Source organism: Ornithorhynchus anatinus, chromosome 5 (assembly GCF_004115215.2).
Source record: "Ornithorhynchus anatinus isolate Pmale09 chromosome 5, mOrnAna1.pri.v4, whole genome shotgun sequence".
NCBI classification, from domain to species: domain Eukaryota; kingdom Metazoa; phylum Chordata; class Mammalia; order Monotremata; family Ornithorhynchidae; genus Ornithorhynchus; species Ornithorhynchus anatinus.
In genome coordinates, this window is record NC_041732.1 from 14776468 (window position 1) to 14834810 (window position 58343).

At 49.3% G+C, this 58343-nt stretch overlaps 1 protein-coding gene across 1 annotated transcript; it reads right to left on the reverse strand.

Moving 5' to 3' along the window:
- Positions 1-1763: 1763 nt before the first annotated feature.
- Positions 1764-21379, reverse strand: CTXND1 (cortexin domain containing 1). Its single transcript, XM_029064667.1, has 3 exons — positions 21125-21379; positions 6048-6188; positions 1764-4521 (listed from the first exon to the last, which is right to left on the reverse strand). The coding sequence occupies exon 3, from the start codon at positions 4469-4471 to the stop codon at positions 4292-4294; it is 180 nt and encodes a 59-aa protein (XP_028920500.1). The 5' UTR covers positions 4472-4521; positions 6048-6188; positions 21125-21379; the 3' UTR covers positions 1764-4291.
- Positions 21380-58343: the final 36964 nt, after the last annotated feature.

Consider the following 58343-nt stretch of genomic DNA (forward strand, 5'->3'; position numbering starts at 1 on the left):
AATATGCGGCATCTGGAGGGCTGGGCCAGGCTGGGTCAGAAGGGCTCTCCTTTTCTCTAGCCTAAGGATGGCCACTGGAGTTCATCCGAGGAGGGGAGGAAGGTGGGTGCTGAGAACCACCAGGTTTTAGACTCCCGTAATTGCAGGCAAATTTGGGCCGAATCCTTATCCTCATACCACCAGTGTTTGTGGTGCCTTAGAGGCGGGTGGACTAACGGGATCCATTCCCACAAGAACCTGTGCAGCCTGAAATCCCAGCGGGATCCAAAGGAATTAGGTTGGGTCCACGGCGATGTGAGGCACGGTAAGCCGCTGGAAGGAGTTTCGGGGATACCGGCGCGCGGTCCATCCCTAACCAAGAGGATACGGAGTGAGGGAGGGCCACCAGCTCACGCCGCCTCTGAACGACCTCTTGTCACCACCAGAGATGGATCTGGACCGAACGTGCTGTAGGGATGACCCAGGGTGATGCTCCTCGGCTCAGGGACCAATATTTTGACTAAGCCAGATCTTGATCCAGCCACAATCCCTGCCGCAATTCCCCACCAAACTGAACTGCGTAGACTCCCCTGGGCTCCAGTCCGGGAGAGATGGAAAGAATGGCGGAGGAAATGACAGGCCTCATTTACAAGTTAAGCCGTTTATTGATTAGACCATACATCTGCTGTTGGGTGAAATGGAGAGATTCTCAGAGCAGTGCTCCCTGCCAAAGGTGGCCGATGGCAATGAGAACGGCCACCCTGCAGGGCACTGGGGACGAACGTCAGAGGTGACTGGCCAGTCTCCGGCCAGGGAGGGTGGGCGAACGAGCTGCCCCATAGCGGATGGACACTCCACCGCCGGCATGGGGACTGGGGCTATAAGGGGTAAAACGGGGAAGGAGATGAAGACAGAATTCACCCATTCCGTGTCACTGTCTTCCACCACTCTCCCATGAGGAGAACAATAATCATAATAATGATGTTTGTTAAATGCTTCCTGTGTGCCAGGCACTGTACTAAGTGCTGGAGTAGATATGAGATAATCAGCTTGGACACAGTTCCCGTCTCACGGGGAGCTCACGGTCTAAGGAGGAAGGAGGAGCAATAGCGATCTCGAAACCGACTCATCCGGTGGTATTGGTTAAGTACTTACTATATGTCAGGCCCCGTTCTAAGTGCTGGGCGAGATACAAACTAATCAGGTTGGACACAGTCCCTGTCCCACGAAGGGCTCACAGTCTTCATCCCCATGTTACAGATGAGATAACTGAAGCACATAGAAGTTGAGGGGCCTACCCAAGGTCACACAGTAGACAAGTGGTGGAGGTGGGATTAGAACCCACGTCCTTCTGATTCCCAGGCCGTGCGTGGAGCAGGTGGTGGGAAGGGGTTGGGACAGCCAGAAAGAGCTGGGACCAACCAGAGGCTCAGGAAACTCGGGAAAATGACGCCAGCATCAGCCGGTTGGCAGCTGCTGCCTGCATAGGGGAACGAGGAGAAGAAAGAGGATCTGCTCTTCTACTCTGGGCAGAAGTGGGTCCCAGCCTATTATCATTATTATTATTGTTATTATTATGTGCTTTCTAAGTACCAGGCACTGTACTAAGCGCTGGGGTGGGCACAAGCAAATCGGGCTGGACATAGTCCCTGTCCCACGTGGGGCTTACAGTCTTCTTCCCCATTTTACAAATGAGATAACAGACCCAGAGAAGCAAAGTGAAACCACCAAGTTCCCACAACAGACAAGTGGAGAAGCGGGGATTAGAACCCAGGTCCCTTTGACTCCCGGGCCTGTGTGCTTATCCACTGGGCCACGCTAATTCTCCCGGGTCATTTGGGGGCTGGAGCAGAGGCCCAAACTCCAGACCCGTCTGCCACCTCTGGGCTGTCTGCTCACCTGGCACTTTACATTTGGAAGCTCAGGGAATGTCGGGGGCCGCCTAAGAAGTTTACCAGTGTGGAATATCAGAGATGGGGAGGTACGGGGAACCAGACAACATTCGGAGCCTCAGCGTTGGAAAGATTCAGTTGGAGGCAGAGGAAAGACCCCCATTTTTTTCCCAAAGGAGGGAGGGCACTGGGTTCTTCACTCATTTCACCCCAACTCAGATCCTCAGGCCCAGGACGATGCCAAAGGGCCTCTTCCGCCCACCAGAAATGCCCAGGGATACCACTCTCCTCCTGTCCTCCAGCTCTAGGCAGCGACGGTCTTCACGCTTCAGTACGATCTTCGAGCCAGGTAATGCCGCTCGCTAAAGAGCTCAAGAGAGACTGCAACAACATTTCAGGAAGACTCACAGTGGCCTGGGAGGTAGGTAGTGGCAGGGGTTACCCAAAGGAAACGGAGGCATGGAGAAGATAAGTCACTAGCCCAGCCCCATAAGCTGTTGGGAACGAGCTGGAGGTTGGAAACAGCTCCTGACTACATTGGTTTTGGATTCTCCCTTGCCTTCCCGCAGGAACCCGACCCAGTGGGGTATGTTTGGATCCTGACATACGGGGCCCAGAAAGAGGAGAACAGGGAGTTCCCAGCCTGGTGTCCAATGGGAGGGCAAAGCTGGAGGCCAAAGCATTCTCTTCCTCCCCACTGCTTTTCTCTCCCCTCTGATCGGGATGGATTTGTGAGTGAACCCGAAACATCCCAGCAGCAGCCGAAAGCTAAAGCCTCAGCTGCCTCAGGCCTGCGCGGTCTGACCGAGGCCTTGTCAGACAGATAGCTCTGCCTCTCCTAGCTCGGACCCTTCGCCAGGCAGAAAGGGGGAGGTGGGTATGAGGGAAGGGCATGAGGGCCAACTACTCTCCTCTCCCCAAGTTACTAAAGGGGCCCAGGGCCAGAGTGGTGAAAACCGACGCACTAGGGCTCAGGCGAGGCAGGGTGAGGGGAGCCGAAGGAGACCCCTCTACATCTTCCCGGGGCAGGCATCCTGATGGATCTTTGGAGTGTGTCCAACTGCCCTGGGGGGTCATCCAACCCTTTCTGAGAGATCTAAGGGGGAACCAAAGGAAATTATGAGTGATGCAGATGTGGGACGTTGTCTTTTCTCAGAAGGTGCTTTTTTTCTCTGAGGTAGAATGCCAGTCGAAGGCTGTGGCGACAGAAATGAATCCGGCAGTTGCGGCCCCGGTTAACCCTCCCCTTACCCAGAGTTCTTAGAGCTGGGCGACTTTCTGACCGGGAATAGTGTGACTTGACTGATGCTGTGGCATCTGTCAAGAGCTGGGAAAGGGCCGTTGCCCCCTAACGATTGTCCGGGAAGTCGGGGGATGACACCTCCATCTCCCTCTGGCTGCAGGCCAGAACTCGACCCCACAGCCCAGGGACAGACACAAGGCCACGCTCAATGCCCTGACCCTAGCTCTGTCTGTAGCAGCAACCCCAGAGATGAGAGTCACCTTCTTCCGTTCCCCCGGGATCCTCTGATGGCAACAGGGCTGGGCCTACTTTCATCCTAGAACCCCAATCAACCCTCCCGTCTGGCCTCCCACAGGGCGAGAAGAGCCACAAGAAACCAATTGAAACGATGCACCAAGCTCACCCACTGGCCCCTCCGCTTTCGATGGTGGAGGGCAGCTGTTCGGAGGCACTCGATCTTACCCCAGCTGCTCTTGCCCTCCTCTACAGACCTGTGCCAGCCCACTCTCTGGCAGCGAGGCCAGTTGGGCGGAAAATCATTATTATTATCATCATCATCATTACCTTTATTAATAATGAATATAATAATAACACCGCTCCTTGGAGTTCTCTCTCCACTGGGCTCTCAGGTACGTGCCTGCCACCGTCTCACGGGCCAGGGAGTAGAGGAAGGGCTTGAGGTCAGTGTCCACAGTGGCGAACCTTTGAGCCTTTGCAGCTTTCCTCATGGGACATTACCCACCTTCTGCTTTGGCCAGCCTCTGGCCCAGGGGAAACGGGGCCCAACTGGAGACCTGTGCTAGGCACAACCCATGCCCGACCCCTGGCCAGCTGTGTGTGCTATTGGGGGGACAGTAGGGGCTGCCCAGGGAACTGACCATTGACCTCAGGCAATACGGACCTTGGATGGGGGTAGGAGCATAGGCACCGTTAGCTCACGTTCCACGTGACAGGCCTCCGACTAACCCGAGGATAAGCCAGCTCACGGGCCTCCTCCCCAAGTAGGAAGAGAAATGGAATCGACGGGTCGACTTGCCCATCCGAGCGTGTGAGGGCCGAGGGGGCTACTTGGCTCCGGGCTCGAGGGCTGTGCTGAGTGACTTGCGGCTGGCGTCCACCTCATATGGCCCCGAGGCCTCCATCGCTGTCTGGGGAGGCCCGGGATGGTTCGGGGGCATCAGTCGTCCAGGTGCTGTTCTTCCCAGGTGGAGGTGGGGATGGCGCTGTATGGGTCCATGATGACCTTGGCGCAGCGGATGATCATCACCACAAGGAAGAGGCACAGGAAGACAAAACAAGCCAGCGTCAGGCCCTTGTCCACATCCATTAACACGGGCTCGGCAGTTGGCTCTTCCATCGCTGGGGCATCCGACAGGTACCATCCTCCTCCTCCTCCTCCTTCTCCTCCTGCAAGGAAGGACCACAGAGGCACTGTCCATGCCCTATGCCCCCATCTCTTCCTTCCCCAGCCGAGACCCCGGGGTGGGGGGCCGGTGTGGTGGGACCCGTGAGACCACCAGACTTAGTGCCCATGCTCAGGGAGGTAGGGGGTCTCGGGCAGCATGGGGGGTTCAGAGAAGAAGGGCATGAGGAGGAGCAGACAAGTAACTGTGGGGAGAGGGGCATCCCTTTTTTTTAATGGTATTTAGTAAGCCCTTACTGTATGTCAAACACTGGGGTAGGTACAAATTAATTAGGTCAGACATGGTCCCTGTCCCCCATGGGGCTAGCAGTAGGAGGGAGAACAGATCTCCCCATGTTCTAGTTGAGAAAGGCACAGAGAAATGAAGCGACTTACCCAAGGTCCCCCGACAAGCAATCGACAGAGCAGGGATTAGAACCCAGGCCCATACTCTACCCACTAGATCGAGCTGCTTCTTGCTTGGAGAACCTTGCAGGGGTTTCTAAGTCTCACCTCCAGTCTGGAGGGGTGGCAGAAGGGGCAAGGTGGAGAGGCGTTGTGACTGGGAGGTGAATCGGGAAGTGGAGTGGCCAGGCGACTACCCTGGGAGAGGGGAGAGGCCACGTGGGCTGGCCCTAGCCTTGGATCTTGCAGAGGCGTGGCCAGCTGCCTGAACTCCGCTGTAGCCATGGCCCCGCTGCTCATCTGGCCTCTCCCCACCTCCCCCGAATTTACAACTGCACCTCCTACCTGTTTTCAAAGTCCTTATGGCAGGCAGGGAGGGGGGGCTGAAATGACCCTCCCCAAGAACACATGGATGCCCAGTAGACAAGTATCAGCTGAGGGATAGCCCGGCCTAGTTGATAGAGCCCAAGTCTGGGAATCAGAAGGACCCGGTTCTAGTCCCGGCTTCGCCACTCGACTGCCGTGTGACCTTGGGCAATTCACTTTGCTTCTCTGCGCCTCAGTGACCTCATCTGTCAGATGGAGATTAGGCCTATGAGCCCCATGGGAGACAGGGACTGTGTGCAACCCAATTAGCTTGTACCTACCCCAGTGCTTAGAACTGTGCCGGGCATATAGTAAGCACTTTACAAATTTATTGCTATCTTGATTCAATTTATTGCTATTGTTCTTGTCTGTCCGTCTCCCCCGATTAGACTGTAAGCCCGTCAAAGGGCAGGGACTGTCTCTATCTGTTACCAATTTGTAGATTCCAAGCGTTTAGTACAGTGCTCTGCACATAGTAAGCACTCAATAAATACTATTGAATGAATGAATGAACATAAATAAATAAAAAATAGTTTAAAGGGCCTCGGCAACAGCTGGGACCCCTTTCCAGGCCTCTCTCCCCCTCCCCAGCACCCTCTCGACCCATGCTCCTCTGAACACCAGCCTCAGGCTCCTCCAAGGGACAACAGGCAGGTAGTCTGGTCATCCTTTGCAGGACAGGCCCGGGAGGTGAGGATCCAAAACCCCAGTTCCGCTGGCTCTCCCACCCAATCCCAGGTAGTGGTCTCCTGCTGGGCACCTGTGGAGATGGAGAGGTTCAGGGTCCAGGAGGCGAAGGGGCCGCCCTCGGGGGGCCTGGCATTGCCCGGCTGGGACCACGGGCCTCCGGGGCTCGCTTGGGCCTCATTTTCTGGCCCGGCCGGGACCGGTGGAGAGCTTCCTAGGGTTAAAACAATCAGAACACATCACTCGCCAGACAGGGAAAGGGTTCTTCCCTAGGTCACCCAAGCAGACGGAGCTCTGCATCCTGACCCTCCCCTCCCAACCACCGAACAAATGTATGTATCTGACGCGGGGGCTTCATCCCCCAGAGCTAGCCCTGCCTTCCTCAGAGATTGACCAGACCTCCTGGGGGCCTCCAGCCCATTCACTCAGTCATTCAATCATTCAATCATTCAATTTTATTTACTGAGTGTTTGCTGTGTGCAGAGCACTGTACTAAGCGCTTGGAATGTACAATTCGTCAACAGAGACAATCCCTGCCCAACAATGGGCTCACAGTCTAAAAATCGTATTTATCGAGGCCTTACTGTGTGCAAAGCACTGTCATAAGCATTTGGGAGAGAACAATATGTAGCAGACACAATCCCTGCATGCAGTGAGCTTACAGTCTATAGGGAGACACAGACATTAATATAAATGAATAAAAAGTAAAATAAATAGTAATAATAAAAATAGAGAATAAATTAGAAGCAGCATGGCCTAAGGTAATGGAAAGATTGCAGACCTGGGAGTCAGGGGACCTGGTTTCTAATTCTGGCTCCACCACATGTCTGCTGGATGACCTTGGGCAAGTCACTTAACCTCTCTGTGCCTCAGTTACCTCATCTGTAAAATGAAGATCAAAACTGTGAGCCCCATGTGGGACAGGGACTGTGTCCAACCTAATTATCTTGTATCTACCCCAGCGCTTAGAACAGACCCTGGCATATAGTATGTGCTTAACAAAATACCACAGTCACTGTTAACAATTATTATTAATAATAACAATGAATAAATCACAGACAAATGATGGGTCCCTACACAGATCAACTCACCCCTAAGAAGGGTAATCAATCAATGGTATTTATTGAATGCTTACTATGTACAGAGCACTATTCTAAGTTTTTGGGGGAGTACAATGTAATTGAGTTGGTAGACATGTTCCCTGCTCTCGGGGTGCTTAATAATAATAATAATTGTCATATTTGTTAAGTGCTTACTATGTTCCAGGAACTCTACTAAGCGCTGGGTAAATAAATGCAAATTGGATTGGACACAATCCCTGTGCCTTGTGAGGCTCACAGTCTTAATCCCTATTTTACAGATGAGGTAACTGAGGTCCAGAGAAGTGAAGAGTTGCCCAAGGTCACACAGCAGGTAAGTAGCAGAGCTGGGATTAGAACCCATGACCTTCTGACTCCCAGGCCTGTGATCTATCCACTACGCCATGCTGCTTCTTCTATAATAACAGTATGTGTTAAGTGTTTATTGTGTGCCAGGCACCCAACTAAGCACTGGCATAGATACAAGCAAATCGGGTTAGATACTGTTCCTGTCCTATGTGGGGTTTACAGTCTCAATCCCCATTTTCCAGAAGAGGGAACTGAGGCCCGGAAAACTGAACTGTCTTGCCCAGGTCACACAGCAGTCAAGTGGCAGTGTCAGGCTTAAAGCCCATGACCTTCTGACTCCGAGGCCCATGCTCTATCCACTCTGCCATGCTGCTTCTAGGATATCCACTTGTGGTTATCCTGGAGGCAAGAGGAAATGCAAGACTGTAGTGAGGGCTACAAGGTAGGTTTAGAAGTCATCGGCATAGATGCCTAACTAAAACCATAGGAATGGATTAACTCCCCACAGGAGTGAATGTAAAGGGAAAAGACAAGGGAAGGCAGAAAGTGACCTCCTCTTCTACTACAACCTTCCCCATACACTTTGCTCTTATGCAGACTTACAGTCAGTTGTGTGACTTTGGGCAAGTCACTTCTCTGTGCCTCAGGTACCTCATCTGTAAAATGGGGATTTTAAGTCTGTGAGCCTCACAAGGAACAGGGATTGTGTCCAATCCAATTTGCATTTATTTACCCCAGCGCTTAGTAGAGTTCCTGGATCATAGTAAGCTAATGTTACTTAGCTTACTATGTGAGACAACCTAATTGGCCTTGTATCTATCCCAGCACTTGCATTAGTGCTTGGCACATAGTAAGCGCTTAACAAACAGCATTATTATTACTACTCACTGGACCTGAATTTTGTCTCTCTTGCCATGAACCATTTGTTAACGCCCTCTCCTCCTTGGACCACCCTCTTTTTTTTATGGTATTTGTTAAGCGCTTACTATGTGCCAGACACTGTTCTAAGCACGGGGGTAGATACAAGCTAATAGGGTTAGACACAGTCCCTGTCACACAGGGAGCTCACGGTCTTTATCCCCATTTCTCAGATGTGGTAGCTGAGGCATGAGAAATGAAGAGACTTGCCCAAGGTCCCACAGAAGACAAGTTGTGGATCTGGGATTAGAACCCAGGTCCTTCTGACTCCCAGGCCTGGGGTCTCTCCACTAGGCAACGCTGCTTCTCTCTTCCTCCACATCTGGCAGGCCACTACTCTCCCTATCTTCAAAACCCTACTAAAATCATGTGTCTGTTTGTTGTTGTAGTCTCCCAAGCGCTTAGCATAGTGCTTTGCATACAATAAATACCATTGAGTGAATGAATGAATCTATTTTATGAAGCCTTACCTGATTAATGTTCGAATCCTCTCTCTATTTCGGCTCCTACTGCATCTGCAATGTACTTGAGTCCTCACGCCTTAAGCACATAAGAACTCACCCCGCTTCCTCCCCTAACAATATTTTGTCTTGTCTTATGCTGTCAGGTCGTGTCCGACCCTTAGCAACACCATGGACATATCTCTCCCCCAACACCCGACCTACATCAGCAATCGTTCCGGTAGTGGATCCATACTTTGTACAGATCTTTAAAGTACAGATCTCTAAACTGGGTTGCTATCCCTGCTGATTGATTTCAATGTCTGTTAGCCTGGAATTCCCTCCCCCTCCACATATGCCAGATCACCACTGTCTCCACCTTCAAAGCATTACTAAGGTCACACCTTCTCCGAGAGGCCTTCCCTGTTTAAACCCTCTTTTCCCTGGCTCACTCCCCTTCTGCGACATCTATGTGCTTCAATTTGTGACCTTTGAGCAGTTGGTATTTTCCCCACTCCCAACCCCACAACACTTACGTACATATCTTGGACTTATATATTATAAATTATTTATTCTTCTTAATGTCTGTCTACCCCTCTAGACTGTAAACTTATTATGGGCAGGGAATATGTCTGCTAATTCTGCTGTATTTTACTCTCCAAGCGCTTAGTAAAGTACAGCTAGTTTGTGAGCTCCTTTAAAGGTAGGGATTGTGTCTTTTACTGGATCATTCTCTCTCAAATGCTTAGTACAGTGAACAGCACAGAGTAAGCCCTTCATAAATACCATTGATCTTTGGATTGATTGGATGAGAGGAGGAGGGCAAATAGCTGATGAAAGAGACTGAGAAGAGCCAGCCAGACATAAGACGAGAACCAGAAGAGAGCTGTCGGTAAAACAAGGTTAGACAGTGTTCCCAGGAGAAAGAAGCTGTCCACATCATCAGAGTCAAATGCAAGGTCGAGACTCCATTAGATTGGTAATAGAAGTAGGGTTAGCAGTTCTTATAGGAATAATAATGGCATCTATTGAATGCCTACTGAATGCAGAGCCTTCTACAAAGTGCTTAGAAAGAATGAGAGAAGTATAAGATACATTCTCTGGCCACAAGAAGCTGAGATTCCTCCTTCATATATGACAGACCATCACTCTCCCCCACCTTCAAAGTCTCATTCAAAAATCACATCTTCTTCACGAAGCTTGCCCTTATTAAGACCTCATGCCCTTATTCATTCTCCTTTCTGCATCGACTTTGCACTTGGATCTGTACCCTTTCAGGCCTCGATAATAATAATAATTGCAATGATGGTATTTGTTAAGCGCTTATTAAGTACCAGGCACTGTGCTAAGCTCTGGGGAGGATACGAGCAAATAGAGTTGGACACAGTCCCTCTCCCATGTGGAGCTTGCAGTCTCAATCCCCATTTTACAGATGAGGGAATTGAGGCACGGAGAAGAGAAGAGACTTGCTCAAGGTCACGCGGCAGACAAGTGGTGGGGCTGGGATTAGAACCCATGAGCTTCTGACTCCTAGGACTCTACCTCACGCTGCTTCTCTACACCATGTTCTCTTCATCGCACCCTAAGCCCCACAACACTTATGTATGTATTCATAATTTATTTTAATGTCTGTCTCCCCCTCTGGACTGTAAGCTCCTGATGGGCAGGGAATATATCTAAAAACTCCACTGGTGTTGTACTTTCCCAAATGCTTAGTACAACGCTCCGCAAGCAGTAAGTTCTCAGTACATACCATCGATTGCCTGATGGAGATCACTGGCGAATTTGAAGAGGGCAGTCTCAATGGAGAGTGGAAAAGGGTGGAAACCAGATGTAGGAGGTAAAGAAATTGTTCTGGTCACCCCCTGGGTAATGGGCATCCTGTGTGTCCCGTGATACTAATTTGCAAACATTAGGCATTTTCTCTCACATTCTCACCATAACTCTCCCCCTCTTCAAAACCCTTCTGAAATCACATTTCTGATAGGGTGGTTGATACATAAGGTTTTGGGGTGTTTGGGTGGATGATAATAAAAGATGAGCAGAAAGTACAGGTTGGGTTGCTGCTGGCAACGGCAAGAGAGTAAAGGTAATCATCTTTGAGCTTAATAGATCATGAAAAGCAAGCATAATAGGGTGAAGGAGTAAAGAATAGTGGAGATTGTCTTAAAGAACAACGGAGGATTATGTCCAGCACAAATGAACCCTAAGGACAGCAACTTCAAAAAAGCAAGCAAACAAATAAAGAGTGGGGAAAAAGTTGGATAAGGGGGGTTATGAAGAGGATTAGATCACAAAGCAGAATCTGTGAAAAGGGTAGAGGGAGACAGGAAGACGAAATCCATGAGAAGGGGAAGAGGAAACCACATCCGTCTTCTCCTCATGTGATCGACTCCCACAGAAGCTCAGGAGACAGGTCAGAGGTGAAACCCAAGGGCGGAAGCAGGGAAGAGCGTGGGATGTTGGAGAAGGTGAAAGGGGCTTGTGGTGCCGTGATCTCGGAACTGAGGATCAGAGACCACTGCTCAGTAGCAGTGTGGGATGACCAGGCAGGCCTGTATCTGGTAAATTGCATTGCCTTGGTCCTCTCAAAGTGTTTGTTCCTTCTTGGAGTCATAATTATCTTGGACCCATGGGTGGGCTTTGGTGGGGGTATTTCTCTGACAGGATGTTTTCAACAGAGGGCAGCTGTCGGCAACAATCTCATTAGGATGCTTTCCCTGAATAAGTTCTTGTCTCCCTACAGTGTCTTGTCATTCATTCATTTAATCATATTTACTGAGTGCTTACTGCATGCAGAGAGCACTGTACTAAGCCCTTGAAAAAGTACAATTCAGCAACAAATAGAGACAATCCCTACCCAACAATGGGGGGGGAGACAGACATCAAAACAAGTAAAGAGGCATCAATAGTATCAATATAAATAAATAGAATTATAGATATATACACATCATTAATAAAATGAATGGAATAATAAATATGCACATATATACACAAGTGCTGTGGGGTGGGAAGGGGGTAGAGCAGAGGGAGGGAGTCGTGGCGATGGGGAGGGGAGGAGGAGCGGAGGAAAAGGGGGGCTCAGTTTGGGAAGGCAGCTCAGTCTGGGAAGGCCTTCTGGAGGAGGTGAGCTCTCAGTAAGCCTTTGAAGGGGACAAGTGAGCTAGTTTGGTGGATGTGAGGAGGGAGGGCATTCCAGGCCAGAGATAGGACATCGACTAGGGGTTGACGGCAGGACAGGTAAGAACGAGGCACAATGAGGAGGTTAGTGGCGGCAGAGGAGCGGACTGTGTGGGTGGGGTTGAAGAAGGAGAGAAAGGAGATGAGGTAGGAGGGAGCTAGGTGATGGAAAGCTCTGAAGCCAATAGCGAGGAGTTTTTGCTTGTGTGTGACCTTGGGCAAATCACTCACTTCTCTGTGCCTCAGTTACCTCATCTTCTAGGCTGTCAGCTCACTGTGGGGAGGGACTGCCTCTTGATCATCTGTAAAACGGGGATTATGACTGTGAGCCCCATGTGGGACCTGGACTATATCCAACCTGATTAGCCTGGTATCTTGCCAGGCACTGTTCTAAGTGCTGGGATCGATAGAAGCTACTCAGGTTGGACACAGTCCCTATCCCCTATGGGGCTCAGAGTCTTAATCCCTATTTTACAGATAGGGGTAACTGAGGCACAGAGAAGTGAGGTGACTTGCCCAGGGTCACACAGCAGACAAGTGGTGAAGCTGTGGGATCAGAACCCACATCCTCTGACTTCCACGCCATGACCATGCTACCATGGTTCTACTGGTCACAAGATGTTCATCATGCCAGTTCCCCCACCCTCCTTCTCCTGGGGGCACAAGCCAGGACCAAGGAGGTTGCCGGCTTGAATGAGAAGCAGCAGATTTGGCAGAAAAGGGAGGCTATCCTCCCAAGGACTCAGGCCACTAAGTCAGGCCCAGGGTGACGATGATGATGACTGTGGTATTTGTTAAGTGCTTACTATGTGCCAGGTAATTTATTAAGTACTGAGGTAAATACAGGATAATTGGATTGGACACTGTCCCTGTCCCCCAAAGGGCTCACAGTCTTAATCCCCATTTTACAGATGAGGTAACTGAGGCCCAGTGAAGTGATTTGCCCAAGGTCACACAGCAGACAAGTGGTGAAGCCAGGGTTAGAACCCAGGTCCTCTGACTCCCAGGCCCGGGCTCTTTCCACTAGGCCACACTACTTCTGATGGTGCTACCCTTCCCTGCTCCCCTACCTCCTTCATTAAAACTGGCCCCTACCCAGCTGGGTGGGGTACAACAGGAGAAGAGACTTTTGCATCCACTCCGCCCCGCCTCCCTGCCCCCCTCACCCTCCCAGCCCCGGGGCGCCATACAAGAAGCAGTGTGGCCTAATGGAAAAGCACAGGCCAAGGAGTCAGAAGACCTGGGTTCTAATTCTGACTATGCCAATTATTATTATGCTATTTGTTAAGTGCTTACTCCCTTCTCAGGATGGTACCTGGAGGGTTTCTAGTACCCTACCAGTTCTGGGAGGGAGAGTGAAGCAGAGGCTTATCCATTCCACTCCTAGCTAAGGCAGCAGCTAATGAGTGGAAGCCAATCTGCTACAAGTCAAGATTCACCTGTGCTGGGCAGCAGAGGCATGGAAGGGAGCCGAGGGCAGAGACTCAAGATGACTGCGTGGAAGAAGGTAGTGGTAAATTATTTCTGTATTTTCACTAAGCAAACTTTTATGGGTGCACTACCAGAATGATTGCAAATGGAGGTGGGGCATTCTGGGAGAGATGTAGAGCTATGGGTCAGAATCAACTAGACCAAACAAATGCTTACTATGTGTCAAGAGCTGTACTAAGTACTGGGGAAGATAAAAGTTAATCAGGTTGGACTCAGTCTCTGTACCACGTGGAGTTCACAGTCTAATCATATTGGTGATAATTATGGTATTTGTTAAGTGCTTACTATGGGCCAGGCAGTATATTAAGAGGCACAAACAAATGGGATTAGACACAGTCCCTGTCCCATGTGGGACTCACAGTCTCAATCCCCATTTTACAGATGAGGTAACTGAGACACAGATGAGTTAAGTGGCTTGCCCAAGTTACACAGCAGACAAGTGGGAGAGTCAGAAGTAGAGCCCATGACCTGAGTTCCAGGCCCGTGCTTTATGGACAGGTATTGAATCCCCATATTACAGGTTAGGAAACTGAACCACAAAGGAGCTAAGTGACTTGTCCAAGGTCATACAGCAGACCCGTGGCAAAGCTGGGATTAGAATCCAAGTCTTCTGACTCTTAGGCCCGTGCTCTTTCTGCTAGGTCACTCTACTCCTTCATGCTTGCCTTTCATTCATTCATTCAATCATTTATTGAGTGCTTACTGTGTGCAGAGCACTATACTAAGCGCTTGGAATGTTCATTTCGGCAACAGAGACATTCCCTACCCAGCAATGGGCTCACACTCTAGAAGGGGGAGACAGACAGCAAAACAAAGCAAGTAGACAGGCATCAATACCATCAAAATACATAAATAGAATCATAGATATATACACATCATTAATAAAATAGAGTAATAAATATGTAAAAATATAGACAAGTGCTGTGGGGAGGGAAGGGGGTAGAGCAGAGGGAGGGAGTAGGGGGAATGAGGAGGGGAAGAAGGGCAAAGGGAAAGGGAGGGCTCAGTCTGGGAAGGCCTCCTGGAGGAGGTGAGCTTTCAGTAGAGCTTTGATGAGGGGAAGAGAGATTGGTGGATGTGAGGAGGGAGGGCGTTCCAGGTCAGAGGTAGGACGTGGGCTAGGGGTCGACGGCGGGACAGTAGAGAATGAGGAACCGTGAGGAGGTTAGCAGCAGCCGAGCGGAGTGTGCGAGCTGGGCTATAGAAGGAGAGAAGGGAGATGAGGTAGGAGGGGGCCAGGTGATGGAGAGCTTTAAAGCCAAGGGTGAGGAGCTTTTGCTTCATGTGAAGGTTGATAGGCAACCACTGGAGATTTTTGAGGAGGAGAGTGACATGCTCAGAGCGTTTCTATAGAAAAATAATCTGGGCAGTGGAGTGAAGCATGGACTGGAGAGGGGAGAGACAGGAGGATGGGAGATCAGGGAGGAGACTGATGCAATAATCCAGTCAGGATATTATGGTTGCCTGCTTGTATCTACACCAAAATTATAAATTTTAAATATATATGCTTAAGTATTGTATAAATCTTCAGTTTGGGGGGAAGCTTGATGCCCTATGGCCACCAAAAGCCCTTTATGGTACAGGGACTCTATCCCCAACCTGTTTACCAGATATCTACCCCAGCGCTTAATAGAAAAACTGGCAGAGAGGAGGCACTCGACAAATACCACAATTATTATTATTACATATGTATCTTCATTTTTTATGGTATTTGTTAAGCCTGGCACATAGTAAGCACTTAACAAATATTTAAAAAAACCCAAATAGTAATAGTTATAACGATGATGGTATTCGTTGAGCGCTTACTATGGACCAAGCACTGTTCTAAATGCTGGAGTAGATACAAGGTAATCAGGTTGTCCCACGGGGGGCTCACAGTCTTAATCCCCATTTTACAGATGAGGTAACTGAGGCACAGAGAAGTTAAGTGACTTGCCCAAAGTCACACACAGCTGGCAAATGGAGGAGCCAGGATTAGGACCCACGACCTCTGACTCCCAAGCCTGTGCTCTTTCCACTGAGCCGCAGCTGCTTATCCTGAAAACGCTTCTTCCCAAAACGGGACAACCTCTAGACCGTGAGTTCATCATAGGCAGGGAACGTGTCTACCAACTCTGTTAAATCTGTTTGTACAGTGCTCTGCACACAGTAAGCGCTCAATAAATCGATTGATTGATGGATGACCTTCTTGCCTGCCCAACGGGGCCGGGACTGTGCATCTCATATTGGCCCTTTCAACCTTTCTACTCATTTGTGTCATCTTCTAATATGAAGGACAACTATATTCTGTCTGGATCCTCATGATTAAAGCCGGGCTCTCTAACATCACTAACTTTCTCCTCTCCAACCCAAGCTTCTTTCTCTAGTCAATGAATTTATTCAGTGCTTTCTTGAACCGCCTATGTTTCTGGCTGCAAAGCTTCCTGCCAGAAAGTCTTCCCACGTGTTCGTCTGCAGCTGGGCTGCTTGTTTGGAATTTTGATGGTGCAAGATGTATTTAGGAGAGTGTCATCGTAGGATTAACTTCTTGCCTGCTGATGATGCTGAAGGTATTTGTTAAGTGTTAAGTTAAGTCCCAGGCACTGTTCTTAGAGCTGAGATACATACAAGCTAATCAGGTTGGGCACCATCCATGTCCCACATGGGGCTCACAGTCTTAATCCCCATCTTACAGATGGGGTAACTGCAGCCCAGAGAAGTGAAGTGACTTGCCTAGGGTCACACAGCAAACAAGTGGCGGAGGCAGGATTAGAACCCAGGTCCTTCTGACTCCCAAGCACTTAGTACAGAGAAGCAGTGTGGCTCAGTGGAAAGAGCCCAGGTTTGGAAGTCAGAGGTCATGGGTTCGAATCCCTACTCTGCCACTTGTCAGCTGTGTGACTGTGGGCAAGTCACTTAACTTCTCTGTGCCTCAGTTCCCTCATCTGTAAAATGGGGATTAAAACTGTGAGCCTCACGTGGGACAACCTGATTACCCTGTATCTACCCCAGCGCTTAGAACAGTGCTCTGCACATAGTAAGCACTTAACAAATACCAACATTATTATTATTACAGTACTCTGCACATAGTAAGCGCTCAATAAATATGACGTATTGATTATCTGGATCTGAATTACCACTAAGCTGACAATAGGTGGCAACACCATATTCAGTGTCCATGGCAGCCTGCCCTTAACCAATTTTCCAAAACTCGGAATTCCAAAGTAGCCTTGATTGGCCTTGCAATGCTAATAATAATAATAATAATAATATATGTTAAGCATTTACTCTGTGCCAAGCACTGTACTAAGTGCTGGGGTAGATACAAGATAATCAGGTTGGACATACTCCTTTTTTTTAAAAAAATGGTATATGTTGATTCAGTTGTACTTACTGTGGGGTTACTTTGTGCAAAGCACTGTATTAAGCACTTGGGAGAGTACAATATAACAATAAGCAGACACATTCCCTGCCCACAATGAGCTTTATGGGATTTGTTAAGCTCTTACTGGGTACCAGGCATTGTTCTAAGCTCTGGCATGGATACAAGCTTAATAATAATAATAATAATGATATTTGTTAAGCGCTTACTATATGCCAAGAACTGTTCTAAGTGCTGGAATCAGGTGGGACATAGTTCCTGTCCCACATGGGGTTCATAGTTTTAATCCTTATTAAGGGTGAGATAATTGAGGCCCAGAGAAGTGAAGTATCTTGCCCAAGGTCATCCGGCAGACAAGTAGTGAGCTGGGACTAGAACCCACTACCTTCTAACTTCCAGGCCCAGGCTTTTTCCTCTACACCATGCTGCTTCCTATGCTCTCGGTACTTCTGGGCTCTGTTTCTACTCCAGTTGTTTCATCAGGTAACTAGCCACAGTATTTTTTTTAATGGTATTTATTAAGCTCTTTTTTTGTCAATCATTATACTGAGTCCTGGGGTAGATACAAGCCAATCCGGTTGGAGACAGTGCCTGGCCCTCATGGGGCCTCACAGTCTTACTCCTCATTTTATAAATGAGGGAACTGAGGCCCAGAAAATAATTAGAATTGTAATAATAATAGTGCCATTTGTTAAGCTCTTACTGTGTGCCAGGCACTGAACTAAGCCCTGGGGTGGACATAAGCAAATCGAGTTGGACCCAGTCCCTGTCCCACATGGGGCTCACAGTCTTTAATTCCCATTTTACAGATGAGAAAACTGAGGCCCAGAGAAGTGAAGTGACTTGCCCAAGGTCACCCAGCAGACAAGTGGAAGAGTTAGGATTAGAACCCACATCCTTCTGACTCCCAGGCCTGTGCTCTATCCACTACGCCATGCCTTGCCCAAGGTCACACAGCAGCCAAGTGCAGAGTTAGAACCCAGGTCCTTCTGACTTCCAGGCCCGTGCTCTATTCATTAGGCCGTGCTGCTTCTCCATTCCAATTTTAGCATCGCCAAGGGTTTCCTATCAATAACCTTGAAACACTATTAGCACTTTAATGAGGAATTATACCTGGGGAGTGTGTATCTGCCAGGCAAAAGAATGAGTAAAATGCCAAGTGAGGAGGAAAGATCTCAGCAGGCCACTCAAGTAGGTTGGGGAAACAATTCTTTTACGGGCAGTGTGTGTGTGCAGCGAAGCATATGTGATAATCATTGTAGTATTTAAGTGCTTACTATGTACCAGGCACTGTACTAAGCACTAGGGTGGATACAGCAAATCGGGTTGGACACAGTCCCTGTCTCTGCCACTTGTCAGCCGTGTGACTTTGGGCAAGGCACTTGACTTCTCTTGGCCTCAGTTACCTCATCTGTAAAATGGGGATTAAGACTAGGAGCCCCACATGGCACTACCCTAGTGCTTAGAACAGTGCTTGGCAGATAGTAAGTGCTTAACAAATGCCATCATCATTATTATTATTATCATCAATCCCCATTTTACTGATGAGGTAACCGAGGCCCAGAGAAGCGAAATGACTTGCTCAAGGTCACATCGCAAAGAAGTGGCCGAGCGGAGATCAGAACCCATGACCTTGTCACTCCCAGCCCCGTGCTCTATCCGCCACGCCATACTGCTTCTTAGTAGATAGGATTCTAGGTAGAAGAGGGCTATCAAAACTCTGAGGGGAAGCTGCAGTTGGTGTTTTGTGATATATCATCTCAGGACGCTTCCCAGAGGAAGCTCTAATGCTCTATTTTGCTAGAGAACTTGATTAATGAGCCTCTTGTGTTCCTCAGTTCTCTGAAGCACGAGTCACGGTCCCTCGGCTGGGGTGAATGACGTGCATGAAAACTGGATCTATGCAGAAATGCGGCCTTTTGGGAAAGGGGGGTGGTGCTGGCCCCAATTTGAGAAGGTATAGATGCCCCATTGTTGGACTACCTGGATCAGCCTAGTGCTAGAAAGGATCCTGAGTGGGAATTTCCATCTCTGACCTGGATCTGCCTGAGGCAAGGCTAATGCTGGTTGCCAATCCTGGTTAGGGGCAGGGAACGTATCTACCCACTCTGTTGCATTGTACTCTCTCAAATGCTGAGTATGGTGCTCTGTGCCCAATAAATTGAATGATTGCCAAATGTACACCTGGGCAGGGAACCCCATGGGTTTTGGGCAAGGCTTTTGAGCTACATACTCTGGAGGCAGCACTATGGTTTGCCTGATCAATCATTTGATCGTACTTACCGAGCACTTATTGTGTGCAGAATACTGCTAAGCATTTGGGAGAGTACAAGACAACAGTGGGCTTAGTTTGCAGCCCCACTCATCTTTAGACTCTAAGGTCATTGTGGGCAGGGAATGTGTCTGTTCTGTTGTTTTATTGTACTCTCCCCAGCGCTTAGTATAGTGCTCTACACACAGTAAGCACTCAAGAAATACGATTGAATGGTGTTCCTCCATCCCACTCTCACCCCTGGGGAGCATCGTCTTTCCCCAGACTTCAGTTGTCATTCATTCAGTCGAATTTACTGAATACTTACTGTGTGCAGAGCATTGAATTAAGCCCTTGGAAAAGTGCAATACAGCAATAGAGACAAGCCCTGCCCACAACGAGCTCACAGTCAAGGCTTTAGGGTGTTGGGGGAGTAGAGCAAGGGCTCCTTCTTGTTTGCTGGGAAGCAGATATCACTCAACTGTCAATGGAAAGATAGCTCACGAGTGAGTTTCACAGCCCAAATTCACATCTTCACAGGCTCAGTCAAGAGACTCAAAACTGGCCCTCAGATCTCCTAACCAAATAAACCAGTGTCTGATCCTCTTTGATTGGATTGCAACAAAAGCAGGTACATTAATTAGCTCAGCGGGTCAGATTTCTGATTTGATTTTGGTTTTATCTGGAGCAGATGTTGTGCTGGGGCTTCAAATCCACCCCCAATCCCACCAGGAAAGCAGGCCGGGCTTAGAAAAGTTCAGAGGAACAAGGAGAACTTATTAGTTGTAGGGTCAGGCACTACAAGTCTTCTAGACTGTGAGTCCATTGTTGGGTAGGGATTGTCTCTATCTGTTGTCAAATTGTACTTTCCAAGCCCTTAGTACAGTGCTCTGCACTCAGTAAGTGCTCAGTCATTATGATTGAGCTTACAGATGTCATTCTTCTAACACCAATCTATTTACCATGATTCGATCTCAACTCTCTCGCTGTCTACCTCTCACCCACATACTCCACATCCCCTCCCCACAGCACTCGTGTATATTTGTATACATTATTTATTACTCTATTTTATCTATTTTTCTATTTATCTATTTTGATGGTATTGATGCCTTTCTACTTGTTCTGTTTTGCTGTCTCCCCCTTTTAGGCTGTGAGCCCATTGTTGGGCAGGGATTGTCTCTATCTGTTGCCGAACTGTAAATTCCAAGCGCTTTGTACAGTGCTCTGCACACAGAAAGCGCTCAATAAATATGATTGAATGAATGCTCATAATAATAATTATGGTATTTGTTAAGCACTTACTATATGCCAGGCACTGTGCTAAGCACTGGGGTGGATACAAGCAAATCGGATTGAACACAGTCCCTGTCCCTTTTGGGTTCACAGTCTTAATCCCCATTTTATAGGTGAGGGAACTGAGGCACAGAGAAGTGAAGTAACCTATCCAAGGCCACAGAGCAGGCAAGTGGCAGAGCAGGGATTAGAAGCCACGGCCTTCTGACTCCCAAGCCTGTGCTCTATCCACTAGGCCATACTGCTTCCCACATCCTTCCTCTGGCCAGGGTCTCCTTCCCCCTTCATTTCTGAGAGACCACCGCTCTTCCCACTTCAAAGCCCTACCAAAATCACATCTCCTCCAGGAAGCCTACCCTGACTACCCTCTCATCTCCCCTCTATATTCCCCCTTTCTCCAGCATCACTGGCTCCTAAGTACTCCACATTGACCTCCCCAGCACTTACATCCTGATATTCTGCTCCCTGAAATTTATTTTGCTGGCTGGCTCCCCCCTAGGATCTATGATCCTTGTATCGACCCGCTCCATCGTACTCTCCCGAATGTTTAGTGCAGTGCTCTGCACACAGTAAGGGCTCAAGAAATGCAATTGATTTATTGACAGATTTCCCTGAGGCCAGCACTGTCAATCATCCTCATCTCCAAATTCCAAGGGCCGGAATTCCACTTCTCCAACCGACACATCCTCTGCCTTTCTTTTCTTTGGCAGTTGCCATTGCCAGCTCCTCCTGCTCTCCCTGTCGCTCCCGCTAGCTCGCCCCCACTCCTTACTCAGTCCCTTCCTCCCTAACCCCCCCTGCTCCCCCTATCCCCTGCCCCCTGCTCACCTTCTTCTTGCTGCCGCCGGGCTCATTCCCTCCCCGTCTTCTTTCTGTGTGTTCTGTATGCAGCCTCTGCCTCTGCTCTTGCTTCTCTCCAGCAGCATCTTTGCCTTCTCTCTTCGTCAGCCCCAGCAGCTTCCACCGCTCCTGCGCCGGCCCCAGGTTTCTCCACTGGCTGCAGAGCGGAGCTTCCAACCCCCCTGAAATGGGCCCTGGGGAGTGTCATGGCCCGAGGGCTGGTTCTCCCCCACTCAAGGCCAACGGCCAGCCCGCCGGAGCCCACTTGAGACCCCCGGAGCCCTCCAGGGCGTACGGCTCTTCAAGGGACTCAGAGCCCCTCTGAGCTTGGGTGAGCTCTGAGTGGCTGGGCTGGTCGAACCTCAGGATGAAGTCCTAGGGGAGCTCCAGGGAAGCTGCAGTGAATTCCCTGGGAAAATGCTGGGAAGCCCCTGGGGAGCAGCGGGAAAGCTGCAGGGAAGCCCCTGGGAGGCTGCAGTGAATTCCCTGGGAAACTGCAAGGAAGCCTTTGGGAAGCTGCAGTGAAACCCCTGGGCAGCTACAGAGAAGCCCCAGGGAAGACCCTGGGAAGTGGCAGGGAAGCTGCAGGAACACCCCAGGGAATCCCCTGGGAAGCTTCAGGGAAGCCACAGGGAAGTCCTTGGGAAGCTGCAGTGAAGCCCCAGGAAAGCCCCTGGGAAGTTGCAGGGAAGCCCCAAGGAAACCACTGGGAAGCTGCAGGAAAAACCTTAGAAAGCTGCAGTGAAGACCCTGGGAAGCTACTGGAAAACCCCTGGGAGGCCGCAGGGAAGCCGGAGTTCCGCTCTGCACGTGGGCACTCAGAGTAGATGTGGGTAGGGTCTGTATGGGCCTCTGGAGGAGATGCCCTGGTGGGCAGAAGGCTCTTTCAGGCCGGTGGGATGCCGCTCAGTGAGGAGACGCTGAGAGGGGCCGAAGAGTCCTCGGGGGTGAGGGGTACCTGGTGAGGGAGTCTTTTACCTCTGGGAAGAGCTGGTGGATCCCTCCTACCGGCCACACCCATCGTGGTCACAAGGCATTCCCTTCTTGTAGGAAGGCCACGGGCTGAGGGGCCCCAGAGGGGCTCCCCAGCCTCCACGCAGTTTGGCCAAGGCTCCGCCCCCTGTCATAGCGTGAGGTCCAGTGGCAGGGCGAAGGTCAGTCCTCCAAGGACCAAATAGACAGAGCCCAGGCCCGGGAGTCAGAAGGTCATGAGTTCTCATCCCGGTTCTGCCACTTGGCTCTGGGGGACCTTGGACAAGTCACTTCACTTCTCTGGGCCTCAGTTATCTCATCTGGAAAATGGGGATTGAGACTGTGACCCCCATGTGGAACAGGGACTATGTCCAACCCAAAAAGCTTGTAACCACCCCAGCACTTAGTACAGTGCCTAGCACATAGTAAGCACTTAACGAATACTACAATTCTTATTATTATCATTAAGTCTTCCGTCCTGCAGACTGGGGAAAAGGGGTGAAGTGCACACTGGGACATGATTCCCACCTGAGGGAGAGTGCAGGTTGCCTTCCTCCCCTAATAATAATAATAATTACGGTATTTGTTAAGTGCTTACTATGTGCCGAGCACTGTTCTAAGTGCTGGGGTAGATACAAGGTAACGAGGTTGTCCCACGTGGGGCTCACAGTCTTAATCCCCATTTTACAGATAAGGTAACTGAGGCACAGAGAAGTTAAGTGGCTTGCCCAGGGTGACACTGCAGCCAAATGGCGGAGCCGGGATTAGACTCCCGCGGGCTCCCCGCCTAGTGCCACTACCTAGAGCGCCAAGGCCACAGAGAGCCAGCTTGGAGCCTTCCTGGCCAACTTCTCTTCCTCTACCTGCTCTCGGCGCTGGCATTTCCTGGCTCCTGGACCTGGCCCAGAAGGAGGGGCCTGACTGGCTGCACAGAGCGTGGCACAGCGGGGCAGGAACACTCTGTGGCATGGAGGCAGCGCAGCCTGGGTGGGGACTCGCGCCAAACCTAGAGGACTGCCACGGCCAAGGCGCAGCATGGCTGGGACACAGCAAGGCCCGGACACCCTGCGGAATAGCCACTGCGTGGCACAAATACAATGTGGGTTGGGCAGAAAGCGCAGGGCTGCATTAACTGAAGTCGAGGCCCTGGGATACCCTGCAGAATAGCCACAGCATGGCCCGCCTGAAGTGTTGCTCGGGCACAAAGTGCGGAACTGCATTAACTGAAGTTAATGCATCAAACAGAACTCTGTATCATACAGAAACTCCTCACTGTTGGCTTTAAAACACTCAATCACCTTGCCCGCTCCTATCACACCTTCCTACTCTGCTACCCAGCCCATCCACTTCACTCCTCTAAAGCTAACCTTCTCACTATACCTCCATTTCATCTCTCTCACCTCCAACCTATTGCCCGTATCCTGCCTCTGGCCCGGAAAGCCCTCCCCCTTTATATCAGAAAGACAGTGGCTCTCACCCCCGCTAAAGCCTTAATGAAGGCCCATCTCGTCCAAGAGACCTTCCCTGACTGAGCCCTCCTTTCCTCTTTTCCCCCTCCCTTCTGTGTCACCCTGACTTGCTCCCTTTATTTATCCCCGCTCTCAGCACCACAGCACTTATGTCTATAACTGTAACTTATTTATTTATGTTGATGTCTGCCTTCCCCTCTAAACTGTCAGCTCATTGTGGGCAGGGACTGTGTTTTTTTGCTGTAGTGCACTCTCCCAAGCACTTAGTACAGTGCTCTGCACACAGTAAGCGCTCAATAAATACGACTGACTGACTAAATAATAGTAATAATGATAGTATTTGTTAAACGCTTACTATATGCCTTGCACTGTTGTAAGTGCTGCGGCTGGGGGGAGATACAAGGTAATCAGGTTGTCCAACATGGGGCTCACCATCTTAATCCTCATTTTACAGATGAGGTAAGCGAGGCCCAGAGAAGTGAAGTGACTTGCCCAAGGTCACACAGTGGACGAGTGGCGGAGGTGGGATTAGAACCCACATCCTGTGACTCCCAAGCAAGTTGAGGCCCTGTGAATAGCCAGAGCATGGCATGAGTGCAGCTTGGGTCAGGCACACATTGCAGGGCTGCATTAGCTGAAGTAAGGACTGCGATTATGGCACGACCAGTCAGGATGACTGCAGAGATGTAGGACATCCATGGGTGACCTTCGCACCTGGGGCCACGGAGACAAGGAGGAGAAGGAGGGAGGGAGCAGGTGGCAAGAAAAACTCCATGAACGATTCAATTATTTATTATATATTAATGTCTGTATACCCCTCTACACTGCATATTTGTGGTGGGCAGGGAACGTGTTCACCAACTCTGTTCTAGTGTCCTCCCCCAAGCGCTTAGCATAGTGCTCTGCACACAGAAGGTGCTCAATAAAGTCCACTGACCAAGAGGCTTTTCTTGATGCATTTCTCCTCCCCCCATCTCCCTACTTCACCCTACACCCCTCATCCCAGCCCCCATACACTTCCCCACCTATCAATCAATTAATGGTATTTATTGAGCACATACTATGTACAGAGCACTGTACTAAGTTCTTGGGAGAGTACAGCACAACAAAATCAGCAGATAACTTCCCTGTCCATAATGAGAGAAGCAGCATGGCTTAGTGGATAGAGCACGGGCCCAGGAGTCAGAAGGACCTGGGTTCTAATCCCAGCTCCACCACATGTCTGCTGTGTCATCTTGGACAAGTCACTTTGCTTCTTTGGGCCTCAGTTTCCTCATCTGTAAAATGGGGATTAAGATGGTGAGCCCCACGTGGGACAATCTGATTACCTTGCATCTGCCCCAGGGTTTAGAACAGTTCCTGGCACATAGTAAGTGCTTAACAAATGCCATAATAATAATAATAACTATTATTATTATTATGAGTTTACCGATGGCTTGCTCTTCCGAAAAGACAGTTGTGAGGCAGGGGGAGGGGGAGGAAGAGGGATGGCCATCTTCCTCAGTCACAGCCATCTCCCCCAATGGAGGGTCGGGTAGGGAAGCCTAGTCACACAAGATTGTCACACAGTGTCACCTCTAAACTACTTTTACACTGAAGGCACGTTTCCCCTTTCTCTTCATCATCAGCTTAATGACTTCTCCCAACTAAGGAATCATCCAAATTGCTCCGGAGATGAATGAAGAGCAAGTTAGCCCAGCTGATGAGCAGGTCCTATTTGTGTTAAGGATAGCCTAAATGAGACGAAGGGAGGGGAGATTCAGGAAGCACAGAATTTAAAGAAGCTCCTGGGGACCAGCAAGCTCCATTCTATGGCTGCTCTATTCCTTGCAATTTAAAGGGCAGTGCCTCTTTAAGAGCTAGACAGTCTCTGGACTCCTGTCAAAACCCGGACCCCTCACAGAATAGCCGCAGCCCATCCTGGACAGAGCTATGGCCCAGACAGCCCACAGAGTAGCCACGCCGCAGCTGGACATAGTGTGGCCCGGATTCCTTGCAGAATAGGCACGGCCCAGCTGCAATCTTGCAGCTAGCCACAAAGCACCCTGGACACAGCACAGCCTAGACACAGTGGTCTGGACACCCCATGGAGTAGCCACAGCACACCCCGGACACCCCTTAGAATAGCCACTGCAAAGTCTGGACACCCCACAGAAAAGTCACAGTGCAGCCCAGACACCCCCAAAAATAGCCATCGCACAGCCCAGACACCCTTTAGAATAGCACAACAAAGCTTGGACACCCCACAGAATAGCCACAGCACATCCCAGACACCCTATAGAATAGTCACTGGAAAGCCGGGACACCCTGTAAAATAGAAGCAGCACGGTGTAGTGGATGGAACATAGGCCGGAGAGTCAGAAGGTCATGGGTTTTAATCCTAGCTTTGCCACTTGCCTGCTATGTGACCTTGGGCAAGTCATTTCACTTCTCTGGGCCTCAGTTACCTCTTCTGTAAAATGGGGATCGAGACTGTGAGCCACAGGTGGGATGCGGATGGTGTCCAACCCGATTTGCTTGTATCCACCCGAACACTTATTATAGTGCTGGGAACATAGTAAGCTCTTAAGAAATACCACTATTATTATTATTATTATTATTGCCACAGTGTAGCCTGGACACCCCAAAGAATAGCCACAGAGCAACCTGGACACTCCATAGAATAGCCACAGCATAGCCCGGACACATTCCAGCCTGGACGGCCTACAGAATAGCTACAGAGCAGCCTGAATGTAGCCTGCCCTGGACACAGCATAGCCCGGACACCCTATACAATAGCCACAGTGTACTTGGAACAACCTATAATAATAATAAAGTTGGTATTTGTTAAGCGCTTACTATGTGCCAAGTATTCGTTCATTCATTCAATAGTATTTATTGAGCGCTTACTATGTGCAGAGCACTGTACTAAGCGCTTGGAATGAACAAGTCGGCAACAGATAGAGACAGTCCCTGCCGTTTGATGGGCTTACAGTCTAATCGGGGGAGACGGACAGACGAGAACAATGGCAATAGAGTCGAGGGGAAGAACATCTCGTAAAAACAATGGCAACTAAATAGAATCGAGGCAATGTACATTTCATTAACAAAATAAATAGGGTAATGAAAATATATACAGTTGAGTGGACGAGTACAGTGCTGAGGGGATGGGAAGGGAGAGGGGGAGGAGCAGAGGGAAAGGGGGGAAAAGAGGGTTTAGCTGCGGAGAGGTGAAGGGGGGGTGGTAGAGGGCTCATGAGTTCGAATCCCAGCTCTGCCACTTGTCAGCTGTGTGACTGTGGGCAAGTCACTTAACTTCTCTGGGCCTCAGTTCCCTCATCTGTAAAATGGGGATTAAGACTGTGAGCCCCACGTGGGACAACCTGATTCCCGTGTCTACCCCAGCGCTTAGAACAGTGCTCTGCACATAGTAAGCGCTTAACAAATACCAACATTATTAGAGGGAGTAGAGGGAGAAGAGGAGCTCAGTCTGGGAAGGCCTCTTGGAGGAGGTGAGTTTTAAGTAGGGTTTTGAAGAGGGGAAGAGAATCAGTTTGGCGGAGGTGAGGAGGGAGGGCGTTCCAGGACTGCGGGAGGACGTGGCCCAGGGGTCGACGGCGGGATAGGCGAGACCGAGGGACGGTGAGGAGGTGGGCGTCAGAGGAGCGGAGCGTGCGGGGTGGGCGGTAGAAAGAGAGACGGGAGGAGAGGTAGGAAGGGGCAAGGTGATGGAGAGCCTTGAAGCCTAGAGTGAGGAGTTTTTGTTTGGAGCGGAGGTTGATAGGCAACCACTGGAGTTGTTTAAGAAGGGGAGTGACATGCCCAGATCGTTTCTGCGGGAAGATGAGCCGGGCAGCGGAGTGAAGAATAGACTGGAGCGGGGCGAGAGAGGAGGAAGGGAGGTCAGAGAGAAGGCTGACACAGTAGTCTAGCCGGGATATAACGAGAGGCCTTAGCGGTAAGGTAGCCGTTTGGGTGGAGAGGAAAGGGCGGATCTTGGCGATATCGTAAAGGTGAAACCGGCAGGTCTCGGTAACGGATAGGATGTGTGGGGTGAACGAGAGAGACGAGTCAAGGATGACACCGAGATCGCGGGCCCGGGAGACGGGAAGGATGGTCGTGCCATCCACGGTGATAGAGAAGTCTGGGAGAGGACCGGGTTTGGGAGGGAAGATGAGGAGCTCAGTCTTGCTTATGTTGAGTAAGTACTGTTCTAAGCGCTGGGGTAGATACAAGGTAATCAGGTTGTCCCACGTAGGGCTCACGGTCTCCATCCCCATTTTACAGATGAGGTAACTGAGGCACAGAGAAGTGAAGTGACTTGCCCTAGGTCACATAGCTGACAAGTGACAGAGGCGGGATTAGAACCCATGACCTCTGACTCCCAAACACATGCTCTTTCCACTGAGCCACACTGCTTCTCTAATAGAATAACAGCCCAAACACAGCATGGCCTGGGCACTCCATAGAATATCCGCAGCTCTGTCCTGACACCCCATAGAATAGCCACAGCGTGGCCTGAAGACAGCACCGCATTCCTTCATTCTTTCATTCATTCAGTAGTATTTATCGTATGCTTACTATGTGCACAACACTATACTAAGCATTTGGGAGAGTGCAAAATAACAATAAATGGATATACATTCCCTGACCACAGCGAGCTTACAGACCGACATTAATAGAAATAAGCTACGGAGAAGCAGCGTGGCTCAGTGGAAAGAGCAGGGGCTTGGGAGTCAGAGATCATGGGTTCGAATCCCGGCTCTGCCACTTGTCAGCTGTGTAATGGTGGGCAAGTCACTTAACTTCCCTGTGCCTCAGTTACCTCATCTGTAAAATGGGGATTAAGACTGTGAGCCTCACTTGGGACAACCTGATTACCCTGTATCTACCCCAGCGCTTAGAACAGTGCTCTGCACATAGTAAGCGCTTAACAAATACCAACATTATTATTATTATTATTAAATAAATAAAATTACAGATACGTACATAAGGGTTGTGGGGTTGGGGGGCAGTGATGAATAAAAGGAGCAAGTCAGGATGGCGCAGAAGGGAGTGGGAGAAGAGGAAAGGAAGGCTTAGTCAAGGAAGACTTCTTGGAGGAGATGTGCCTTCTGTAAGGCTTTGAAGGTACAGGGAGTCATTGTCTGCATGACTTAGAGACATCCCTCCGAAGCAGTGTGGCTTAGTAGAAAGAGCACGGGCTTGGGAGTCAGAGGTCGTGGGTTCTAATCTTGGCTCCGTCACTTCTCAGCTCTGTGACTTTGGGCAAGTCACTTAATTTCTCAGTGCCTCAGTTACCTCATCTGTAAAGTGGGGATTAAGTCCGGGAGCCCCACGTGGGGCAACCTGATGACCTTGTATCTACCCCAGTGCTTAGAACAGTGCTTGGCACATAGTAAGTGCTTAACAAATACCATCATTATTATTACGATGATCCCTCAGACAAGCCTCTGCATAGTTTGGACACGGCCCATCTCTCCAAGGAGTTCTGTGAGGGCAGTGGCCTGGCGTCTGCTTGCAGGACACAAATCGTTTTAGCGCTGGCTCTCTGTGGAGCTGCCCAATAACCAAGGTTGTTTCACCCTCCTGGGACCTGGGCCAAGTCTGCTGGAGATTATCATTATTATTGTGATTATTATTATTATTATCCTGGCTTCAGCCCTGGGCCAGAACCCCGCCAGAGCCCTGAAGTGGCAACAAGAAACAACATTGCCTAGTGGGTAAGGCACGGACCTGGTAGTCATAAGGGGCTGGGTTCAAATCCCTGCTCTGCCACTTGTCTGCTGGGTGACCTTGGGCAAGTTACTTAACTTCTCTGGGCCTCAGTGACCTCATCTGTAAAATGGGAATTAAGATTGTGAGCCCCGTGCAGGACAGGGACTGTGTCCAACCTGATTAGCTTGTATCTACCCCAACCTGGCACATAATAGGCGCTTAATGGATACAATTTTTTTAAAAAAAGGCTAGCTGAAGGTTGAGGGAATATCAAGTACTCTGAGGGTACGGACCCAAGTGCATAAGGGATGCAGAAGGGAGGTGGAGATAGGGAAAAGAGGGTTTATCTTGTATCTGTGTGGCTCAGTGGAAAGAGCATGGGCTTGGAAGTCATAGGTCATGGGTTCTAATCCCGGCTCTGCCACTTGTCAGCTGTGTGACTGTGGGCAAGTCATTTAACTTCTCTGGGCCTCAGTTACCTCATCTGTAAAATGGGGATTAAGACTGTGAGCCTCATGTGGGACAACCTGATTATCCTGTATAATAATAATAATAATGTTGGTATTTGTTAAGCGCTTACTATGTGCCGAGCACTGTTCTAAGCGCTGGGGTAGACATAGGGGAATCAGGTTGTCCCACGTGGGGCTCACAGTCTTAATCCCCATTTTACAGATGAGGGAACTGAGGCCCAGAGAAGTTAAGTGACTTGCCCACAGTCACACAGCTGACAAGTGGCAGAGCTGGGATTCGAACTCATGAACCCTGACTCCAAAGCCCGCGCTCTTTCCACTGAGCCACGCTGCTTCTCCACCCCAGCGCTTAGAACAGTGCTCTGCACATAGTAAGCGCTTAACAAATACAAATACATTATTATTTAAAGGGGGAGGGTCCCTTGGAAGAGATATGACCTTAATAAAGCTTTGAAGGTGGGAGAGTGGTGGTCTGGCATATATGGAGGAGTTCCAGGCCAGGGGGAGTATGTGGGGAAGAGGTCGACGATGACATAGATGAGATTGAGGCAGTGAGCAAGCTGATGCTAGAGGAGCAAAGCCTGCAGGCTGGGCTGCAGTAGGAAACTAGAGAGTAAGGGTTGGAGGGGACCAGGTGATTAAGTGCTTTCGAATCCAAAGGTAAGGAGTTTCTGTTTGATGTGGAGGTGGAAGGCCAACCACTGGAAGCTCTTGAGGAATGGGAAGATGTGGACTGAATGGTTTTTTAGAAAAATGATCCGGGCAGCCGAGTGAAGTATGGACTGGAGTGGGGAGAGACAGGAGGCAGAGAAGTCGGAAAGGTAGTTGATGCATTAATCAAGGTGAGATAGGATAAGTACCTTGATTAACGTGGTAGCAGTTTGGGTGGAGTGGAAAGGGCAGATGGTAGCGACGTCGCGTAGGCTGAGTAGACAGGATTTGGTGGCAGAATATGTGGGGCGAGAGATGAGTCTGGGAAAATGCCAAGGCTACGGGCTTATGAGATAGGGATGAGTGGGGGGCTGGTTCTGGGTGCAGTAATGGGAAAGGCAAAGGGAAGACAGGGTTTGGGGGATGAGGGGTTCTGTTTTGAGCATGATGAGTTTGCGGTATCAGTGGGACATTTAGGTAGAGATGTCCTAAGGGACCCGACCCCTTGCCCACTTCCTGCCTACAGCCTGAAAAGCTCTTCCTTCTCAAATCTGATTGACAATGATTGTCCCCACTTCAAAGCCTTATTGAAGACTGAGCTCCCCTTTTCCCAGACTGAGCTTCCCTTTTCCCTCTGCTCCCTCTACTCCCCCTTCACCTCTCTGCAGCTAAACCCTCTTCTTCCCCCTTTCCCTCTGCTCCACCCCTCTCTCCTGTCCCATCCCCTCAGCACTGTACTCGTCCGCTCAACTGTATATATCTTCATCACCCTATTTATTTTGTTAATGAGATGTACATCACCTTGATTCTATTTATTTGCTATTGTTTTATTGAGATGTTCTTCCCCTTGATTCTATTTATTGCCATTGTTCTTGTCTGTCTGTCTCCCCCGGTTAGACCGTAAGCTCGCCAAAGGGCAGCGACTGTTTCTATCTGTTACTGATTTGTACATTCCAAATGCTTAGTACAGTGCTCTGCACATAGTAAGCGCTCAATAAATACTATTGAATGAAGCTACATCTCCTCCAAGAGGCCTTCCCTGACTAAGCCCTCCTTTCCTCTTCTCCTACTCCCTCTTGCGTCACCTAAATTTCTCTTTCTATTCATCCCCCTCTCCCAGATTCACAGCACTTACGTACGTAGCTGTAATTTATTTATTTATTTCTGTTGATGTCTGTCTCCCCCTCTAGACTCACTGTGGGCAGGGAATGTGTCTGCTTATTGGTATATTGTACTCTGTCAAGTGCCTAGTACAGTGCTCTGCCCACATTAAGCACTCAATAATTACGATTGAATGAATGAATAGGAGGTCTGACCTTCTTGCCTGGGAAAAGAGCGACAACTGTAAGGACTCCGTGTTCTGACCCACAAGTGTGTTTTCATTTATCAAAGAAACTTCTCCACAAAAATATCTGGTAAGGGACAGAAAAATGTTGTTAGTGCTGGAGTTGCTAATCTGCTCTCTACCTAATAATAATAATAATAATGTTGGTATTTGTTAAGCGCTTACTATGTGCCGAGCACTGTTCTAAGCGCTGGGGTAGACACAAGGGAATCAGGTTGTCCCACGTGGGGCTCACAGTCTTAATCCCCATTTTACAGATGAGGTAACTGAGGCACCGAGAAGTTAAGTGACTTGCCTAAAGTCACACAGCTGACAAGTGGCCGAGCTGGGATTTGAACCCATGACCTCTAACTCCAAAGCCCATGCTCTTTCCACTGAGCCACGCTGCTTCTCAGTTTTAAACTCCACCGCTTTCTCCTACCTATAATTCATTTTAGCGAGTCGTCCACTAGACTCTAAACTCCCTGTGGGTAGTGAGCAACTCTACCAGCTCCCACTCTATTCTATCAAGTGCTTAGTACAGGACTTGAGAAGCCCTGCATGGGAAGCAACAGGGCCTAATGGAAAGATCCCGGGCCCAGGAGTCAGAAGGACCTCGGTTCTAATCCCGGCTCCACCACTTGTCTGCTATGGGGACTTGGGATAGTCACTTCACTTCTCTGTGCCTCAGTTCTTTCATCTGTAAAATGGGGATTAAGACTGTGATCCTCACATGGGACAGGGACTGTGTCCAACCTAGTTAACGTGTATCTACCCCAGTGCTTAGTACAGTGTCTGGCACATAGTAAGCGCTTAACAAATACCATAATAATAACAATAAGAGTTATTATTCCTTAACGGTCTGCTCCCTTTGTCACGTCTGCCCCCAAACACCCTCCTTCATCCTTCACTGCTGCATTTGGGTGCTAAAAAATAGCCCCTTCACTGACCAGGAGGGAAGTGTGCTCAAAGGCAGGAGCAACTATGGCTTGTGGTGTGGGATGTCCAACGGGGGATTCCCCCCACCCCCTTTGGTAATTTGGTTCTTCCCCTGTGAATTTGGGGGAGCCCCAAGTTTCAGTAGGGCAACTTGGACTTTCAGTCCAAAGACTCTTTCCATTCATTCATTCTTATTTATTGAGCGCTTACTGTGTGCAGAGCACTGTACCAAACGCTTGGGAGAGTATGATGCAACAAAAAACAGACACATTCCCTGCCCACGATGAGCTAATAGTCCAGAGAGAAGTGCTTCTTCCCCGGTGGCCTGGTCTAACCTCCAGACCAGGGATGCCAAGTTGGTCAAGATGCTCTAGGTTTGATGCTTCTGCTCACTTAATAATAATAACAATAATTATGGTGCTTCTCACATGTGTCCCTCTGCTTTGTCCACCCCTAAGATCAGCGGGCCACAGGAGCAGCCGACAGCCCTGGGGGTGGGACAGGCGGCACCATTTCCGTAACCCTGGCATCTCTCTATAGCCTGGCAGGGGACAGAGCAGAGTGGCTGCAGGAAATCAGTGGCTAATGAGGGAGCTCAGCATGCTATGCCGAGCTGAAGTTGGAGTGGAGGGTGGATTGTTCCCCTCCCCCACGGCTGGGCTTGGAATTAGTTCATTCTGCTCATGAGCCATAACCTGCGGGGTCTTTCAAACCTTGGCATTCTAGACCACTGCCTGATCCAAATGCGTTGGGCCCGTGGCCCAGACCATCTCACCCTGCCCAGGCCAGAGCATGGACTAGAGGATAGAGCGCAGGCCTGGGAGTCAGAAGAACCTGGGTTCTAATCCTGGCTCTGCCACGTGCCTGTTGTGTGAGCTTGGGCAAGTCACTTTGCCTCTCCTCAGTTACCTCACCTGGAAAATGAGGATTGAGACCATGACCCCCATGTGGAACAGGGACTGTGTCTGCCCCAACTTGCCTGTATCCACCCCAGTGCTTAGTACAGTGCCTAACATACAGTAAGTGCTTAACAAGTACCATAATTCCTATTATTACTGTTTCAGTGGAATGAATCGTCTTTGTGGTGGGGCCGTGTGCTCTGAATAGGAGTGGAAATAGTGCCCAGATACCTTAGTACCCAGATAAGCGCTTAGTGCTCTGTATACAGTAAGTGCTCAATAAATGTAATTGAAAGGATGAATGAGTACCTGGCTGCTCTGGAGCCTGGGCAGTGGGAGTGAGGCCCTGGCAGGTTGGGAAAGGTGCCGGAGGGGGACTCGGGGGCTTCCAGTGGGCAGTTGAAGGGGCCAAGATTGAAACCCAGGTCCTTCTGACTCTGGGGTCCCTGCTCTATCCATTAGGCCACTCTGCTTCCCATAAATTCCACTGCCTCCCTCATCCCATCCTTTATGTCGGTGTCAGTTTCCCCCTCTGGACTGTCAACTCGCTTGGGGCAGGGAATGGGTCTGCTAATTCTGTTGGATTGTACACTCCCAGGGGCTTAGTACAGTGCTCTGCATATAATAAGTGCTCAGTGAATACCATTGACTGACTGATTGAGCTATGGCCAGCTGGTATAATATCCTTAAAATTTCCCTTGCTCCTTGCCAGTTCCTCCCTCCTACTGCCCCTTCACCAACTCTCCCAGCAATATTTCAAGAGGCAATTTCCTGCCTCTTCTGAAAATCTATCCCCTTGACCTGTACCTCCCACCCTATACCTTTCCACCTTTTCAAAACACTTGCCACCTTCCTTATTCCTGTTTTGATCACCACCTTCAAAAGTTGGCTTTCCAGTGGCTCCTTCCCCAGTGCTTTCAATCTTGCTTATGTATCCCCTATCCTAAAAATCTTTGACACCATGACTCCCTCTAGTTATCATCCCATCATCTTCCTACCACTCCTCTCCAAAATTCCTTGAGCGAGTTGTCTACACCTGCTGCCTTCACTTCTGCCTCCATTTCCTCTCCTCCAATTTTCTCCTTGACCCCCTCTAATCTGGCTTCTACCCTCTTGGCTCCATGGAAACGGCCTTCTCTAAGGTCACCAAAGATCTCCTTCTTGTCAAATCCCACAGCCTCTACTCTGTAAGAATCCATCTCAACTGCTCTGCTGCCAATCCCTTCTCCTGTAAACATCATCTAACCTTGGCCTTCACCGAAACTACCCTCTCCTGATTCTCCACTTATCTCTCTGGTTGCTCCTTCTCTGTTTCTTTTGCAGCTCCTCCTCTGCCTTCCACCCTCCAACTGTGAGGGTCCTTCAAGGTTCATTTCTGAGTCCCCCTCTACTCTCCATCTATACCCTCTTCCTTGGAAAATTCATTCACTCCTCTGGCTTCAACTACCATCTCTATGCAGGTGATTCCCAAATCTACATCTCCAGACCTGATCTTCGCCTTCTCTGCAGTCTTGTATTTCCTCCTGCCTTCAGGACATCTCTAAATGGATGTTCCACTGATACCTCCAACTCAAAATGTCCAAAACAGAACTCATCTTCCTACTCAAACCCTACCTCTCCAAGACTTTCCCATCACTGTAGACAACATTACCATCTTCCTTCACATAAGCCCATAACCTTGGCATTACCCTGGATTCCTCTCTCTCATTCAACTTACATATTCAGTCTGTCACCAAATTCTGTTAGTTCTCTACCACCACAATAATGTTAAAATCCACCCATCTGAGCTGCTACGATGCTGATCCAAGCATTTATCCTATCCCACCATTAATACTGCATCAGTCTCCTCAGTGACCACCTTGACTCCTGCCTCTCCCACCACAGTTCATCCTTCATTTTGCTGCACAGATGAATTTTCTAAAACAACCATTCAATCCATATCGATCCACTCCTCAGAAACCTTGAATGGCATTCCTTCCACCTCTGCATCAGACAGAAACACCTAACCATCCACTTTAAGGTTTTCTACCTCCTACCTTACCTTGCTGACCTCTGACTACACCCTAGCACTTACGTACATAGCTGTATACTCAGCTATTTCCCCTAACTGTAATATATTTATTGAGCGCTTTCTGTGTGCAGAACACCATACTAAGCACCTGGGAGAATGCAATATGACAGGCAGCTTCCCTGCCCACAACGAGCTTACCGTCTAGAGGGGAGACGGAGATTAATAGAAATGAATAAATTACAGGTATAAGTTCTGCGGGGCTTGGAGTGGGGATGAAGAAAGGGAGCAAGTCAGGGTGATGCAGAAGGGAGTTCAAGAAAAGGAAAAGAGGGAAGTCCTCTTGGAGGAGATGTGCCTTCAATAAGGCCTTGAAGTACGGGGAGAGTAAATGTCTGTGGGATATGAATAAGGAGGGAGCTCCAGGCTAGAGGTGGAATGTGGGTGAGGGGTTGGCAGTGAGATAAATGAGATCGAGGTACAGTGAGAAGATTGGTGTTAGAGGAGTGAAGTGTGTGGGTTGGGTTGTAGTAGGAGAGTAGTGAGGTGAGATAAGAGGAGGCAAGGTGATTGAGTACTTTAAAGCCAACGGTGAGGAGTTTCCGTTTGTTGTTTGTGACTGTAAATGCCTTGTGATGTCCACTAACTCTACTGTGGTGTACTCTCCCAAGCCCTTAGTACAGTGCTCTGCAATACAACCAGTGCTCAGTAAGTACAGTTGATTGATTGCTTTTGAATGATGTGGGTCTGTGAGAACACGGGGAGTAGAGAATCCAAATGTCTAAGGGTTACAGATCTAAGTGCATAGGTGATGCAGAGGGGAGGGTGAGTAGGTTGGGGGTTTAGTCAGGGAAGACCTCTTGGAGGAGATGTGATTTCGGTGTGATTTTGAAGAAGGGAGGTTGGTGGTCTACTTGATATGAAGGAGGAAGGAGTTTCAGGCTAGAGGAAGGCGTGAGCAAGGGGCAGTCAGTGAGACAAATGAGATTGAGATATAGTGAACAGTGATGGGAAGACCAAAGTGTGTGGGCTGGGTTTAGTGGGAGATTAGCAAGGTGAAGTAGGAAGGGGAGAACTGATTAAATGCCTTAAAGTCGATGGTAAGGAGTTTCCCTTTGGTGAGGAGGTGGATGGGCAACTACTGGAAGTTTTCTTGAGAAGTGGGGCTATATGGACTGAAGAATTTTTTTGGAAAAATGATCCGGGCAGCAAAGTGAAATATAGACTGGAATGAGGACAGACAGGAGGCGGGGAGGTCAGTGAAAAGGTTAGTGCAGAATTGTGCTTGGAAGTGCTTGGAATAGGGTAGTAACAATTGGGATGGAGAGGAAAGGGTGAATTTTTGAAGGTCGAACCTAAAGGAATTTGTGACAGATTAAATATGTGGATCAAATGAGAGAGGGATAAGAGAAGGACAACGCCAAGGTTACAGGCTTGTGAGATGAGGATGGTCGTGTTGTATTTAGTGACGGGAAAGACACGGGGAGGACAGGATTTGGGTGGGAAGATGAGGAGGTCTGTTTTTGGATATATTTAGTTAGAGATATTGGCGGGTCATCCGGTAGAGATGTCCTGAGGGCAGGAGGAAATCTGAGGTAGGCAGAGAAGGAGCGGGAAGATAATTTAACAGCCTATCAATCAATCTTGGAAGGGGTCACCTCATCTGACGACGACATCAACTGGAGTCCAGCCCAGTCCAGCAGAGAGCTGAGACAGAGGGAAAGTCAGAAGGAAAGATTGAAAAAAGGGCCAGAAGGAAGAAATGCCTCTTGCTTCTGGTGCTCCAGTCAATCAGTCAACCAATCAGTGGTATTTAGTAAGTGTTTACTTTGTACAGAGAACCGTACTAAGCACTTGGGAGAGTACAATACCACTGAATTGGTTGACACGTTCCCTGCCTACAGGAGCTGTTTTACTGCAGTGACCTCTGTGCTACAGAAGAAACCATGAGGAGAGCTTCCAAGAGGAGAAACAGGAGAAACTGTTTACTGAAACCAGAAACAGTAGCATGAGTAGGCATTTACATTTATCAAAGTGCAGCACCCACACATCCATTCTTTCATTCAATTGCATTTACTGAGCGCATACTGTGTGCAGAGCACTGTACTAAGCGCTTGGAAAGTACAATTCAGCAACAAATAGAGACAATCCCTACCCAACAAGCGGCTCACGCTCTAGAAAGTGGGAGACAGACAACAAAACAACGTTAATAGCAGCACAACACATGTGTACATATAAATATGCCCTCGCATTAATGGCAGTGTGATGAAGCAGCATGGCCTAATGGGAAGGTGACAGGCCTGGGAGTCAGAGGACCTGGGTTCTAATCCCAGCTGTGTTGCTTGTCTGCTGTGTGACCTTGGGTAAGTCACTTGAATTCTCTGTGACTCAGTTCCCTCATCTGCAAAGTAGAGATTCAATTCCTGTTCTCCCTCCTATTTAGACCGTGAGCCCCATGTGGGACCTGATGAACTTGTATCTACCTCAGCATTTAATGCAGTCCTTGGCACATAGTAAGCGCTTAACAAAATCCACAAATATATTTATTATGATGCTGTCGATGACACGCTCTCATGATGTCAAACTCTCACAATGACAAGCACATCCCCTTGCTCTCTCCCAAATCATTTCCTGTTCCTAAAATCCTCTCAAATCCTTTCGCTTCAACCCGGGGCTAACATCCACATCTGGACCTTAAAAAACGTCAGACGTCTGGAAACCAGCCCTGCCAGTGCATCCTGACGTCCAGCCTGGCATCCTCTCTGGCACGGCCCTCCTGGCGGCCGGGGAGGATCACGTCCCCGGTCCGCTAGTAAGACCAGCCAGCTTGGCCTGCCCGGTTCCGGAGGGGAAGTTTCGCTCTAATCTGGAAATTAATAGCAAATCAGGTTGCGTTTGGCTGTGGCTGTCAAAGGCGATCAGGAAGTGTTAATGATAAAATGTGCCATTATCGTTGGCAGCGAATTCTCCCGCTGGAGCCTACGGCTAACAACGGCCAGGCTCTGATGGGAAGGAGCAGGGAGTCGCTCCTACCCTCTCTGAGCACTGTACCCTTAGCCACTCGGGGTCTGCTGTGTGACCTTGGGCAAGTCACTTGACTTCTCTGGGCCTCAGTTACCTCATCTGTAAAATAGGGATAAGAGTGTGAGCCCCATGTATTCAACCTGATTAACTTGTATCTACCTTCAAGTGCTTAATACAGTGCTCTGTGAACAGTAAGAACTCAATAAATACAATTGAATGAATGAATGAACTATGATTATTATGGTTATTATTGTTTTTCAATGCTCGAAAGGCACCTTAGTCAGTCGTATTTATTGAGTGCTTATTGTGTGCAGACCACTGTACTAAGTGCTTCGGAGAGTATGATATAGCAGACACATTCCCTGCCCGCAACGAGTTTACAGTCTAGAAGGGGAGACAGACATCAATACAAATGAATAAATTACAGATATGTACATAAGTGCTGTGTGGCTGGTGGGATAAATGAAGGAATCAAGTCAGGGTGATGCAGAAGAAAACTGAAGAAAAGGAAAAGAGGGTTTAGTTAGGGAAAGCCCCTTGGCGGAGATGTGTCTTCAATAAGGCTTTGAAGCGGGGGAGAGTCATTCTCTGTCAGATATGAGGAGGGAGGGCATTCCATGCCAGAGGTAGGATGTGGGTGAGAGTTCGATGGCCAGATAGACAAGACTGAGGTCACAGTGAGAAGAGCTTCAGAGGAGGAGGCCTCTCACTCAGCCCGACGCAATGACTTGATAAATAAATCAACTCATTATATTTATTGAGCGCTTACTATGTGCAAAACATTGTACTCTGTGCTTGGGAGGCTATGGATTCTCTTCCCACACGGAGTATAGAGTCCAGAGGGGGAGACGGGCATTAATGTAAGTCATTTATTTATATTAATACCATATATATTATGATATTTGCTAAGTACTTACCATGTGCCAGGTACTGTACTAAACACTGGGTAGACAGAAGCTAAACAGGTTGGACACAGTCTATGTCCCACATAGGGCTCACAGTCTTAATCCCCTTTTTACAGAGGAGCTGAGGCACAGAGAAATGAAGTGACTTCCCAAGGTCACGTAGCAGGCAAGTGCCAGAGCTGGGAATAGAGTTCAAGTCCTTCTGACTCCCAGGCCCATGCTCTATATACTAGACCACACTGCTGTTCATCATATATGATATATTTTCTGTTTATAATATATCACTTAAAGCTAAGTCCACAAGTGCTGTGGGGATGGGGTTGGGGCAGATAACAAATGTCTGAGAGTCAGAGATCTGAGTACGTAAGACGATGCCGAAAGGAGAACTAGCTGGGGAAAGGAGGACTTAATCAGGGAAGGCCTCTTGGAGATGTGACCTTAATAATGCTTTGAAGGAGGAGTGATGGTCTGGCATACGTGGAGGAGGAGCATGTTCCGGGCTAGAGGGAGGATGTGGGAAAGGGGCCGGCCGGGAGATAGACCAGATCGGGGCACAGCGAGTAAGCTGGCACTAGAGTAGTGGAGTGTCTGCCGGCTGGGCTGAAGTAGGAGATCGAGGTGAAGTAGGAGGGGGTGAGCCGATTGAGCGATTATTCTCGAAGTTTATTAACATAACCAACTTTCAACCCTTTAGGGAGTGGCAGCTCTCACCATGATCAGAAACCCCTTTCAGCCCTCTCTCACGGGTTCCAGTCACCCTGAATGTGGGGAAGCCGTTAACTCGTCCAAGTGACGGATAACTGTACCAGTGGGGCCCTGGGCTAAAGGGTCCCAATCTGGAAGGAAGCTCAGCTTCTTCACTGGTGCTGCTTCCATTCTGTGGCGTTTACCAAAGCTGGGCCAAGCCAGGCCTGCCCCTCCACTCTCAAGCAGCCGCCCAGCGTACCCGTGATCCTTTACGAGCAGGAAGAGCTCTACACACAACCTTGTCTCACTTCACCTGCTACCCCCTCCACTTCCTGCAAACAGCCCTGGCTCCGGCAAGGCCCAGAGATAGCAGGAATCTAATGCCCACACGCGGGGCCTGATCCTTACCCGGCCTGCCCTTGGTCCCCTCATTCAGGATGCCCCAGTTCCAAGATGCTCCTATCCCACCTTTATTACTCTATCAGTTTCCTTGCTGACCTCCCTGCCTCCTGTCTCTGAAATCTGCCTTTTCCTCTCCATCCAAACCGCTACCACACTTCTACAATCACTCATCCAATCCTGCCTCGATGACTGCATCAGCCTCCTTGCTGACCTCCCAGCCTTCTGTCTCTCCCCAGTCCAGTCCATACTTCACTCTGCTGCCTGGATCATTCTTCTACAGAAACAGTCAGACCCTGTTTCCCCAGTCCTCAAGAACCTCCAGTGGTTGCCCATTCATCTCTGCGTTGAACAGCAGTTCCTCACCACTGGCTTGAAAGCCATCAATCACCTTGACCTCTCTGACCTCACATCCCTACTCTCCTACTATAACCCAGCCTGCACACTTTGCTCCTCTAATGCTAACCTTCTCACTCTACCTCCATCTCATTTATCTCGCCGTGGACCTCTCCCCCTCATCCCTGCCTCTACCCTGGAATGCCTTCCCTCCTCATATCTGACAGACAATTACTCTCCCCACTTTCAAAGCCTCATGGAAGGCACATCTCCTCCAAAAGGCCTGCCTGACTAAGCCTTATTTTCCTTTTCTTCAACTCCCTTCTGTGACCCATTGACTTGCCTCCTTTATTCATCCCCCACCCCAGCTCCACAGCACTTCTGTCCATATCTGTCATTTATTCTATTAATGTCCATCTCCCACTCTAGATTATAAGCTCGTTGATGGCAGGGAACGTGTCTATTGTTGTATTGTACTCTCCCAAGCACTGAGTACAGTGCTCTGCACACAGTAAGTGCTCAGTAAATACAATTGACTGACTGCCCGACTGATGGAGAAGACAGAGATGTGGTAGAGGAGCTTGGCTGGGCTGGGCTGGGATGGGAGGGGAAGGAAGTGGGGCCAGAAGCAATGTTGACAAGAGTGAAGGTCCTAGTCTCCACACCTCAGGGCTCTCTCATCCCCAAGACTTGACACCCCAATACCGCTTCTCCACACTGATGGCAGAGGAGAAGACTCAAACCTCTGGGCAGACTGAACGGAGCTTCCGTGACCTCTGATGCCCAATATATAGTGGGATAAAAAAAATAATAATGATGATAATAACAATGATGATAATAATGATAATAGTGACACTTGTTAAGCACTTACTATGTGTCAAGCACTGTTCTAAGCACTGGAGTAGATACCAGTTAATCATGTCAGACGCACTCCTTGTCCCACTTGAGGCTCACTCAAAGTAAGAGGGAGAATGGGTATTGACTTTCCATTTTGCAGATGAAATTGAAGTGAGTTGCCCAAGTTCACACAGCAGAAAAAGGTGGATCCGGGATTAGAATGCAGGGGTTCTGACTCCTAGGCCCGGGCTTTTTTCACTAGGCCATGCTGCTTCTGGGTACAGCAAGCAGGTTTGTTCACATTCATTCATTCAATCGTATTTATTGAGCACTTACTATGTGCAGAACACTGTACTAAGCGCTGAGAAGCAGCGTGGCTCAGTGGAAAGAGCACGGGCTTTGGAGTCAGAGGTCATGGGTTCAAATCCCAGCTCGGCCATTTGTCAGCTGTGTGACTTTGGGCAAGTCACTTAACTTCTCGGTGCCTCAGTTACCTCATCTGTAAAATGGGGATTAAGACTGTGACCCCCACGTGGGACAACCTGATTCCCTTGTGTCTACCCCAGTGCTTAGAACAGTGCTCGGCACATAGTAAGCGCTTAACAAATACCAACATTATTATTATTATTATTATTATTATTATTGGAATGTACAATTCGGCAATAGAGACAATCCCTGCCCAACAACGGGCTCACAGTCTAGAAGGGGAAGACAGACAACAAAAAAAACCAAGTAGACAAGCATCAATAGCATCAAAATAGATAAACAGAATTATAGATTTGTATACACATTATTAATAAAATAAATAGAATAATAAATATGTACAAATATACAGAAGTGCTGTGGGGCGGGGAGGGGATAGAGCACTAACCTGACCTTTCCCATCAATTCCAAGGAGTGTCTGTGGCCAAAGACAGACTCCCAGGTGCAGCTGAGGTTAAATTATCCCAAACCTCTATGAACTTTGACTGCCTCTGTGACTGTGAGCCACTCCCTTCTGCTGGAAACATTCTATAACACTGGCCTTATCCACTCAGTTCTCTCTTGTTCTCCTCTTACTTTTCTGGTTGTTTGTTCAGTGATTAGTCTTCCACCCCTCACTGCCTAGCTGTGGAGTTTGCAGACATGGTCCCAGCCCACAACGAGCTTAAAGTGTAGAGGGGGGGAGGGGACAGACATTAATATGAAGAAATAATTTATAATATATAATTTACAGATACGTACGTAAGTGCTGTGGGGTTGAGGGTTGGGCAAGCATCAAATGCCCAAAGGTGACAGACCTAAGTGCGCAGATGACGCAGAAGGGAGAGGGAGCTGGGGAAAAGAGGGTATAACAGGGAAGGCCTCTTGGAGGAGATGTGATGTTAATAATGCTTTGAAGGCTGGAGAGTGGTGGTCTGGCGTGTATAGGGGGAGAAGGAGTTCCAGGCCTGGGGAAGGATGTGGGCAAGGGGTCGGCAGAGAGATAGATGAGATCTGGGCACAGTGAGTAAATTGGCGCTGGAAGAGTGGAGTGTGTGGGCTGAGCTGTAGTAGGACATCAGTTAGGTGAGGTAGGAGGGGTGAGATGATTGAGAGCTTTAAAGCCAAGGGTACGGGTTTTTTGTTTGATGAGGAGCAACCATGGAAGTTCTTGAGGAATAGGGTCCCCTTCCTCTTTTTCCTCTGTAGTCATTTCACTGGTGAGTTCATGTTCTCCCAAGGCTTCAGCGACCCTCTCATTCCTCTATAGAAGTAGTGTGGCTCAGTGGCAAAAGCCCGACTTGAGAGTCAGAGGTCGTGAGTTCTAATCCCTGCTCCGCCCCTTGTCAAGTGTGTGACTTTGGGCAAGTCACTTAAACGTCTCTATGCCTCAGTTACCTCATCTGGAAAATGGGAATTAAGACTGTGAGCCCCACCTGGGAACAACCTGATGACATATCTCCCCCAGCGCTTAGAATGGTGCTTGGCCCATAGTAAGCGCTTTACAAATACCATCATTATTTTTCAGGGGAGATGCAGCATTGACTACACTGCACTTCTACTGCATCTTTCCAGCAGGGAATGTGTCTGTTATATTTTTGTGTTGTATACAGTAAGCATACAGTAAGCGGCTCAGTGAATCCGATCGATCGATTCTCCCCTGTTTTAATTTGCCCAACTTGAGCTCACTGTACAGCAGTTGTTCGGGTATCCATCCTCCTCAAATATCCCACCCAGGGCAACTGTTTTCATAAAGTTTTGAGTGGAACACGGTGCCTCAGTTACACTGCATTGCACCAAATGGCTTCTCCATACTTTGGAATCCAGTTGATCCTGAGCAATTCATTCAAAAGAGAAATTCAAAGTCCCTCTTTTGTCTCGCCAACCACCATTTGAGGATAGGAGTTTAAATCTCTTCTCCTTCAGCAGATGGCATCCAGATGGAAGGCAGAAATGCCCAGGCCTTAGGAAGTGATTATGTTCTGGAAGTCTGGAGAGTTGTGGGGATCCTGTGGCTGAGAGCAGGTGGGTAGAGCGGAGATGATGATGATAATAGCAAGGAGGGAGGGCCGAGCCTCAGTCTCGCATGAGAAGCAGCGTGGCCTAGTGGAAAAAGCCCGGGCTTGGGAGTCAAAGCACCTGGGTTCTAATCCCGACTCTGCCAAATGTCTGCTGTGTGACCTTGGACAAGTCACTACACTTCTCTGAGCCTCAGTTTCTTCATCTGTAAAATGGGGATTAAGACAGTGAGCCCCATATGGGACAGAGACTGTGTCCAACCTGATTTGCTTGTTTCTGATAGAAGCTTCTTTCTTAGAGAATCAGTGTGGCTTAGTGGCAAGAGCCTGGGCATGGGAGTCAGCAGACATGGGTTCTAATCCTAGCTCCATCACTTGTCTACTGTATGATCTTGAGCAAGCCACTTCACTTACAACTGACTGAGATCGTTGTACTGAGACACCCAAGCAGCCCGACTCCACTTTCTCCCAAGGCCAGGCCACCTTCCCCCTGCCCCTCTGGCCCCACAAGACCTCCTCACCTGCCACTGGAAGGTATAATAGATTTTGGACTCCACGGTACTTCCCGCTTGTGCCAGTTCATCAGCTGCCACCAGAGACCCTCTGTGCCTCTGTTACCTCATCTGTAAAATGAGTATTAAGACTATGAGCCCCATGTGGGTCAATCTGATTACCTTGTGTCTACCCCAGTGCTTAGAACAGTGCTTAGCACATAGTAAGCTCTTAACAAATGCTATCATCATCATCTAGACTGTAAGCTCATTGTGGGCAGGGAATGTGTCAGTTATATTGTTAGAGTGTGCTCTTCCCAGCGCTTAGTACTGTGCTCTCCACGCAGTAAGCACTCAATAAAGACGATTGACTGACTGCAGACAACTCCCTAGTTTTTCTCATATCCCTGACCTCTCCGCCCATCTGCAGTCTCAAATTTCCTCTTGCTTCCAGAACACCTCTGTATGGATGTCCTGCTGGAACCTCAACATGTCCAAAATCAAACTCCACAGCCTCCCTCTGAAATCCCCTCCTCCACCTAACTTTAATAATAATGATGATATTTGTTAAGTGCTTACCATGTGCCAGGCACTGTACTAAGAGCTAGGGTGAATGCAAGCAAATCAAGTTGGACGCAGTTGCTGTCCCATTTGGGGCTCACAGTCTCAATCCCCATTTCACAGATGAGGTAACTGAGGCCCAGAGAAGTGAAGGGACTCACCCAAGATCACCCAGCAGACAAGTGGCTGATCCGGGATTGGAACCCATGACCTTCTGGCTCCCAGGCCCATATTCTATCCAGTACATCATGCTACTTGTGGTATTTGTTAAGCACTTATTGTGTGTCAGGTACTGTTCTAGGAGCTGGGGTGGATACAAGGTAATCGGGTTGGATACAATCCCTGTCCCATGTGGAGTTCACAGCCTAAGTAGGAGGGAGTGCAGGTATCAAATCCCTCATTTTACAGATGAGGACACTGAGGCACAGAGAAGTTCAGTGACTTTTTTATGGTATTTGTTAAGCGTTTATTATGTGCCAGGCATTGTACTAAGCCTTGGGGTAGATACAAGATAAGCAGGTTGGACTCAGTCAGGGGGTCACAGTCTTAATCTCCATTTTACAGATGAGGAAACTGTGACTTACCCAAGGTCACCCAGCAGGTGACAGAGTTGGGTTCGCAGTTGACAACACCACCATCTTCCCAGACTCTGAAGTTCACATCTCTTCCTCCCTTTCAAATTCCCTAAGCCAAAGCTCTCACTGCCTCCAAAGCCCTTCTGAAAGCCCACCTTCAGCAGGAGGCCTTCCTTACTTAACTTTTCTTCTCTCCAGGTCTCCCAACATTCCCAGTCCCTCACGGGGCTCACACTCTAAGTAGGAGGGAGAACAGGAACGGAATCTCCCTTCTGCAGATGAGGGAACTGAGGTATAGAGAAGTCAAATGACTTGACCAAGATCATACAGCAGATATGCGACAGAACAAGGATTAGAACCCAGGTCCCCTAACTCCCAGGCCTGTGCTCTTTCCATTAGGCCACGCTGCCGGACTTGCCCAAGTTCACACAGCAGACAAGTAATAGAATGAATGAATTATGATACTTGTTAAGTGCTTACTATGTGCCAAGCACTGTTCTAAGCTCTGGGGTAGATACGAGTTAATCAATCTGGGCACAGTCCCTGTCCCATATGGAGCTCCCAATCTTAATCCCGGATTTGACAGATGAGGGAACTGAGGCCCAGGGATGTGAATCGATTCACCCAAGGTACCACAGCAGACATGGGGTGGAAATGGGATTAGAACCCTGGTCCTTCTGACTCCCAGACCCATGCTCTAACCACCAAGCCATGCTACTTCTCTAGAGTCCAGGTCTCCTGTTACTCAGTTCTTTGCTGCTCTTTCATTTTGTCTCTATTGCAACCTCCTACCCCCTGACAAATTAAAAGCCCCTTAAGGACAGGGTTCATATCTATTAGCTCTCTTATACTCACCCAAGTGCTTAGTCTAGTGCTCTGCACACAGTAGATACTCAGTGAATATGACTGCTTGATAGTTTGAAAATCAATCAGCTTAAAAAGGAAGTTGCAACCATGACTAAATGGGCCTCTAGGTAGGGAGACCTCCTTCGGGGGCCCATAAATCAGGCCATCCAGGCCCAGCCCCAGCCCGACAGTCCCGCTCTGGCCGCCCTGGACCCCAGGGGATCCGGGCTGTGGGACTCACCCCCTCTTTTTCCTCACCTCCAAAGCCCCAGCTGATCCTTCAACCTGTGCCCCTCCTCATATCTGACAGACAGTGACTCCCCCTATCCCTCACCAAAGCCTTATCTCTTCCAAGAGGCCTTCCCTGACTAAGCCCTCCTTTCCTCTTCTCCCACTCCCTTCTGCGTCAACCTGACTTGCCCCCTTTCTTCATCCCCCCTCCCAGCCCTACACCACTTATGTCCGTATCTGTCATTCATTGATTTCTATTCCTGTCTGTCTCCCCGTCTAGCTTGTAAACTTGGTGTGGGCAGGGAATGTGTCTGTTGTTGTATTGTACTCTCCCAAGCGCTTAGTACAGTGCTCTGCACATGGTAAACGCTCAAAAAATATGATTGACTGACTGAACCAGAATACTTGGTATTCAGAAGAATAAGACAAGAAGGCTTCATGGGCTCTCCCTCCCCCAGCCCCCGGGGATAATAATAATAATAATGATGATGATATTGGTTAAGCACTTTCTATGTGCCAGGCACTGTACTAAGCACTGGGATGGGGACAAGCCAATCAGGTTGGATACAGTCCCTGTCCCGCTTGGGGCTCACAGTCTCAATCCCCATTTTCCAGATGAGGGAACTGAGGCCCAGAGAAGTGAAGTGACTCGACCAAGGTCACATGGCAGACAAGTGGCAGAGCTGGGGGAGAGGAGGGGTGGATGTTGGGCACAGCTTCATTCAGCTCTTGACCCTCCAGGGACAGGGACGGCTACCTGGCAGCATGGTCTGTCTGCTCTTGGATGGCCAGGGATTTATTCATTCATTCATTCACTCAATCAATCTTCTTTATTGAGCTCTTACTATATGCAAAGCCCTGTACTAAGCGCTTGGGAGAGTAGAAAAGAACAATAAACAGATACATTCCCTGCCCATAAAGGATTTCAGCGCTTAGAACAGTGCATGGCACATAGTAAGCGCCTAACAAATATCCTGATTACTTAGGTCTAGAGGGGATGACAGCAGGACTCGACGCCTCCTGTCCAAATCCAACCCAGGCGGATGAGCAGCGTTGAGGGGGCTTGGGGGTGTCGGTTGTTTTTTGGGGGGTCACGGCCCGCTTCCGGACCCCCGAAGGGGGGCGGGGGAGAAAGGGCCAGTCTAGCTGGACCCATCAGCTCCCTCCCCTCCCCGCCAAATCCCCCCGGCCGACCCTGCACGGTTCTTCCAGCCCACAGATCCCCGACTCCCCCTCCCCATCGCCGGGCACCCCTCCTGGCATCCTGGATGGCACCCGTCCTAGCGCTCCTCCGGGCACCCCTCCTGGCCCCCCAGGCTGGCACCTCTCCGGGCACCCTTCCTGGCACCCTTCCTGGCATCCCTCCTGGCACTCCTCCTGGCACCCCGCTTGGCTCCCCGGCTGGCACTTCGCCGGGCATCTCTGCCGGGCACCCCGCCTTGAACCCTTTCCTTGCACCCCTCCCGACCCCCGGCTGGCACCCCCAGGCTGGCATCCCCCCGCGGCGGCGGCGGCGGGTCCGCAGTGTGCACTCACCGGCTGGCAGCTGGTTCCCTTGCCGACCCTCCGGCCCGGCTGCGGGGCCGTGCGGGGCGGGGGCAGGGCAGGGCCGGGCAGGGGCGGGCCCGGGCTCTTGGGTCCCGGGGGGGGGGCGGAGGGGGCCTGGTTGACACCGCTCGTCTGGGCGTGGACGGCCGTCTGCAAGTCTGGGTTTCCATCTGCATATACCCTAACACCCTGTGGGCAGGGAATGTGTCTGTTTATTGCTGTATAGTAATAATAATAATAGTGGTATTTGTTAAGCGCTTACTATGGGCCAAGCACTGTTCTAAGCGCTGGGGTAGATAGAAGTTCATCAGGTTGTCCCACATGGGGCTCACAGTCTTCATCCCCATTTTCCAGATGATTTACAGATGTGGGAACCGAGGCACAGAGAAGTTAAGTGACTTGCCCAAGGTCACACAGCAGACAAGTGGCGGAGCTGGGATTAGAACCAATGACCTCTGACTCCCAAGCCAGGGCTCTTTCCACTAAGCCACGCTGCTTCTAATAATGATGGCATTTGTTAAGCGCTTACTAGGGGCCTGTTCTGTTCTAAGCGCTGGGGGGATACAAGGTCATCAGTTTGTCCCACATGGTGCTCACAGTCTTCATCCTCATTTTACAGGTGAGGGAACTGAGGCACAGAGAAGTGAAGCGACTTGCCCAAATTCACACAGCTGACAATTGGCGGAGTCGGGATTAGAACCCATGACCTCCGACTCCCAAGCCCGTACCCTCCCAAGCACTTAGTACAGTTCTCTGCACACAGTAAACACTTAATAAATACGACTGAATGTATGTCTGTGTGTATACATCTGCACACATGGTTTGATGAGAGTGGCTTGTCTGTCCTTAGCAAAAGTGTGTGTCTGGAGGGCAGAGGGGCTTGCAGGGGGCTTGAGTGAATCTGCAGCCCCAGGGGGCTTGTGACTTTTAGCTCACCCCCCAACCCCCCCCCCCCCCACACTCCCACCCAGTTCCTGCCCGCACCCCATGGCCTCAGCCCCTCTCACCCCCAGCTTGGGGGCCTTTCTCCACTTGTCCCACAGCAGACAAGCTCATCCCCCCTCTAAGCTCGCTGAGGGTAGGGAATGCGCCCTTTGATTGTTGTATTGTACTCTCTCCAGAGCTTAGTCCAGTGCTCTGCACACAGTAAGTGCTCAATCGATCTGATGGAATGAATGAATGAACAAGAAGGCAGCGGTGGGCCCTGTTAAGGTCAGGTGGATGTATTCACCTGCAGATGGCCCAGCTTCGGCTGCAGCAAATGGGTCACTGCCAAATCTGTCAGGCCCCTGGGGGCTCCTGTCTGGCCATGGTCAGCAGCCCAGCTCCGCAGGGAGGGGGGCCTGGGCCTGTGTGTGGGGGTTTGTTGAAGTTGCAGAGATGTTCTTTCTCTGCCCCATGTAGCCCCAGCTCTAGCAAGGGGAGGTGGACACAGCCCCCACTAACAGATAGTGGTCCCCGGCCAGTGCTGACTTTACCCAGCCGGCAGGTAGCCCGTGGTTGCTACCCCTGAAGGACCTCCCTCTGATTGCCAACCACCTACCTCCTCACCCCTCTTCTGCCCAGTTATGCCAAGGGGTCACCATCACACCAGAAAAAAAAGAGAATGCCAAGAAGGATGGGTTGGGTCTTTGGGAAAGGTCTAATAGGGACTGGGCATTCCTAAGGAGCTCCCATTTACTCCCCAGCCGCTGTCTATATACCCAACATGGAGAGAAGAACAAGAAAAAGGAGAAGGGGGTGAAAAATTGTTATAATTGTATTATCTGTTAAGCACTTACTATGTGTCGATTACTGAACTAAGGGAATTAGTGTGGCTAGATGGAAGAAACACAGGCCTGGGAGTCAAAGTCCACTGTGTGACTTTGGGCAAGTCTCTGCTCAACTTCTCTGTGCCTCAGTTTCCTCATCTGTAAATTAGGAATATAATCGTAACCCTTCCGACCTCAATTGTGAGCCCCTCGCCAGCCCAGGATGGTGTCCAAACTGCTAATCTTGTCTCTACCCTAGCACTTCGAACAGTGCTTGGCACTTAGCAAATACCGTAATTATTCATTCATTCAATCATATATACTGAGCGCTTACTGTGTGCAAAGCACCATACTAAGCACTTGGGAGAGTACAATATAGCAATAAACAGCAATAAATTTCCTGCCCATGAGCTTATTGTCTACTACACTAGATAATTAAGTTGGACACAGTGCCTGTCTCCCATGGGGCTCCCATGAACCTCAGTAAAAGTCCTTCCCTCCCCACCCCATCACTAGATCTCTCAGTCAGAACCTCTGGGCCTGGGTCAGAGGTTAGGGGTGAGGGCTGAGGTTCTGGTACCAACCAGAGGAACAGCGTGGCATAGTGGATAGAGCACGGACCTGGAAGCCAGAAGGTGATGAGTGCTAATTCGGGTTCTGTCACTTCTCTGCTGTGTGACCTTGGGCAAGTCACTTCACTTCCCTGGGACTGTTACCTCATTTGTAAAGGGGGGATTAAGACTGTGAGCCCCATGTGGGACAGGCACTGTGTCCAACCCATTATGCTTGTATCCTCCCCAGCGCTTAGTACAGTGTCTGACACATAACAAGCACTTAACAAATACCATTATTATTACTAAGGAAGCTGTGGTGGGCTCTCGGCTCTGGCTGCGGACGCCCACGGGACCGGACCTTTCTGGACTTTGGTTCATCTCCCTTGAGTGCTGCAGCAGGAAGCCAAGGCGAAGAAGAAATTTAGAAGCATTTGACCTGTTTTCCTCCCTCCTGCTGTTTTGCGGGGAGTGCACAGGCTAGGGACAGGGAGAGGGGGGAAGGGGAATGGGACAGAAAATAGGGGCTTCTCTGCTCCCAACCACCCTCCCTTCCCCCCTCACAATCCCCGAGATGATACGACCTGAACCAATGCTCGCTAGGCCCAAACCCTGGACATCATCACTTGGCTCAAGCCCCAGGGTATGTCCCGGCCAAGACCTTAGACAGGAGCATCAGGATGTTCAAGGGAACAGGCCGTTGGTTGCCAAGAGGGCAGCCAGTGCCCCTTCCAAGGTCTAATCTCACTGTGGGCAGGGAACGCATCTATTATACTGTTCTATTATACTCTCCTGAGCACTTCTTGTAGTGCTCCACACACAGTAAGCACTTAATAAATACGATCGATTGACTGACTGACTTGACTGGACACACATCCTCTTCGTTCAGATTAGACAGTCCAATTTAACCTTTCCCTCTCTGTCCTTGACTTTCCCTCCGGTGCCCCAGCAGGAGCCATTCATTCCTAGGTTCACATCTCCCCACTCCTCAAAAACCTCCAGTGGTTGTCTATCCACCTCTTTATCGAAAAAAACTCCTTACAATCTGCTTTTTAATCCTTCTCCTGACCTGGAACTCCCTCCCACTTCCTATCTGACAGACCACCTTCAAAAATCTACTAATATCACACGTCTTCCAAGAGGTCTTCCCTGACTAAGCCTTCATTTCCTCTACCCATCCTCCCGTTTTATCTATATGCTATTAAAGCTCTCCCCAGTCCTTCGGCATATGGAAGGACAGTGGTCTAGGCCTTGCGTTATCCCCTTCTCATCACCATTCCCTCTGAGCTGTTTTGTCTCTAGGCCTGCTTGACTGTCTCCTAACCCTCTTGTTTACATGAACAAGAGTAACTCCGGTGACTAGAGCCTCTAGGAGTGGTAGAATTCCAAGGAATGGAAGGTGATAGGCCTTTAAGCCCAGATTCCATTTAATCTGGCCAAGCAGCCATTTTCTCAAAGCGGGCACATCAGATATCCTCTCCTCCTTTGTTTCCCCTGTCCAGATGTCTGCCTTGATCGGGAAGATAGGTATGCCAAAGTGTTGAACCAGGATGGAGCTCTTTCTCCCTTAGCCAGGTCAAGACCCCCGTCTGGCTTATCAGTGGCATTCAGAGCTCAGTACAGTGTCTGACACATAGTAAGCGCTTAACAAAGACCGTAATTACTATCTGCCTATCGGACCTCTATGATGAGGAGAACCAGGTGGGGCTGAGCAATTAGCTGGGTAGAAATTCACTGTTGTTTGTTTTAAGGTATATATCATGCAATCAATTACATGCAAAGCTAGGACACTGTACCAAGTGAATATAAAGAAACTCTACTGCTTGAAGTTGAGCTGGCTTTGACGAGTAGAGGAAACTCGACCCGTCAACCACCACTCCCTACTAGTACTAGAAGAAGCGGTAGTATAGTAATAAACCTGTCTCTGCCATACTTCTTTGTTCACGCCACAGAGTCTGTGACATTTTCTTCCGCAAGCACTTATGTACACATCCCTATTCTCTACACTTCCCCACCTTCAAAGAGTTATTAAGATCACAGCTCCTCCAAGAGGCCTTCTCTGTTTAAGCTGTCTTTTCCCCAACTCCCTCTCCCTTTTGTATCCCCTATTCACTTGGATCTGTGGTTTCTGGGCATTTGATATTTGCCCCACCCTCAACCCCACAGCACTTATGTGCAGATCCGGGAATCTGCATTCATAAACATATTATGAATTATTTATATCAAAGTCTGCCTCCCCCGCTCTAAACTATAAGCTTACTGTGGGCCGGGGATGTGTCTGCCAACTCTGTTGTATTATACCCTCCCCAGTGCTTAGTACAGTGATTGATTAATTATTTCTCTTATTTGTAAATTAGTTGAACTTCTGTTCTCTTCTGTAGACTGTAAGATTCTTGAGGGCAAGGATTGTAGAAGCAGCATGACTTAGTGGGTAGAGCACGGGCCTGGAAGTGGTGGGCTGGGATTAGAACCCAGCTCCTTCTGACTCCCAGGCCCGTGCTCTATCCACTAGGTCAGTCTGCTTGTTCCCTGCCCATAACGAGCTTACAGTCTAGAGGGGCTTGCAGTCCAGAGGAATCTAGACTAAATGGAGAAGTGGCTCTGGAAGGGAGAGTCGGCCCCGGGGGGCAGACAGGGAGCCGCTTACAGCATTGCGGGAAGCCAGACCCTGCTGCAGAGGACCTGAGGAAACAGTGGCCCCTCAAAGAGTTTGATCCCCAGAGTGAGGGCTGAGGGAGCGGGAAGATTGGCCACAGACCCTAGACCCAGAGCCACGCCAAGAAACTGCCTGTGATGGAGCTGGAGAGATAAAGGATGCCCAACTAATGGTTGCTTGGAGCTGGCTGCTGGCCAGTCCAGCTCCCACGGACTGACCATTCCATGTCCTTGGACAAGGCTCTGGTGGTTTGTCAGAGCAGTGTGGGAGATGTAGGGCACATTCCACTGGCAGGCAGGGCTGGCTTGGGCCCAGCCCCGAAAAGCCCCACTCTGAGGGCAGCTTCCTGTGAGCCCACCATGACCAGCCACTGACGTCCAACTTAGTGGCTTAGCATGAGGACAGATGACTTTATTTTATTTTATTATTTTGGGGGGGTATTTGTTGAATGCTCGCTGTATGACAGGCATGGTACTAAGCTCTGGAGTAGATGAAAACTAATCAGGTTCGATGCAGTCCATCGTCCCACATGGGAGTCATAATCTTAATCCCCATTAAACAGATGAGGCGCAGAGCATTGAAGTAACTTGCCCAAGGTCACACAGCAGACAAGTGGCGAAGTTAGGATTAGAACCCACAATCTCCGACTCCCAAGCTTGTGCTTTTGCCTCTAAGCTATGCTGTTTAGGAGTAAGAGGAGCCAGTGGACGGACAGGGAGCTAGTCAATGGCCTTGAACTCTGAACTGTGATAAGCAGGATCTAGCCCCTTGGGACAGTCAACTCATCATTATTGAACACTTATTCTGGGCAAAACACTGTACTAAGCATCTAAGACAATACAACGGAAATAGTAGACATAATCCCGGACATCACCGAGTTTACAATATAGCGGGGGAGACAGGCACAAAATGAATAATTGTAAGTAGGGGAATAATAATAATGTGGTATTTGTTAAGCGTTTGCTATATGCCAAGCACTCTTCTAAGCACTGGGACAGATACTAGATAATCAGGTCCCACATTCATTCATTCAATCATATTTTTTGAGCACTTACTGTGTGCAGAGGACTGTACTAAGTGCTTGGAAAGTACAATTCAGCAAGAAATAGAGATAATCCCTGCCCAACAATGGGCTCACAGTCTAGAAGGGGGAAGACAGACATCAAAACAATAATTCTATTAATGTACATTGATGCTACTGATGCTTGTTTATTTGTTCTGATGTCTGTCTCCCCCCTTCGAGACTGTGAGCCTGTTGTTGGGAAGGGATTATCTCTATTTCTTGCTGAATTGTACCTTCCAAGCACTTAGTATAGTGCTCTGCAAACAGTAAGCGCTCAATAAATATGATTGAATGAATGAATGAATGAACAACGGGCACATGGGGTTCACTGTCTAAGTAGGAGGGAGAACTAGTGTTGAATCCCCATTTTGTAGATGAGGAAATTGAGTCCCAGAGAAGTGAAGTGACTTACCCAAGGTCACATGGTAGACAAGAGGTGGAGCCGGGATTAGGACCCAGGCCCTCTGACCCCCAGGCCCCGGCTCTTTCCATTCGGACACTCAAATTCTGCTTCTGGAAGCAATGGAGTTTAAAGAGCTGCACACAAACACTATCGTGGGGAGATGTGCTGACTTTATATGATCGGTTTGATCATGTGGGACCCTGGGAAGGTTTCACTGCCGATAACTTGGTCTCTTCCAGGCAACGTTTGGTCCAGTCCCCTGGGCAGCCAGCTCCAGTCATCACTCCTCTCTGGCTTAGGGCTGGGAAGGGACAAGTGCCCAAAACAGCTGTCTGCTAATTCACTTGCATCTTAGTCAATCGATCATATTTATTGTGTGCACAGCACCGTACTAAGTGCTTGGGAGAATACAGTACAACAATAAACAGACACATTGCCTGCCCATAAGGATCTTACAGTCTAGAAGGGACTATGAAAAATAATCTAAATAAATAATTTACAGATATGTATACGAGTGCTGTGGGGCTGGGTGTGGGCATGAGTAAAAGGAGCAAGTCAGGGCCACATAGGAGGGAATGGGAGAAGAGGAGGAGAAGAAGAGGGCTTAGTCAGGGGAAGGCCTCTTGGAGGAGATGTGCCTTCACTAAAGCTTTGAAGCAAGGGTAGAGCGATTGTGGGATATGAGGAGGGAGGGCATTCCAGGCCAGAGGTCGGCGGGAAGATAGAGGAGACCGGGTACAGTGAGGAGGTTGATGTTAGAGGAGGGAAGTGTGAGGGCTGGGTTGTAGTAAGAGTAATGAGGTGAAGTAGGAGGGGGCAAGGTGATTGAGGACTTTAAAGCTAGCGCTGAGGGGTTTCAGTTTGATGCAGAGGTGATGGGCAACCATCGGAGGTTCTTGAGGAGTGGGGAAACATGGCCTGAACATTTTTATAGAAAAATGATCTGTGCAGCCGAGTAAAGTATGGACTGAAGTGGGGGGAGACAGGAGGCAAGGAGGTGAGCAAGGAAGCTGATACGATCATCAAGGTGGGATAAGATAAGTGATTATATTAAAATGATAGCAGTTTGGATGGAGAGGGACAATGCTCTGCACATAGTAAGTGCTCAATAAATACCATTGATTGATCGATTGGCAATATGGGGCTTGATGCCTGAGGTATCCACATGGGAAGAGGGCTGGCAGGGGGCCACCCCACTGACCCAAGGCTCATGCTAGCCCCTTCCCTGGATCAAAATCCTGACCCGCACGACAACGTTCTAGTGGCTGGAAAGAGCATAGTGACCACAGAGTGAACAGATATCTTGCTTTGGGCAGGGTGGTCATGTTTTCTGGGGTTCTGTCATGGATCCTGGCAGGTGGGACAGACTTATGCATTGTGAATAAAGGGGGGGGACATAGAGGGTACTGCTGCTGCTGCAGGAGGAGGAGGAGGATGGGGAAAGGAGGAGGAGGAGGATGGGGAGAGGAGGAGGAGGATGGGGAGAGGAGGAGGAGGATGGGGAAAGGAGGAGGAGCTAGAGCTTGCTCTGGGTACATTGGCCTCGCATCAAACCAACAAATAGCACCCCCATTGTGAAGCCTCAGGGCCCAACAGAGTCAGAATCTCCACCCTGGAGTGCTGGTGTCCACTGCTAGATGTCTGGCTGTCTCCTCTCCACTCAAGGAATGTGGGAAGTGGGTGCTCAATCTGCTCTGATCCCTACTGGGAACAGGGCTCCCGTAAAAAGAAGCAATGTAGTGTAGGGAAAATAACCCAAATGTGGGAGATGGAAGACCTGGGTTCTAATCTCAGCTCTGCCACTCACCTGCTGTGTGACCCTGGGAGAGTCCCTTAATTTCTCTGTGCCTCAATTTTCCCATCTGTAAAATGGGGAATCAGTGCCTGCTCTCCCTCTTCCTTAGCATGTGAGCCCCATGTAATAATAATAATAATAATTACAGTATTGTTAAGCACTTACTATGTGCCAAGCATTGTTCTAAGCGCTGGAGTAGATACAAGTTAATCAGGTTGGACACAGTCCCTGTCCCATATGGGTCTCACAGTCTCAATCCTCATTTTACAGATGAGGTCAGTGAGGCCCAAAGAAGGGAAGGGAATTGCCCAAGGACATACAGCAGATACATGGAAGAGCCGGGAGTAGAGCCCAGGTCCTTCTGACTCCCAGGCCCGGGCTCTTCTCTCTAAGCCATGCTGCTTCTCATCGGTTGGTGAAGTGTTCCGGGGTGCCTTTCTGCTGTCGGCCCGATGGGAAGAACCACACTGGGAATCCTGATGGGCCTGTGGCTGGTTGACGTAGATGAAGATGACACAGGTACCTCATATCCTGCCCTCCTCCTCACTCGATCTCAGGGGGAGCATGGCCGACACGGGTGAGGGAAGGCAAGGGGGTGCTGTGTGAGCCACTAGCAAGCCAGTCAATTCCTCTGCACGGGTTCTCGGTCAATCAATCGATCAATCAATTGTATTTATTGAGCACTTACTATGTGGAGAGCACTGTACCAAGCATTTGGGATAGTACAAAGCAACAGAATCAGCGGACACATTCCCTTCCCAGACTAAGTTTACAATCTGTCAATCAATGAAACAATCAGTGGCATATATTGAGTGCTTACTATGTGAAGAACACTGGATTAAGTGCTTGGGAGAGCACAATACAACAGAATTAGCAGATACATTTCTTAACCACATTGAGCTTATAGATTGGGGCACAGTGAGTAAAGTGGTGCTTGAGGAGCAGAGTTTTTGTCTTGAGGCTCACCTGTCTTTCCCAACACTGCTCCCAGATGCTGACCGATCGCCAGCAGGAGAGATTTGGGTGGGATGAAAGAAAGAATGTCCCATCTACCAAATCCGGGCAGTTGGCTCTCTCCCTGGGGAACCTTAAGGGAGGAACAGAATCCAGGATAGGGTTAGTGGCTCACCCTCCTGGAGCCAGAAGATGTAGATCTGATGACTTCTGAAATGAATCAATCATCCATCAATCAGTTGTATTTATTGAGAAACAGCATGGCATAGTGGAAAAAGCATGGGCTTGGGAGCCAGAGGACGCGGGCTCTGATCCCAGCTCTGCCACTTGTCTGCTGTGTGACCCTGGGCAAACCACTTAACTTCTCTGTGCCTCAGTTACCTCATCTATAAAATGGGGATTAAGATTGTGAGCCTCATGTGGGACAATCTGATTACCTTGTACTTACCCCAGCACTTAGAACAGTGCTTGGCACATTGTAAGCACTTAACAAATACCATAATTATTATCATTATTATTGAGCACTTAATATGTGCAGAGCACTGTATTAAGAGCTTGGGAGAGGTCAGGGCAACATAATCAGCAAACACATTCCCTGCCCATAATGAGCTGCAGTCTCAAGACAAGTTTACACTCATTTTAACACCCAAGTGCTGAGGGTTGTAGAGAAGGCATCCAAGTAATA

Bases quoted from the DNA above. Each gene is read 5' to 3' on its own strand.
- CTXND1 (XM_029064667.1), bottom strand. From the start codon at position 4,471: ATGGAAGAGCCAACTGCCGAGCCCGTGTTAATGGATGTGGACAAGGGC.